Consider the following 72,089-nt stretch of genomic DNA (forward strand, 5'->3'; position numbering starts at 1 on the left):
TAGAGAGGAAAATTAGATCAAGAGAGGAACCAGAATTGTGCGTGGGAGGTTACAAGAGTCGAGAACAGAGAGGAAGGGAGTAGCAGAGTGTGCAGAAGAGATGTGAAGATTAAAGTCCCCTAATAATATAAGAGGAGTGGGGCTAGGCAAGATATGGGGTAGGATATATTCAATATCATTACAGAAGGCACCAACCAGCCCTGAAGGATGATAAACAATAATAAATGCGATAGCTTGCAGGGAAGTAAAGATTTTGTATATGAATGTGCAGAAGAGATGTGAAGATTAAAGTCCCCTAATAATATAAGAGGAGTGGGGCTAGGCAAGATATGGGGTAGGATATATTCAATATCATTACAGAAGGCACCAACCAGCCCTGAAGGATGATAACCAATAATAAATGCGATAGCTTGCAGGGAAGTAAAGATTTTGTATATGAATTTGAAGGAAGAATAAGAGGGAATGTCGACAGAGGGAGGGACAGAAGAGAAAGAAAGATGATAGAGTATGCCAGTGCCCTCCCCCCACCAGCTGTGACCAGGGGTGCTGGGGATATGGGCAAAAGAATACAGAGAAGTAGTAAGAGAAGCACCAACGGTAGTGTTATGGGGTAGAATCCAGGTTCCAGTAATACATAAAAAGTGAAAATGTAGTCTTAGCAGGACTGCAGTGGATTTATTGCATAGTGACCTGGTGTTCCAAAGGGCCAGGTCAATAGTGGCAATAGTATTCCAAACCAAAGGATAGATGAGATTAGAGTTATCACGGGTGCTTGTAGGCCTGATATCTGAGTGAGGGCTTTCAGGAGATGACAGCAATGACATTGATATAGTCATGGGTAATGAAACCAGTACCTTGATGGAAAACCGGATGCCAGGGAATGATTTGCCTGGGTGCACTGGGGAAGGAGTGAGGATGCAAGGTGTCATGGCTAAAGCCCTGTGTTCCCACCGTGGACAGCCATAGACAGTCCAACTTTCCCCAAACTTCGCCCGGCTTTGCCTCAAGGCCGATGAAATAGCCTAGGGCAGGTTGAGAGTGAGGCAGGGGGGCGTGTTCAAGAACGCTGCCTGGTGTTGCCACGCAACGCCAATGGGATTCCTGCAAGCTCCGGAGGAGTGGGCCGGCAATGCAATTGAGGCTGCACACCACTGCAGTGTGGTTGCTCTTGCCCTTGCAATCCGGGCTGATGGTGTCACAAAAAAGAGGCTGATAGAAGCAGGGATCCACTCCAGGAAGATCAAGGCTACACCCCCACTGGGGTGGTTGTTCCTGGGTGTGGAGAGGATCGTGTAGCCATTAGGAAGGAGAGTGTCAAAGCTTGTGACAGAGCTGGGTGTATAAATGATTCATCTCAGCTTGATGGTGCGTGCAATGTAAGCTGTATGGAGAAGTAAAATAATAAGTGTGGTGATTGGGGAAAACTATTTGGAAGTGAGTTGGCTACCACATGGAGATGTGGTGGTTTGCGCACACGGCCCCCAGAGCAGTAACTGCACGTTAAGTCTGTTACGAAGTAAATTTGTGGTAAGGGGGCTAAGCCGGTATGTTGAAGTTTCTGGCATGGGTGGGTGGTCTGATTGAGGGGATGCTTTGTTGTTTAGACACAGTGTGCACAGTTAGTCCACGGGAAGGAGATATGCATACTATTGATATAATGGGGTTCCGTTGTATAACAATGCATTTATACAAAAAGACACCATGTGGTAATTCTGATGCTACAAGAAACACATCTGAGTCATTTTCCACACACTCTAGAGGGGTGGTGACCTATAGACCTACTTCCCTGGTCTTCAGAATACATACCCAAATTAATGATAATGAGGGCCAATATTTAATCCTAGTGGGGGGAAATTATGGATTTCAAAGTTCTAATGATGAATAGTGAATTAATTCATCTTTATCTCAAAACATGTAGACTTCATAAAAGACAATGATAAATATATATGCTCTGAATATAGACTCACCAGAGATTTTCCAGAATTGTGCCAGCCAAATTCACAAATATGAGAATTATGAAATAATCTGGACTGGGGATTTGAGTTTCTTCTTTAGCCTGGACATGGATAAAACCACCACTGCACATGTCAAATTTTGAAAGCCGCTGCTGCATAGAGGGACATAGCAGAATACCATTGGATGCTTGATGTGTGGAAATACCAGAACACCGTATCTAGAGAAATCACATTTCACTCTGAAGTACATGACAGCCCCTCTAGGATAGATTATGTTATGGTCACACCAGACATGGTGAGTTGCCTTGAGGACGCAAAGATTCTCCCTTTAACGCTATATGACCACTCCCTGGTCCTAATCACACTTAGCATGGTGAACTCTACACCTAGTATTCCACGGTGGAGGTTAAAAAAACGTTGTTGGAGGACTCTGTATTTAGGGATGAGTCTGCACAAGATATCGAACAGTATTTCCGTCACAACACTGGGTCAATTCCGGAACCTGGAGTGGAATGGGAGGCCTTCAGGGTCTATATTAGAGTCTGCTGTATTTCTAGAGGAGGGGTAATGAAGGCATTGAGTAGTAGTCTAGGAGCATCAGAAGCTGAAATTAAGGACTTTATTCGGACTAGGCGTGCAGGTGTGGATACCATTCGTTACACGAGGAGGGAGTACACTGAATTAATCACCACAGGGGTTTAATATCTGGTAGGACCACCAGCAGCAGCTGCTGCATATGGAGAAGGGCACCAGCCAAGCGGGACACTAGAGTGGGCCTCTCAAAAGGAGAGAGAACCTGCAAATATAAAGTACGGAGGGTGAAATGATTAGATACAATGAGGGCATTGATAGGAGATTTATGGATTATTATGAATCTCTTTACTCAACTCAAACACAGGTGAATCTAATAGAGATATGCAAATTCTTAGATCAAATTGCTCTGGGATGGTTTGAGCCAGAGCAAGCTCTGCTTTTGAACAATCCTCGACAGTTTAAGAAATTAGAAACAGGATAACGTCTTTGCCTAATAACAAGGGTTCTGGGATGGATATACAAAAGAGCTCACCCCACACCTATTACAATCTATGAATCAGCACTTAGTAAGGCTATACTACTGGAATCAACGCAATCTGCCTGGGTAACAGTATTATTAAAACCCAATAAAGACCCAGCGAAGTGTGCCTCATAGAGACCCCTATCTTTGATGAATACAGACAATAACATTTTAGCTCGACTACTTGCAAATCGGTTACAGCCCCATATGCTATTGTTGGCTCTCCCGTATCATGCCAGGTTTATCCCAGGACGATTAACTCAGAATAACCTGAGGAGATTTCTTGCCCTGTTACATAATATTAACAAATCGGTCCCAGTGGTGGTGCCCTCTCTTGACTCTGAAAAGGCGTTTGATTTGGTGGACTGGCCATTTTTATTTGAAGGACTCTGATGGTCTGGGTGTGGCAAAATCTATGTGCAATGCATACGGCTGCACTATTTCTCTCCCAAAGCAATGGTAATGACTAACAAAATGTTGTCGGGCCATATATCCATCACGTGGTACCCAGCGCTAATGGATAATCCAGCACTGCCCCCAGAGTGCCAGGTTGAGGTATCTGGTAGGAGGATCCATGGCGGTCCTTACAACTTTGACTATGGCCATGAACAATCCAGCTACAGCCAAAAAAGTTATAAGGGCCACTATAAATCTCAGAGACTGATAGGTTGTGTTCCACCAAGGAGATGGACCAGATCCAGGGTGAAAAGAAGACAGGAGTGAGGTCTGCTGTCCTACAGAGAACTGGGCACATTTTACCCTAGAATAAATCGGGTGGAATCTCAATCTCAACCGAAAACCCTCTTAGTTGTTTTGCTGTTGGTTGAAATTAAGACAAGAAGTAATACCATAGATGAGTTGAAATTGTCTGTTGATCCTCCAGTGACGCTACTTGCATCAGTGTAAATGCTCAAGTTGAACTCTATTGCAGTGTTGTAAGGTCTATGTGCACTATTGCCCTCTGACTTCATACGTAACAGATTGACTGTCAGAACTCTACATGGATGCGCCTTGGACCAAAGTATGAAATGTCTGTGTACAACCTCCCTTCACGTCTTTTGTATTGTTTGGTTGCCTAGGCTATTGGTTTCATGCTTTGCTGCTGCAGGAGGGCTTTAGCCAATCAGGAAGATGTACTATGTAATGCTTTAAAGCTAACGGTGTAAGATATGGCTTGAGGGGCAAATAAGCATACCCAAGAGCCAGATCCCATTTCCAATTTCATGTTCACAATAAAATCAATAGGCCAATTACTGATACAGTGGGTGTTTGATAGCTCTTTTTTATGTAAAATGAAATTTTAATTCCAACTCCTGGCCAGAGGTTTCCCACTTCTGATCAGTATATATAGTGTTTATACGCCACGGCATATATGTAAAAAGAAAACCATGTAGAAATGCCACAAATGAAACACACTCTTTCAAACTTACATGTTTCAAAGTCCCCCACAAGCACACTTTTGTTTGTATTATTTTGGTACCTGTATACAGAGTAAGTGTTCATTTTGATTGTTTTCTCACCAGATCACTAGGTCTCTCAGGATAGCATACACGGTCCAGTTTATATCCACTTGAAATGCAAGGTGAACATCATGTATGTTGTCACGCAGGCGGAAGCGTAGACAATCCGCCAAGTACATGAGATTCTGCAAGGACATCACATTGATGGCTAGATGGTGGGTGTGTTGAAGCTGCAAGTTCTTTTTAATAGATGGGGGCGGGTGTGTATTTACCTACAAAGCTACTTTCTACTTCGAATTCAAATATATGCTCACGTGGCCTCTGGCATGAAAGTAGAACCTGCCCTCTAAATGCAAGTGGTTTCATTCACCACTCTCACTCACCCCACTTGAAAGTCAAATGCAGTGGACAGTAGGGATATCATTTCACCAAAATGCCAGGGGTAGCGGAAGTGACATCACATGACCTTTGACCTCTGATGATATCACAGGAAGTGATGTCATTTGACCCCCCCACCTCGAATTGACATCACGGAAAGCGATTTCACCTCTTGACAAAACAGGAAGAGACATCACACTTTTTCCTATGTACAGTACGAAAAATATGGTTGTGATATCACTATAATGTTATATACATTTCATACAAGAATGGATCACCATATGTATCATTAATATCAGTGCATATAGGACCATATTACCAAATTACTGTGAATGTAAGCAGACGTCCAAGGCCAAATGATAATTATATGTTATTATATAGCACTTACGCTAAGTGCTTTATATAGATCAAATACACATACAATATCACCCAACCTGTGTAGGTACTCATTTATCGACCTCAGAAGGGTGAAAGACTGAGTTGAGGTGTTTAGGAACAGGCTAAATCAGTGACTTACCACCTAATGTGTGCCTGGAAATAAACCTTTATGAGTCTAGCAATTATTGGATAGAATTCCAGAAAGACAAATTATGTGGTATTCCTATTCTTTCTTACTTAGCGTCACTGCTCAAAGTGATACACTTGTGGAACCCTTTTTTTTTAAAGAGGCCTGAACAAGAAAGTCAGCCACTCCGAAAAATAAAGAGCCACATGACACTGGCCACACCCCAGGAGCTTACATTTGTTTAAAAACAGTTAAAAAAACAAAAGTTAATAACAAAACAAAAATAATTCTAGCGGTAGTAAGGGAGACCACAGGGGTACCAAGGGAGACCACAGGGGTCGCAACTGCTACCCCTGGCAACCCCAAATGACGTCCCTGGTGGATAGACGGTCAAAGGCTGGTCTCACTCTCATCTTGCTGCCATGCTAGGAAGATGTTGGTTACTGAAGACAACTCTGGTGGCTGAATCTGCACCTCAACATGCATGTACTTACTTTACTGGAGATACATCATTCTGAAGAGGAGAGTCAGAGTTAAAGTATTTAAGGCCAGCTCTTATTCTGTACATATAAATTATAGTACGAAATACGTGTAGTAAAATATATTAATATTCCTAATAATATAAGCAGGATAATGACTAATAAGATATGTGATCATTTCACAGCAATGGGGATGATGTAATTGTTAATATTACTCTAGCTAATAACCCTTCACCTGACCTTGCTCAAATGTGTTTGATTACAGTGAACCAGATTTACCACTCTCAGAATGCAGGTGGTGGAGAAATAATACTTCTCAATGGGAACATGCAGCCATAGCTTTACAAGGCCTCAGACCACCTTGATATTGTTCACAGTGTAGGGAAGGGATACAACTAAGCGGTGGCTAGCCACACTCGAGTTACTGCATCCAGGGGAAATAGTTGCAGAGAAACGAGGGGTGGGGTAGAAGAGCAGCACCTGGGCAAGCAACTGCAGGGTGGCTGCTGAAAGAAGCCGACTAGATGGGTGCCACCAGAATAAAAAATGAAATGCGTGTTAAGCTTCAATGAGGACAATCACATCGGTGCACTGCAAAAAAGCTCCCATACATTAGCCCACTGGCATATTCATATCTTTAAGACCAGTAGTTCCAAATATAAATGCACACTGGGCTTGATTACTTGCCAGTACAAAGGTGCCCTCTGCCAGCATACAATTGAAATGGTGGCTCTGCACGAAGCTAAGGGCACATGTCACCTGCCAAGAGGTTGCAAGGTCTGATGTTCATTCATCTCCAGTTTTTGTTTTTGCTGCATTTTTTGCTGGAAATGTTTGCCTGGTGTAGGCATCGTGACTCCATGGGCTGTGAGATGCTCCCCACTTTGGCAGTTGTCCACTGAAATGACCCAGTGGCCATAAAATGCAGTACACTGAGCACCTTTTCCAAGGGGCTCAGTGCTTGGGAGCACAAGAAGGGTGATGTGAGGTCATCCTACAACTCAGTGACCAGGTCTAGGATGATATGAGGTGGAAACCTATACCGGCCATAGACCTGGTCATCAGGCATCCCAAAAAGGCTGATCCTGCGGAGTGCACACAGGCCTGGCACATACGAGTGACGATCGATGATGACAAAGGGACAGTCAACTATCACAACCTTGAGAATGGTCACCCTGGTCAACTGGGCACCCTGAGAATGTGCCCACAGAAGTGCTACATTGTGCGCATCCTTAGCTACTTAAACATAACCAATCCTGTGTGACCAAAAGGAACACATGCAAGGTGCATATCCCACTACCCCCCTGCAAAACAGGGCATTAAAATACTAGTATGTCACCCAAACCCTCCCAACACCCATGACCCCCGTCCTCCACACCATGCCATGGCATGCAACATCAAAACAGCAAACCAAATGCACAACACATGACACAATCGTCATGAAGTTGCTCATGAGAAATGTCAACAAGCACGAGACAATTACACCTGATATGGAATCTGATGAAATGGCTGACCAAAACCTCCCACCCATAAAAAGTGTGGCACAAATGCATGCCACCAGCGGTACAAGCAACAAAAGTCCAAATGCCTGTTGCCATGCACATCGGGCAATAGAAACTTGACAATAGAAACACTGTGTGCTGCGTGTGTGTCCCCTGCAACACACCGCTCACCAAACAGCACAGTGAGTGGTGTTTGCATTGGGGAAACCCCTTGTGCATCATGAAAAATAAGTACAAACAACCAAAAGTACCCTGTGATGCATGTACACGATCAAGGAATCGAAAGTAATCATACACTGCAGGAACACAGCATGCCTGAGAATGCAATCTGGGTATTGTGTGTGCATGTTGTTGTCGTTGTTGGTGTGCGGGTGTGTTTGTGTCAGTATGGACATGCACTGAATACATGCATGTGAAATGAAGTGACCCTCAGTGTTCTGTACACATCACATCTGAACATTTCCCTCGTGGACCCCTGAGTGTGTAAAACCACACCAATCCCCTGACACCTCAAAAGCAAACCCAACACAGGATCATCCATTGACCAGCATAGCAAATCATGTACAGAGTACCCCACATCGACAATGTCAGACATTGACCAATCACTGTAGCCCAAGTGTCCCAATGTGACATTGTCACCACACAGACCCCTCCCATCATCAGTGTGTCTTTCAAAGCCAAAGGGTGCACGGTACCGCCTACAGCAGGAAGTTCATCAACAACATAGACAGGCAAGTCATAAAAAACATCACAAGCAATATGATAAAATGCACAGTCAACAAAATACTCACCAAAATGAAGTGCAGACATGCATTGGAGAAACCATCCGGAATCCCCACTAGGGGTGTATACACAAGTAGGACTGCACACTGGCCACAGATATGATGGAAGCCCAATGCCCCTGTGTAAGATGCTGTCACACCGAGCCATCCTTGTGAGCCCATGGAAAGGGGAAGCAGGAGTGGCATATGTGTCAGGACCCCAAGCCACAAACACATGTATGAAACAAGCCTGTATGGGCCCAGCTGGAACTCACAGTGGATGATTTCAAATGCCAAAAGGCACCACACTGTCACATGAATGCACAACAGACAAACAATAATAGAAAACAAAAATAGAAATGGCCACACACAACCCGGGGGGGGACCCAAGAAGGGGGAAGTACAGGGTGCACCTCAACACCCACATGTGTTGATGATGAGATTGAAAAAAAAATCTGCCATGGGCTCAACGCCTGCACGGCCCGACTTGTGTGGGGGTTAAGTCGTCGTCGTCATCACCCTCTGGATGTAAATCAGAAGGTGGACGTGGCACACTTCCCTGACCACGCCTACCCATAGCAAGGCCTTCCACGGCAACAAGAATGTGGGTCTGGTAAGTCCGGTCCTGCATGGCTACGGCATGTAGGTCTGCATTCAGCACATCACATGATACACATGCTTCCTCCTGCAAAGTCTCACGTTTATGATGGAGTTCTGCCTGCATGGCCTCACATGACATACGGACCACCTCCCAGCTTACATGGAGTTCAGCAGAGATAGTGTTTTCAAGCTGTTCCATCCTCTCTTCTGACCGCATCCTCTGGGTCATCATGAGCACACCCAGAGTAGATCTGAGGAATTGGTGTTCTTCCCTCAGGGCCTCCCTGTGTGCCTCTGCCTGAGCAGCAAGTGCTTCGTGCAGAGCCACCATTTCAGCCCGGCATGTCCTGTCGGAGGCCCCCATGCCCAGCCTGAGTGAGCAGCATGTGGACCGTGTTGCATGCTGCTGGAGCTCCACCTGCCTCTCAGGGGGGAGGATGGAATTGGCCACACTTTCCATGCCTTGAGCCATCATCTCAACAGCTCCCCCCTGTTGCTGTGCTATGGCATACATAGCATGCTCCCACTCAGTGGTCCCCGGTGGCGCACGGCCACCGGAATGCCGGACACTACACCTGCTGAGCCCAAGGAGCTGTGGTCCTTGCTGGGTTGGCACTGCCCGTGGTTGCAGGACTGCATCCCTCTGTTGACCTGATGCCCCAGGAGCAACTGGTGTGGATTGTATCCCTGCACCCATAACCACCACAGGCAGACATTCCAACACTGCCTGGCCCCTTGAGGGCACTACCCTCAATGCAGGTGTCATGGACAGAAGATCATCCATTGCAGGATCACTCACTGGCGACAACACCTCATGATGCACATCCATTTCAACATTGTGGTCAGAGAGTTCATCAGAGCTTGACTCGTAGTCAGCCCTGAACATGATGGTCTGGAGCAACAATGGGTTTTCATGGTCTACAACCCCACAACCACCACTGGTGCTAGATTGTTGAGGTAAACCCTGTAAGTGATTTCAATCCGGCATACATCCAAGTCAACGCCTAGCATGTAGTACACAACTATAATCCTTATTTATTTTTGTCTAAAAGTTCTTTATTCTGAACGATATACCACTCATATCACGCCCTTCTCCTGGAACCCCCCCCCCATCACACTGAACCAGGAATCAGGCTGGTTTGCAAAGGTAAATATTTATTTATGTATTTAAAATTGTATCACAGTAGGTACACCACACTCACCAATGGGGTGAGGTAACACAGAATAATCTATTTAATACACAAGGAGTAACAGTGAGCAAACAATTCAGCACAGAAAATAATACTTGTGTATGGTTTCAAATAGGATAGCAATGTGGTTAAAGGTTCCCCCTGCACACCCCTCAACCCCCCAATAGGCAATGTAAAGAGATAGGAGGAGAGAGAAGGTATTCAGGAAGGCAGAATTCAACAAAATATCAATCCCAATTTCCCCCAGCAAACACAAGAGAAAACGGAATTGACTGTCAAGCTGTCAGAATGGCTTTTAAAGTTATCCTTAGAATGGACTGAGCAAAAACACCAAATATGGTCAACATTGCTGAAATTGGTATACATTCTTATGGGAGCCGCTTTGGATAGTTGCACACAAACACAAGGAATGGTTTAATACCAAGAAACAATTTGAAATCTTAAAATTGAAGTCGGAAGCAATTAAAAGCTGTTTTACACGTGTAATAATTTCCCCAAAACGAAAAATTTGCGGCAAAGTTTTCAATGTGCAATTTTCGCGATAACAGGTGAACCGTAGTGATTCGGAATGCGGTTTTAGATGCGATTTAAAGCTGCGGATGTTAGTGGATGTTAGCTACAAGCAGGTTTTGTTTTTAGCTCAAAAACTGAGGGAGTTATAGGCATTTTAGTAGAGGTCATTTTTTCGAGATAGGCGCAAGAAGGGAAAACAGGAATGCACTTTTAAAATGACAAAAGGGTTTCTTACACTAGAGGATGAGTATGAACAAAACGAATACCACACAGGAAAACAGCCACTTGATCAGAATGACTACCTGCGGAGGAAACTCACCTTCTTCAGATGAGAAAAGATCAGCGGAAAGATAGTTTTAGCAATACTAGTACAGGCGGAAGATAGGATGGTTTGGATAGAGAGTTCAGACAATTCAAAAATACTCTTAACAATACAGGTTCTGAATACAAGATAGGATGGGTTTAAGATGGGGATTGACTATGCAAAGTACATATGCCAGTGACACAATTCTTTCTATAGATACTCACTGGATATGTTTTTAAAGGGAACCATCAAGATTCTGGTCTAGGACAGACGGCTGGGCACATCAGACTGGGCAGGATTGGCAAGGCGCTCTGGTCACAGCACGGCCCAGGACTGGATTGGATCTGCCCTTCTTGGTTATCATGATATTTATTTTCACCAGGCAAGCAGTACAGCGCAGCCCGGCTGTCTTTTGATGCTTCCACTTAGGTTTGTGCGGTTCTGGAATTTGAGGCCTAGCTGAGAATGGTTCAGCTATGCAGTGGGTTTCTGCTTCGCCAAGTTTCTGGAGTCTGGAGCAAGGAAGATGTAGAGTTCAGCAGCAGGGTGCTCCGCCAGCATCGGGATAGTGGGTGAATCTGTCTGTCCTTCTGTGTGTTGAGCTGTCTCTATTTATGCTATGATGAAGGGGATGTGTGGGCCAATTTAGCCTAAGCTTGCCCCTTTTGACAGGTGATTGGGTCAGGGTCTACTCTCTGTGTTGATAGGAGGAGAGAAACAGAGTGTCACCTTTATGGTGTGATTTTATGAGGCTGAGAATTCACCTCTAGCCCCTGGATCCCAAAATTTACTTTTGGCACAATCCATATTTACACATGTGCAACCTCTATAAGAATCACATGTACAGATTACATATTTTATATAGCAGCTACTCCTCAAAACCCTGTAGCTGTGGGATCTTGACTACGCTTTTCACAGAATGTTGCCCTTTTCATCAGGAACACAATGTCCAATTTTTAAGCAAATTTCTACAAGTGTGCGTGTTTATCCTGGGCATATGTTTATAAAGTTTCATAATTCTAGCGGCAATGCACTTTGCGTAAAATCACATTTCTTGCCGTTTCTTTCCAGAACATGTCACACAATTTTGCCGACTCTTGAAATGTGCAGCCAAAATTTAGATTCACAAATCTGTTACTTTTATATTTTTCACAATTTTAACTGGCAAGTTATAAGTCTTTAAAAGAAATGTTCTTTGTTAATGTTCAGCCACAGATGGTTGTTTGGGTCTGCCTCTTTTTGTCTCCCTGCAGTTCCGGTGCAGTCTCCTCCCTGTTTGCTCTTGGCAGAGGCCATTTATGACTGTCTTCACACCTTGCATTTCCTTAGTAGCAGCTGGTCATTGTTCCTCATGCCTCTGTAGACCAGGTTCTTTCCCAACCACATAATTAGAGCTTTTGTGTGATTTCCTGGTGGGGGGAAAGACCTTCCTTCTGTGAAAAAACCTGTTATTCCAGTTTGGTAGCTTCAGCCAAGCTTATTTTAATTGTTACTCTGTTGAATTGTTCCTTAGCTTAAAGCAAACTTGTTGTATCAAATCACAGCTAGAATACTTTTAAACCATGGGATCAAAACAATTACAATGTGGGTTACTCTCAGTAACAGGCCTCTTAGATTGCAAACATTTGATTTCAGTTTATACATGTTTAAAGTTTAATCAGGCAGGCTCCTGACAGGTGTCATTCAGGCGGGCCTGGGTACTGCACCCAGAGATTTTTGACAGATCCAGAGATAGGCCAATTTTGCTGTGCAAATCCCTTTATGCTTTCAGCTTTTCAGGACCTTGCCAGTTCACCATGATTTCTTAAACTAAGTGAATTGTAGCACCCAGCAAGAATGTTGGATGTTTGAAAGTGTTCTGTACCGGCATTCTGCAGTTTAATCAACAAAGAAAAAGGGATACAAAAATAAAACCACTAGCTGCACAGATGAAAAGAATTCTCTGGAAATATGGTACATTTTCTATTATACCAGTCCTTAAGTGCTACCAGGCCAAAGTCATCCCTGTCCTACTATATGGTCTTGAAGCCAAACCACAACTATGGGACACACCTTGGCAAAAATGGGAAGATCTTTTGTGGAAGTATGTACAAGGTCTACCAATGAACCTAACTATGGATAACCTTAGATTCGAACTGGGCCGTATATCATTAAAATCTCAAGCGAGGTGGAAATTGATGTTACTGCCGTATTATGATGACGCAAGACGATTCACTATATGCAGACATGGAAAACATCTGGAGGCGAGTAGCTCTCAATATTTGGGCAGGTTAGACTTACTGGTGAAGGAACAGCTAGGCAGTGTGGATATAGACCCAAAACTGCTGAAGGAAAACCCCAAAAGGCTAAAAGAAAGTGGGAGGAAATGGATTGGATCCAGACACTTGAAAAAATAAGATCAGGGCCCAACCCAAATCCTCTCCAAATGTCGGAAAGAAAATTGGGCTTCCTCAGTAAATATCTAATTTAGTTCCCAAATTGGAGACTAACGAATACATTTATGAGACTACGACTGAACATCTTACATACAGGGGAAATCTTAGCGAGAAGAGGTCTCGGGGCCCGAGCCGTGAACTTGTGTCAGATTTGTGCCAAACCAGAAAATCAATCTATGAAACATCTGTTGTTGGAGTCTGAGGGCACGAGAAGTTCCAGACAACAGTCTTCAGTAGGTTCATCTCTGATTCAACATATTGGGGGTATGACCATCTTTGGGAAAGTCTGATTGATGGCCAATCCCAACTAAAGACGATTGCAATAGTTAAGATGCTGGAGGACAGTAAGATAGAACTGTAAAATCTTTGCCAAAAAACTGCTTGAGGGTCTGGATTTCAATATGTTGCCCGCTGAAAATGTTAAATGCTGGTCAACTGACCTCCTGAGGAAGTTTGTCTTTTTTTACCTCTTTTATTCTTGTTTGTGTTCCCTTTTTTCTCCAATTCTTGCATCGTCTCTTCTTCTGATGTTTCTTTGAGGACTGAAGATTGTAAAAAAATTGACGTATTTGCTTTGGATGAATTTTTTTTCTCAAGCTTTGAATTTGATCAATAGTGTAAATACTTTGTTTGTGAAAGGTTACATTTGTAACCATATACAATAAAAAAAACACAAAAAACACAAAAAAGGGATATAAAGCAAGATGCTGGGTTTCATTTAGCAAAGCACAGCTTTTTCCTTCTGTACTCCATTTTCACTTGTTGTGGAGCCCAGTGACATATTGCAGGAGTGAGAGCTCTGTTCCACCACTGACAACATGCGTGGCAGATTGGGCAGCCATCTTTTTGTGCTTTGCAAAGCGTGATTTTCAGAGGTTTTGGCTGGCACAATGGTTCTGCAGCCATTTTGCTGTTTTCTGGCACCATCATAACACAGTGCTGCAGCATGGCAAGCAAAAGTGGGTCAATACATCCCACAATCCACTACTGTGTCTGGAATAACATCCTCATCATCTGCCTCCAGTGCCTCATCACCTGTAACGTAAACAAAAGAAACATGAACACACATGTCAGGGGCATATACCACATACATAGACATCACAACATCGACAGCCAACACATGAAGCAGACATGTCACACACAACTCAAACGCTGACATGCAACCAGTGGCATTGCAATGCAAGGGTATCCTGAAAGCAGAAATGGATGTGTGTAAAATGTGAAGCGAACACATTTACTACATGTTGCATATCACCTGCATCACACACAACCTCTGGCAGGCACAGATCCAAGGCAGAAATGAGAGATGGCAACAAAGAGATGGCACGTAGCATGAGCATGGCGGAACACCTAAATAGCCACAGCTGCAAGTGAAACCAAACACACCATGACACATGTAATATGCATGTTGGCATACAGCACTCAACAGCCATAACCAATACAGAGTCCATGTGTCAGAGGATGCATCTACACTAGTGCGTTTCAATACAGTGAAGGGATGAACATGGGAACATACATGCCAGGTCACTTTGACATAGCAGCATTGCGTAGGCATGTTGAAGGGCGGAACATGGTTCAGAAGTGGTTGGTTGCAGTGCAGTGCATGTGTACCACCTCAACTTCCAACATTAACACGTACGTAGAGATGTCAATCTTTTAACATGATGGCAGTGTAAGGCAGTGTAAGGGCAAGTGCAGCCATCATATGCAAAGTGCATGCACTGGGTTGCGTGGATACAGTGAACCCCCCACCCTTTGGAGAATTGCAGGGAGGCAGTGCATGGCAATGAAAGGTTGACCAGAGAACTGTGCATTGGCAGACAGTGTTGTCATGCGTCAATTGCATCTCGTCAGTCAAATGACACTACAGCAGATGAGAAGTGGACATTAAGCAGGACACATGAGGAACCATCAGTAGTACACCCATGCATGCAGAAGCCACAACACCAGTTGAACAGAAGCAAGGGGCCTGTAACAGGGCAAGACCTGTGGACGACAATGACGAGGAGACCCTAAACTCGTGCGTGATGAGGGACTGACCGAGAGTGAGCATTAAATGGATGACCAAATACCATGACACTTAAATAATCCTGGAGACGTACTACGATGATCAGCCTGTCAAGGACCCATAGGGCATACATGGAATACACATGGAGAATGAATGGGCACTCAAGTCCCAGGGAGCCACTGCCATCTGCACAATCCGAGTGATACATACTGCACCAAGGACAAAGGATGTACACCACAGTACGTGTTTTGCAGGTTTGCAGAGGGAAGTGTGAATGTACACAGGAACGGGGAACAAGCAATTGCAGTTGTCCAACATGTGACTCACCAGTTCCATGTTGAAATTGAGCTGCAGGGGGTTTGAGAGTCACGGAAGTGTGCCCGCGAGGAGGACCACCTTGCAGGCTGCCCACACATACACGGCAGTCATGTGATGAGATCGGCCGAGTGCTGAGTGCAAAAACACCACAGGGTACATGCAGACATGCGAGTGAGCAGGAACATGTACCAGAGGGTCATCTGAGTGACTTGCATGTGAGTAGGGTGCATGTGTGGTGATGAGGACAGTCCCCTTGTGCATCACATATCCTGCATGCATCACAACAGGCATGCATCAGTGAAGCATTGCATGACTCACACATGACAACCATGTATACATAGCATATAGTGGCAGTCAAGCACAACACATCACACAAGCAAAACACACATGTCCTGGACAAACACGCATCAACACTCACCAGACGATGCATCATAATCCATCATCTCTCCCACTCCATGGATTAGTTCTGCCTCGATGAACTCTGCAGCAATCTCCTCGTGCTGAGTGAGTGCATCCTCCTCTGGTGCCGGCCCACTGCCAGTCACCTGAGTCATGGCATAATTGTAGGCACGCTTCTGTTTTGCACAGCGTCAGAGGTCATTCCAACGCTTGTAGCAGTCTTGTGCTGTGTGCACCTGAAATCTCAAAGTGGACCCAATGCTGGGCAGGCGTAGTATGGCACTGTGGGCCCACCAATATATCGCGTTCGTGTGCCGACACATAGCCCACAAGGAAGTCCAGTTCCAGCTTGTTGAAAGGCTTCTTCCTCGATGTGCCGGAGCCGTGTGTGCGGTCCCAGCCTCTTGCGCAGAAGCACCCTTCTTCCTCTTGGGAGGTGGTACGGACCCTGAGTGGCAAATGCTGCCCTCATCAGTAGGGGCAGTGGTGCTGGTGGACTGGACCAAGGAAGTGGTTGGCGGAACCAGGACGGAAGCCCTGTCTTGAGTCAGTGTCTGCTTGGTGCTGTTGCCAGGATCCAGCGCCACATCTGCTGCAGTGCCAAGGTCTGTGACTGCCACAGTCCTGGCTGGCAGACTCACAGCCGTGGTGGTATTGGCTGCATCTGCCCATGCAGTTGCCACCACCTGGCTGCTTGGGGCAGCAGATGTCATCACTGCCCCAGATACATGTGCCTCTGTCACAGCGACCCTGGGCACATGTGGCTTCTGCTTCCTGACCACCTGGAAATCTGCCTGGGAGACCTCAAGTGCCAACGCATCATGCACAGGCCGCCCCCAAGCCTGGGTGGTGGTTGCCATAGCTGCACCTGCAGCTACCACTACCGATGGGCCCGTGACAGCAGATGTAATTGACTGTCGGGTCACATGGGCACCTGGGTCAGATGCAACAGCTGCATCTCCCAGAGCCGCAGGGGATGGTTGCATGGCTGCACCAGCACGCAGCTGGACATCCTGCCCCTCTAGTGCACCCCTGCCTCTTCCCCCTTTGTGGCCACCCTGGCCACCCTAGACTCCCCATAAACCCTGGTCACCCCGGACAAATGCCCGACCACGCCCAACACTGGGAGGATGCCCAGCTGTGCCGCCCTTAACCTTTGTTGGTCTCCCAACCATGTCAGGGATGTACTAGTACCAATGGGAGGTGCACACAACAATTGTCCTGGCAGTTGGGGTGAAGGGGGCAGGGTACGTGATGTTAAACGCACCCCTGTGCTCCTGCAAGGCTGTGTGTGACCCCTGGTGTAAAATGACGGGTCACACAACGCTCATGCACCCCAAACATAATAAAAATGTGCACGCAACCCCTGGTAGCACACGTGCGTGGAATAAACCTCCCACAGTACGCTGTGGCACCCAGGGACACCAAAAATGCGTATGTGTGGAACACGCAGGTTACTATAACCTCGAAAATGGGTACACGATACACAGGGGGACCCACAGTGGGAAAAATAGCGTGTGCAACTCACCGTCTGCCTTGCGTGGAAAAGGAAAACACACGCGCTTGTGCACTGTAAAGACTGGAGGGGTGGTCTGTACTTCTGCTCTCTATATGGTAGGGGAGAGGCACAGAGGACCCCAGCCAAGATTCTCTATTGTGGTAGCATTGGACGAGCAATCAAGGTCTAGCTTCTCAGGAGGTGATGCGGGCTGGTTCTTAAGTGCAGTGTAGTCCCAACGCACCCACAAAGGAATGTCCACACACTGTATTAGTTAAAACACAGTCTTTATATAAGTAATATTCAAGTTTATGTACAATATCACGATAACTCACTTTGTACTCAGTTATCTATAATGGGAAATTTATACAGTTCTACGTGGCATCACAATTACTATTCAATCTCTTTAAAGTACATCAACTGTATGGTTAAATGTCACACAAATCAGTTTGTAAAGGAAACCAACAATAGATAGAAGAGGAAAGCAGTTGGTTAGAACAATTGGCAGAATCGACGGGGAAGCGTAAATGTCCTGCAAGGAAGAGGCGTGTGGGGCACCTCAGTGTCAATAGTTCTGGACCGCAAAGAGTTTGAAGAACTGTGGCCCAGCAAGGGCATTGAGTCGTCGGTGTCTCTATGGTCTTTGGGTGCCAGGAAACCCACCAGCGGATGCTCCTCGGCGCGTCGACAGCCTGGCCTTCTCCGGCGGGATAAGGCGGGCAGCGGTGCAGACGAGCGTGTCCATGAATTGAAAGTTCTTAGGCAACAGGAGCACGGCGGATCCGGTCAGTGATGGCGGTTGTCGACGGTGGTGGACAACAGTCCGGGCGCTTCTCTTTGGGATTCCGCAGCAGTCCCCGTCCCGGTCGGCAGCCTTTCGTAGGTCTGTTTACCAGGAAGCTTTGGCAAAGATCAGCTGGTGCATGATGGTCCCTCATAGCTCAGAAAGAGGGAAGAGGGCGCCTTACCAGGTCCTCTGTGGGTCAGTCTTTGGAGACACAGCTTTCAAGTTGATGAAGAAGAGCAACATCAATTCTTCTCTTCCAGTAGGGCTTCAAGGTCAAGCTTCAGTTTCACTCCAGTTACTCTTCGTAGTTTGGACTTCAGCTTCTGAACACGATTCCTAGCAGTGAGAGGTCCCCAGATATACTGTTGATCTCCCATTCATTCTGCTGGGTCACACTTAAGCAGCCAATCGCTACGAAGGGCCTTCAGCAGTCAGTCAGCCAATCAGGCACACAGTGCATTCAGGCCATTCTTCTCCATCTAGACACTCACAACACAGAATGTGGATTCTGACAAGTACCATGCCATTCAACACTACACACTGCATTCATACCAGTTTCGGGCAGGGCTGTCTCAGTCATTGGGGTCATTCCGAGTTGGGCGGTAAGGGAAAAACGATGCCGGTAAAGGTTTACCGGCATCGTTTACATTTACGGCCCATTCTGACCCACCAGACCGTTAATTACGGCGCCGTAAAGTACGAGGCCGTAAATAGTGGTTTTGTGGCGCGCGCACGACACCCCATGCCGAAATTAGCAGCATGGCGTAAACCGGAGCTGATCCCAAGTCATGCGGACATGCAAAAAACGGCCTCTACAAGGCCGCAAAGTACCTTACCGGCATGGAGTAAATACCGGCATCGCCAAGAAGGTGTTAAGAACCCTGAGCAGTGTTTCCAAGAGGCACAGGTGCACTCAACCAGCACAGGTGGAGGCAATGGAGTCTGGCACAGCACAAAAGGAGCACACCCACTCACCACACCCCCTCCCACACCAAAATGATACCAATTGTAGCAGGATTACTGGAGCTGGAGGCCCTGCTTGCAAGGCAGCAACGACAACAACAGCAACAACAACAACCACAGCCCCCACCACAGAGGATACACAGGAGGAGAAGGAGGGTGAGACAGGCCCAGCATGCCCTACCGGTGCAGCCACCATTACCACGCCGGCAGCCCCCAATCCCTCGCATCAGAGCCTCCCCCTTCAACCTCACACCAGAGCAGATCCACACCCTGTACCGCCTTGACCGGGACACCATCACCATCATAGTGGACCTGACACATGACGACATAGTGAGCCTCATAGAAATCCACACTGCAATCCCCCCTCTACTCAGGGTAGTGTCTGTTCTCCACTTCCTTGCCACAGGCACGTAGCAGCATACAGTGGGGCACATGCATGGCATACCACAGGCCATATTTTCACAGATACTCAACCAAGTGCTGGATGCCCTCATCAAACACACAAGGGAATACATATCCATACCCCAGACATCCCAGGAGATATTGGGTACATAAGTTGCCTACCATGCACTGGCAGGCATGCCAAATTGCATAGGTGCCCTCGACTGCACCCACATGGAATTGGTCTTTCCACATGCAATGGAAGTGGCGTATCGCAAACGCAAGCAATACCACTCCATTGACATCCAGATGGTATGAAATGCCAGTAAAGCCATCACACATTGCTGTGCCCGATACCCCCGATCAACACATGACCCTCTGGTCCTGCGGAACTCCATGCTACCACGCTATATGGAGCAACATGCTGGACAACGTGCCCTGCTGCTTGGTGAGTCACCTGATTGGGCCATGGCAGCGCATTGGGGCCATGAGTAGGGTGGATGCATACCCCAACTTGGTGGGAAAGGGGGGGTGCATACTACACCTGTGTGGGAATGTTGACGCCGGTGCACGATGTGCACCCCACAGAACACAGTGCCCCAAGGCAATCGATATGGCACATGACTGCCTAACCTCACAGCGATGCTAGAATGTAGAAAATACAACACTACTCATCCGAAAGGTAACCTGGCCCAATACCGCAACACAAGCACCACTCAACGCCGTACCTCACACACCGTAAGGGCATCCTGCACCATGCACTGCATTTGCACTATCTTGCAGCCTCCTGCATCCCACCACACAAGACAGACGTCCCTGGGAGTGTATAGAACTGAGCCCAACAGGGATACAGCAGCCTGTCACTGGTTCCGCACACCCATAGTAGTGGTGCAAGTCAACATGGTACTGATCAGTGCAGTAAGACAAGTATGCTACTGACTACAGTCAACACCCCCTGCCACCAAATCTCACAGAACCCAACACATCAGTGAATTCAGGCCAACACTGCTGCACGCATATACGGAGCACGTGCAACAAGATGTGAGTGCACACCATAAGCCACCTTGAAGAAGCTACCCCTCCATCATTCCATGGCACTGGACACATAGCCCGGCCAGTAATGGGGTTGATGCAACCAGGGACATGTGTGTATGTCCAGGAATCACCAGCTGCCATGCAAGACTGCTACAGTTCGCCACCATCAATGTACAAACACTTACCTACATTCCCCTTCCATGCAGGTGATGGTAGCTACCCTTTGAAGCCGTGGCTCATGGCCCCTATCCGCAAACCCACAGAACAGGCATGAGGAGGACTACAATCGAGCCCATACCCGTACACGGGTGGCCATTTTGTTGCCACAGCCGTTCGGGTTGAGCACTCATCAACAGCCACGAGAAGGTGGCCAGGATCACCATGGCATGTGTAAGGCTGCACAATATGTGCATCCGTCGGAACGTGCCACTGCCCCCTGACCTGGGACTGCTACCACCAGATGATGATGAGGGGGTGGATGGAGAATTGGCAGGACAGCATCACAGTGCAGATGCACAGGAGGGATGTGCCGTGTGGCAATCATTGATTGGACAATATTTCTGACACTCAAGTCAGCTGAGGGTGTCGGGATGACAGGGCATCGGGCCCTGTTTGTGGGGATACATGTACACCATGCACTGTGAGTCATTAAAAGACACATGCACATTGATCAATGTCCACTCTGATATTTTTTATGCACAACCGGTGGATTGGATTAGTAGGTTCACACGTGTACAACAAAACCTCCACCCACACCCCCCTCCCCCCAACTCCTATACACACCTTCACCCCCTCCCCCAACTCCCATACACACCCTCACCCCCCTCCCCCCAACTCCCATACACACCCCCCCCCCCAAATCCGCAACAGTAGTCCCGTGAGGCACATTGAGGCCACATGTGGCAGCATTGTCTATTGATCCATGCTCCCGGTGGCCGGGGGGGGGCATGTTCCTGCGCTGCTGAGAACGCAGCAAGCGGCGCGCTGGGCTTGCCGGGGTGGGGGGACTGGTTGTGGGGGTGTCCTCCTGCTGAGTCGCAGGAATGGGATGTGCTTCCACAAGGGCGTCTGCAATGCGTCCAAGTGCCTCACACACACGGTTAGTGCTTTCCGTGAACACCTGACGCATTTGTCTGAGCTCCTCAAGTAACTCCAACCTGCCCTGGCGGTTTTCCTCATTGAAGTCAGTGATGAGGGCAGTGAGTTGTCCTACACATAGTGCTTCCTGGGATGGTGTATCATCCCGGCTGGGGATTGGGTCGACATGCCCTGACTGGGCCTTGAATGGGGTACTGGGCACGGGATCTGCGTCTCCCGGTGCATCACCACGTGCACTTCGGACTGGTGTGTCATCCTCCCCAGAGTCCATGCACTACACCTGGGGGACATTGCATGGCTCGGGGGTGTATAGAGTGGGGTAGGAGTCCTCCTCTGACGCCCCACAGATGGAGGAGTAGCTGTCCAGAATTTGCAGGGGGGCTGTGGCTGCCACCTCCCCAGAGATGCTGGACTCCTCTGACCTTGGTGTGGTGATTGTTGCAGGTGCTGATGCAGTGTGGGATGGGGGTGGTGCAACCTCAATAGGCCTTGGAGGAGCTGTGGTGGTTTTGTCCTTCCTGGCCGGTACGCGGTGGTCCCTGCCTTTGGCACTGGATGTGGTGCGACGGCTTCTCTCAGGTTCATCGCCCTCATGCTCACTGCCTGTGGGTGTAGAACAAAGGTACAACATGAGTGGTTGTGTGAGACGCTAATGTCATTAATGGCAGCATTCACATTTCAGTCATTTTGGTGGCATTTTGGCCGTTGCTACATCACTGGTTTCTACGGAAGTGTCGGATATGTACGCAGGTGTGGGAGTCACTAATCCTGGCCTGGTCATGTGCAGTCTGACTCGCACACTGCCAAGCCTGCTGCACAGTGTGCTTATTGGGATGTGCTAGTTACTGCACTGTGGTTGGTGGGCATTATGTGGTAGCACTTGTCCCTTGGTGGCAGTTGTCTTGCCATTATCAGAATGGGTGGAGGGCAGTATGACAAGGTGCATTGGATGGGGCTTGGAAGTGTATTCAACATGTATTTGCCATTGGCCGTGTTGACTTTGGACACTCACCTCCATCAGCAGACGACGGAGCCCCACACTCCATTTCACCGACGCCCTCGATTGATTCTGTGCCAATCAATGCAGCGCAGGTCTCCTCCTATGGCGCTAGTTTAATTGGTGAACTTGGTCCACGTCCAGTCAGCAGTGCCTGGCTGCGGTTGGCTGCGAGGATGCTCCACACCCTCAACCGCAGTCGTCCCACCGCTTGCGGCAGTCCCTGGGGGTGCGGGGGGTGGTGCCTACTGCGCTCACCCTTTCAGCAAGTTCTGCCCATTTGTTTTTCTTCCGGACCACTGCCTCTCTGCGCATGTCGCTGCTGAACACTACGTCTGCGTGCTCCTCCAGGTGGCCCACCATGGCCTGCAGCTCCTCGGGGCTGAAGCGCTGCTTGAGGAGGCGGTCCGCTGACTTTTTCGGGGCTTTGGGCATAGCTGGCGGTTGTGTAGGCCTTTTCCGAGGTTCAGGTTCGTCCCAGGGGTGCTGCCTGGAGAGGATGGCAATGGATTGTGTTTTTAAAGATGGCCGCCGCGCTCCTTCCCGTTCCTGTGCGATGGCGTAATTTCCGTATCCGTTAATTAGCGGTGACCGTAATTTATGGTATCCGTAAATTACGGTCACCGCTAATTACGGACGGCGAAGCTTCGATGGCGGTGTTGTAAAGAACGTCTCGCTTCATGCCGCTAAGGGGTTTAACGGGGCCTTTAGCGGTATGCCGCTAGGGGATTTACCGGCATGGCAGAAAGCTCGTGCCCGCGAGGTCGGAATAGCCTGTAAATAGCGGCGTGGTACCAGATCGGACTCGCTCTTTCCGCCATGCCGGTAAAAAGCAATACTTACCGCCAACCTCGGAATGACCCCCATTGTGTCAAACACCAGATACCAGACATCCACAACAAGAAGTGTAGATTCGTCACACACTCCATTGACCCAGGTTCCACCCCCACAGGTGTACCCACAACATACAGTTGTTGGGAAGGCTCCAGCCAGTCTGGTCGGCACTTCCCCACACTACCGTATATGGAACTTCCACCCAACAGCCAGTCAGGGGGAAAGGACTGAGTCAGGGCTTCCCAGGACTTCGGGAAGATCAAGGTAACAGGCGATGGAAGGCAAGAGGCCACAGGGCCATCTTGTCTCCATCAGGAATCTACTGATTCCAATGACAGGGCCTGGGCATCCCAAAATGGAGGACGCTCAGGGCACCAGTCAATTCAGCACAGAGCTGCCACCAGCCCGTACCCTGCTCTGTGGTCCACACACAGGTGCCCAAAAAACATACACTAGGGGCACAGGGCTTTACCCCCACCCATGGGTGCCATAAGGGTGTCCCATGGGTCTGTACACCAAACCAAAAGAGAGAGCTGCACCGCCAGGAGTCCCACATGAACTCCTGCATGGAAAACACGACGGAACACATGATAAAAAGCAGTAAAGGACAAGGATACGGAGGCCCTGCCCCTCCAATGCATTTCCAGCATCACATGCGCGTAGGCAAGACCCCTGCCAAAAGAAGAAGTACGAACTCTATTCGCTGTGAAATAATCGTGTGTGAAACCACAAGAAGAAGAAACACACGCATCGCTCTCCACGAAAAGCCTGTACAGTGAACTGCTTGCCCGCGCTCACCATTAACCCATGCCGAGGGAAACGCTTGCGCATTTCACATCACTTACGTGCTAAAGGCCTTCCCTCAAATTACACGCATGCTGTTTTTTCATGTGCTGAATCACTCTGCATCGCGCTGGCCACGCAACAACATACGGAAGACCACGCTCCTTCCCAGAAGGCCATTTACCTGGCCCCCAGAGCCCCGAGCAGCCTCCTATGAGCCATCTGCTGCTGCCTGCCTGCTGCCAACGTGCCCTGCTATTTGGTGCCTGCACATCATCCATTGCCAGGGGTCCAGTTGCTGTGACCACCCCTGCTGGAACAGAAGACTCCCCACTGGTGTTCCATCGCTCCACAGCCCAGCCCCAGGACCCAGTTGCCCACCCACACCCACCATGACGGGCCAAATTCCGTCTGGGACCAGTGGTGACCCCCTGGCAGAGAGGCAGAGGGCTGTCAGCTTCAGTGCAAAAGAAGTTGGCATCCTGGTGGAGCATCGGGCACCGACAAGGAAGGACGTGCAAGGATCTGGTTGGACATCGTGGTTGCCATCAATGCGGAGGGGGTGGCAACCCACGACTTAAAACACATCCATAAGCACTGGGAGGACTTCAAGTCCAGGACCCTCAAGAAGGCCCAGCACCTCTTGCGCGCAGTGGATGCAGAGGGGTGCCGGGTCCCGCTTACCACCGACCAGATGAGGGTCCTGGAATGCATACGCCCAGCGCTACACCACCAGGTCCTCGAGAGACAGACCCGTCTGGAGTTGAGCAGTAAGTGTCCGTGCGTTCTCATTCAACACAGTGCATGTTGAGGTGTGGCAGAAGTGTGCACCTTTGACATATGTCTGACATGGGCCATGTATGTATGTATGTGTGCAGGGACATGAAGGTGCTGCACGTGAGTCCAGTCAGGCGGGTTCCACATCGATGCTGTATGTTTTGCAATGCATTCTGCACAACTGCATGTGAAGATGGACACATGTTTGCATGCCTGTGTATGTGCTCAGCCAAATTTGGGGTGTGACACATGGATGCTCGTCCCACCTTCATGTACGTGCATGGTGTACATGAGCGTGTGTCTGTTTGGTATGTGTGTGACTGTGAGATGCCATGGATGCATGTGACACGGGCATCTAGGTACCCGATTGGCAGATGTGACATAGTTGGCCATGATTGCACTGTGACAGGAGGTAGAGATGGCCAGATGCATATCTGTCTGGTGGCATGTGTGCATGTGATTGCCATGCTCCATGATGCTTGTGACATCATGCCACCCTTAGGATGTTCATACAGTTCCATGTGAATGGATGCAGATGCCTGTTGCACGTTCCCTGCTTGCTTGTGCATGTGTGCGTGTTCAATTGACCTGAGTGTTGTGGAGTGTGATGCTGTCTGTGAGGTCTGACACTCATGTGCAATTGTAATGTGTCTAGCAGACCATTGTACGGTGCCCTGATGCCTGTTTTCTGTCTCTCCCTGTCTGCAGCGTCGACTGATGAAGAGGGCCGAGACGGTGCTGTGGAGCCCAGCAGCAGGGATGCCACCGCCAGCCGGAGACGCAAGGCCCTGCCCCCTCGCAGGTAATAATATCTTCCGGGAGTGAGGGGACTGGTGCTGCATCCATGGCTGCAGCTGCCGAGGGGAGGTCCAAGAGGCCAAGGTTGGATGTGGAGTCCTCGGCAGCAGAAGGGGCAGGTGAGCCCCCACAGGGGCATACTATGGAAGATGGCACAGAGTCATCCAGGTTGGTGGGGGGTGTAGTTGAGGAGGAGGCCATATCAGACCCACGCATGGGGCCTGGAGGGGGTGGTTCCACTGGTTCAAGTGGCGCAGTCCAGGGGCAGGGGCAGGAGGCAGCACAGGTTGCTGTGGAGGTGCCTGTGTGTAATCCTGTGCCTGATCCTGTGACTGCATCATCCTGCACCAGCAGGGATGCCTCTGTCCAGGCCTGTTCGCAAGTATGGGATGCATTTACGTCAACTGACCTTCCTCTACCTGCGGACATGGCAATCTGTGACGGGGTTGAACCTGTCCTAGTCGGTGTCACGTTGCGCAGACAGGGGATTTGGGATGATGTGTGTTGTTCCAGGCAGGGCAACGCACATCATTTCGATCACCTGTGTGCCTCCGTCGACTTGCTAGCACAGGTCCTTGGCACAGGGTTCCTTCTTGTGCTGGGCGCTCTTGAAACCCCCTCCTCATCTGCGTCTTCCGGCCCATGTCTCACCTGGGCACCCTGTGGACCTGCCATATCCACTGTGGCCAGGCTGGTGGAGATCACATCCCTGCCACAGTCAGGAGTTGGAGGACCAGCAGCGGTGGTCACCCCAACAACTGTACCCCTGCCAGTGGAGGATGTTTAAGCACCTCCAAGCAGGGCATTAGCACAGCGGCAACAGGGGTTTCCATCGTCCTGGAGACCGTCGTGGTGTCACAGGCAGATGGCATTGAGGCAGCAGCAGGCTCGACGTGGGAGGCATCGGCACTATGGGCCAACAACATCCTGGGGGCAGGCATCGGCCGATGGGCAGGAGGACCCGGGACTGAGTGTGTCTTCCGTGTGGCAGCAGTTGTGCCAGCATATAGATGCAGAGCAGCAGCGGGCGGAGAGGGCACGGCTCACAATGGTCAGGGCAGAGAACCCCATGCCCCGGGCATTGAGGCGGGCAGCATTCCTTGAGGAGACTCGCAAGGAGTTGTTGGAGACCATGGCGATGTCCCTGCGAGCCCTCGAGGACAGAGCCCAGCCCGCCTCCGGGACATCAGCATGAAGTTCGATGACGCACTGGCCCGAGATATTAACACCAGGAGTGAGCCGTAGGACTAACCCGCCGCCATTGTAAATAGTTCCTTAGTGTTGTGTCCTTTCCATTTTTTTTTTTTTTGGAGGACATCGACATTGGTCTACTCTTTTGTATATAGTTCTTTTTTGTAGGTAGTTTGTTGGACATGTCTACAGTTTGGGATCATGGACCCTTTGAAATTGTTAGTACATAGTTGGACTTGTGTGGATTGTTTTTTTTTTATTTTGTATTTCCCCTGGAGTAATGGGTTTCCTTTTATTATTACTATTCAGAACTGACTGGATTTATTTTGGGGAAGTGCATTTTATCATTGACTTTGATGTTTTTGATTTTCTACTTCATTTGGATTGCCATTTCGTTTTGTTTCAGTTCATTGCATTTTGATTAGCATTTTCTATTTTTGTAAGGTGTAGTTTATGATTTCACAATACATTTTCATTTGGTCCAATCACAGTGTTGTATGCTCACATTTGTTTGTTGCATGTGTCATTCGCCACTGGCTCAGGCATGTGTCAGGGCTGTGTGGCTATGTTGGACATGTATATGCATGCATGCATGGGTGCTTCTGGTTATGGCATGCCATGGGTACAGTATGGATGTGTATGGAGTAGCATGGGGGGGTAGCAGGTGGAGCCATTTTGGGGGACATTTGATTCATGGTATTATGTTATGACTATGGGTTTGGTGGGGGGCAAATGAGTCGGGGCCTGCTGGCAGGTTGCCGTCACTGGGGGTGGGGGCCACATGAGTCAGGGCCTGCTGGCAGGTTGCTGTCACTGGGGGTGGGGGCCACATGAGTTGGGGCCTGCTGGTAGGTTGCCATCACTGGGGGTAGGGTGGGTGGCAAATGAGTCGGGGCCTGCTGGCAGGTTGCCGTCACTGGGGGGGGGGGGCATGATTCGAGAAATGCCTGCTGCCATGTGCACGGGTGGTTGGGGGGGTCTGTTGTGGCGTGGGCTGCCTGCTGGCATGTGCACGGGTGTTGGGGGGTCCGTTGTGGTGTGGGCTGTCTGCTGACATGGTCACGGGTGTTGGGGGGGTCTGTTGTGGTGTGGGCTGCCTGCTGGCATGTGCACGGGTGTTGGGGGGTCCCTTGTGGCGTGGGCTGCCTGCTGACATGGTCACAGGTGTTGAAGGGGTCCATTGTGGTGTGGGCTGCCTGCTGGCATGTGGACGGGTGTTGGGGGGTCCGTTGTGGTGTGGGCTGCCTGCTGACATGGTAACAGGTGTTGGGGCGGTCCGTTGTGGCGTGGGCTGCCTGCTGACATGGTAAAGGGTGTTGGGGGGTTCTGTTGTGGTGTGGGCTGCCTGCTGGCATGTGCACAGGTGTTGGGGGGTCCTTTGTGGTGTGGGCTGCCTGCTAACATGGAAACGGGTGTTAGGGGGGTCTGTGGTGGCGTGTGCTGCCTGCTGACATGGTCACGGCTGCTGGGAGAGTCCGTTGTGGCGTGGACTGCTTGCGAGATGCGTTCGCGGGTGATCCGGGCATGCGCTGCCTTTTTCACGCAATTTGGCTGGCGCAAGTGCGTTACCCGTATTCTGAGGGGTGCGCGAGGAGCTTTACATGCGATTTGGCTGGTGCGAGCAGGGTACGTGTATTCCGTGGGGTGGGCAAGGAGTTTTACATGCGATTTGGCTGGCGCGAGCAGGGTACGCATATTCCGAGGGGTGCGCAAGGAGTTCTACACGCGATTTGGTTGGCACGAGCAGGGTTCACTTTGCCGAGGGGTGTGCGAGGAGCTTTACACGCAATTTGGCTGGCGCGAGAGTGGTGAATGAGCGTTTTTAGCACAATTTCTTTGTTGGGGGCTGTATGCTGGTCCACTGGCCTTTGCGCCATATTGTGGATTTATGCGGCTGTTTTTGCCGCACGCGGCGGTGTTAGGGGGTGACTTGTGCTGCTGGATGGTCGCTGCACCACGACTGGATATGGATGGGGAAATCCATCAATACGAGGTGCGTGGAAATGGGATTTAGCGCATGCGGCTGGCGCACGCTCGGGCACGCTCCCTCTCTGCTCCAGCCGTGTGCACTACTTATGCACAGGAATCTATGAATTATCCCGATTATCTGTTTTAAATTAACTTGCATTACAGAATGCTAAACACAAAGAAATGTACAGAAGGGCTTGTGTTAAGTTTGCTTATGTGAGAAATCTTTTAATGTAAATGGGATCTCGAGGGGAAGACAGGGGGGAGCAGCTCCCAAGGCAAAGAGGTTCGTACATCAGCCATCTGCCAAGGCCAAGCCTCTCATCCATCAGTTAATGACTCATTAAAGTGAACTGGTGGCTTGGACGGCCATGTAAGAGGTCGCACTCTGGAGGAGCTCCGCTGATCCTGTTTTGATCCTGATGGAGGGGTACGTCCACGGGGGCCGGCCGATGTTGGAAATCGATGTCCAGGTGTGTGAATGCCACCACTACACCCTGTGAAAGTTTGGGACGTCCAGAAGGCTTAGAAACCGAAATAAATGTGATTGACTGGGACGAGCCCTGAGCAGGCGGACAAGACAAAATGGCGACGACACGTTGCGAACACCGAGGATCATGAAGTCAGTGTCGCGATCACGAGTGCTGGACCTTTGCGTCCCTGTGCTCGGAGACTAAAACACATGAGCGCCGCCTAGGACGCACGGTGGCCCAGCGAGCGGGAGTGCCGAACGGATGTGGCTGTAACGACAGGACCGTGGGCCTGGTGGTCGGAGTGCTCCAGGCGTGTTGGATGCCCCATGGTGTGGTGGGTCAGGCTTTGGACGTTGGGTGGCGTGACTCCCCCTCGGTGCCTGGCGGGACGGGCCCCCGCCCGACTCATACAACAATATGACCACGAGAGGTGTGAAACCCAAGGCCAAACAGCCCACGATGGAGGCTTACGCCAAGTCCCCCCCAGGGGCGGAAGGAGGCAGGATCAAAGAGACCCCCGTGACGACCGCAGAGTCACCTGGCACGATTCAGGAGGTGCTGGCGGCGATTGCAGACTTACAAGTGTCATGGGAGACCAAGCTGGGCCTCGCCATGAAAGAGCTACAGGAAGGCTTAAACCTCAAGATCGGTGCCGTCCAGGAGGAGGTGAATCTGCTTAGGCTGGATGTGAGGGCGGTCTCGGAACGCGCGGGGACCATCGAGAAGGAGATGACCACGAACACGGCAGATTGCGCTGCTCATAAAAAGGAGCTACACGCCCTTGTGCAACGGGTGGGCAACCTGGAGGACAGAGCGGAGCAGGTGGATTCATTAAAGTGAACTGGACACAAAGTTACACGTTCAAAACATATGCTTATCCTAACAAAAAACAAGACAATACAGACAAATATACTGTATTGCTATCCAGAAAATGTCATACTGTGTTCTTCTCTAGTTTTATGAGCTTGGCCTGGTCTCTTCCCCATATTTGCTGGATGAGGCCTAGTTTCAGACACAATTGATTAAAGAATTACATTCCGTGAAGATTTCGACCACTTGATTTGTGGCTTAGTAACAAAATGCCATCTGTCCATGTTTGTTTTCATGGCATGGGATTCTAAGGGCCCTGAGTCTGCCTTTGAACATTAATATTTAGTTCAGAAAGGGATGCTGTGAACTGAAATGCACAAAACAAAATGATGTCCATTTAACAGGGCACAACTAATGTAATCACTGTTTTGGTCAAAACTTCCAAACGCTTTGTTTGAAAAAGCATTTACAGATTCGGAAATGGTGCAGCCTTCCCCATAATTTAGATCCCAAGCATGATATATTCTCACTTACCGATTCTTAATAAATGTACACATTTCCATAATTTGTCATAGTTCCTGCTACTGGAACATATCACCTACCATGGATTCAGGATTAGTGTGGGGTTTCTAAAATATAAGCCTCCAGAATGGGGTATGCTCTTCATTTGTATTTTAATGTATGTGTTTTCAGTGCACAGTACCATAAGACATTATTACAAAACATAGCAATGAAAATAGGATACATAATAAAACTACATAAATACATCAAAAACATAATACAATATTCATAGTCGAAATTGCGCCAATTTCAAATTCTCTGAAATTCAAAATAACAAGAAATTATTTATACGTCATAGATCGGTCTAAAATCATATTCACCTTGCATTACATTCTTATTCAATTCAGAAAATATGTCCATCAACAATTTTACTAGAGCCAAGATAAGAGAGAGCTGGGGAATTGTCATGAATCTGTTCCACACGTTTCCGTTAGAACTTGAGATGTTAAATTAATAATAGGTCCCAGACTTGGCAATACCTTGATTTAACAATGAGGAAGAATTCATCACCAAATGGCGCAGAGTCTTCAAAGATTCGGCACCACACAGTCTACACATTCAAAGCTTCTTAGGTACTCCTAATTTGGGACCAACCACCTCAAGAGTTGGTAAACCACTCAATTGGAATTTCAAATACCAGTCACAGAATTTGTGAGAGGGGAATTTGCCGATATAAGTTCTTACGTCATGTTGGGGTAGGTAAAACATGTATTTCCCCTTAGTCTCCCCAGGTCCTGGATGTCTTTCGATCCATCCTTATATTTTATTAGACTTTTAACCACATCATCTTCTTCAGATCCATTGAGATCAATCATGTCACCAAACACTTCACATTGCTTCTTTAAATTTTTCAAGAAGGGATTTGATCCCTTCACCAAAAAATCATTTAAATGGTAGCCGAGACTTAAGGCATCCGACCGTGACAGTTTTTTCTGTAAGGATAGATACTGTATTGTGACCACAAATACATCAATCCCAATTCCAACCTGATGACACTGATTGGAACAGAGATCGGGATGCACAAGGCCTGCTTTCATATTTTACCTTCCAATGCATCTAACAAAAATTATATTCTCAAAGTTCATCAGTTCACTGCCATATACTATACTAGCAGACACCTATGGCCCATGCAATTCAATCATTGGGACCAATAAGTGTGCACACAATTTACCTTTCACAGATTTCATTAAAGAAAGGCATGAGCAAATCTTTTCCTCCATCCTTAATCTGAATCTTTCTGGCTGCTTTCTTACTGACACTATGAATCCTAGGTAACACAGTGATTCTACTTTGCTTATTTCCTCATTATTCAGCTTCCATGTGTGCAACTCTTGTTACATCTGCGGGTGCTACAAGTCATCCATCAAGATGAGGTCATCTGCATATGCAATGCAATTCACTTTTAAACCAGACCACTTTGGAGGGCATCCCCATACCTTACTTTCTTCCCACAGGTCAGCTAAACATAAATTAAATAGGGTGGGGGCAAGAATGCACCCTTGGCACATTCTCTTCTCTGAACAGATTTCTCTAGAAAGCACACCCATCATGTATATCCTAACAGTTGAAGTATTAGCTGTATACACTGATTTAATAATCCGTGTAGACCCAAATCATGTCATTAATTTCTGCCAGAGCAGTTGGATATTAACATTGTCAAAAGCGGACGATCGGTCTATTGCAGCCACAAAAAGCGTTCGACCAACATTACCACCTATATCAGAAATACATGCAGACCATGCCAGACTACTAAGAACAGTTCTCATCCCTTTTCTGAAACCCATTTGTAATGGGTTAAAGCAATGAGTCTTTTTGGCCCAAGCTGTGAGCTCCCTGAGGACAAGAGTGTAACATATTTTTGAGGACCAATCAGTTAATGATATTGGGTTGTAGCATGTTGGATCATTTCTCTCCCCTTTGGAATTACAATCGATTTAGTCATTGAGAGAGGACAATAACCACCCAACGCAATGTGCAAAAATAACCTTAACTGAATCTCAGACCATAGGATAGGATTATTTTTAAAAACTCAATTTTCCACACCGTCTGAACCAGTTGCTCTAGAGTTCTTTAATTTACATATTCCACCCTCAGTGTCAGATAGATCAAACTCAAAGCGCCAGATAGGGACCCCAATATATTCAACTACAGATGGAATAATTAGATTGTTATCATTAACCTTGAATTTATTAGATAAGTAATTAAACCAAACCTCTTCAAGCACACAACAAGGTTGAGAATGAGACTGCAGCTCATTTTTCTTATTCAATGTTCAACAAATCACACGCATATCTTTCCTGATTAACTTGGGTAGAAGTTCTTGATTGATACTTATATATTTTTGGTTTCTATAGTACTTGATCCAATTTCTATATTTTTGTTTTAGAGCATTTTCCCCCTTCTCTTTCCCTTCCCAAGAAAGATCTGTGCTTTTGAACTGCAACCTAATGGAGTTTCTGAGATCACACCTTGTCCTTCTTATTTCTTTGGCAGAAAGATTTATTTTCAGTTCGGACAAAGGATCTCCTAGGTAGGGCCATATTACTAGCCCGGGGGTCTGCCCAGTCTTGCTAGTATTGCTGCACACTCCCTTGGTTGACCGTATCTGAATTTTTCATCTTCCATCTACTGACACTGCCACATCTGTAAGCCACAGTTTACTGACTTATAGTTGCGGCTAACTTGAGCCACCCTGTTTCTAGAACCAGATGCAACAAGCAGCCCCATTTCCAATATCTTATCAACATCTAACAATCCCTTCATATATATGGCTAGTTTCAACACAGCATGATCACTTACATCAGTTCTTAATATCTTTAAATCGTTCACTTCTTCAGGGCCAATGTTCTTTAAGAATGTATATTCAATAGTGGAAGATGCTGTCACATTAAACCAAATCGGTTCATCCGCCACTCTACCTTCAAATAAAATATTTGTTTGCATACATCCCCATCTAGAGAGAAATTGGGACCATATCCTCCCACAATTACACCTACCACTTAGGAGCTTTAAGTTAATTCCACCTCCTGAACCATCAAATTCATCCATGGCAGAATCCATAACTGAGCATCTGCAATTAAAGTCACCACCTAGAATAACGGGACTACCCAAATTCTCCCTCTCCCAATCAATCAAAACATTTTCTATGACATGCATTAATCTGTCTACCTCCATACTAGAAGATTAAAGTAGATGTTGACTAGGAGTGTTGTGACTTGCTGACCATCCTTCACATCCACTACCTTAGTAACTAAAGAGGCCTCTGATTTACATTAGTAATCAAACTGTTCTTTTTTATTTTCACAGCTGTTACACGACCTCCCATAGGTCTCCCTCTCAGGCCCTTCTTAGAAAGTTTACTACCAACCATATATCCATCTAATACTGGCAAAACCAGGTTTCTTGAAGAAATATGCCATCATAATCATTAGAAACCCTCATTTTAGTAGTCAGAAAAGAGTTAAACCCTCGGAAGTTCCAACTTAGAATTTTACAAATGCTTTATCCCTAAGAAACAAGGCCTTGTTCGTGATGTTAAGGGGAGTGCACTTGCCAGCCAACCCCAACTCGACGAGTCAGCTTCATGCGTTACTTGTCTCGTATAATTCAATTGGAATTCCCATAGGATTGATTTACATAGTGGCTCTCAAAGCCCTTTTAATACGATTTCTTCCTGTCACTCACCCACCAAACTCTCAATTAGTTTGGATTGGAAATGAACTGCACGTTTTCCCACATGGGTTCTATCAAATACATGTACACATTTTATATCATAGGAGGAAATAGCACTTAGGCCAACAGTTTTGATCTATTCAAGGAAGCATTCCTATCTTCATCAAACACAGATTCAAATAAAATCTTCTGGATATATTTAGACTGGTCAATAGCCAAGCCAATCACTCTTGATGGCATTTTTTGTCGTTCTTTTGTAGATTCCCTTAATTTGTTTCCCCCTTTATATTGGGCGAGAGATTGCATGCAATGGAGGGCAGAGAGATTTCCCTTCAAATGGAAGCGGATGCTTCATTATTAGTATCAGCCTTGGAAGGGGATACATTTTCTCTCTAGCAGTGACATCAATGGGATTTAAATTGTTATGTTGCCCTTCGCCATTTTTCACCTCATGGTCTCTCTTCTAGTTGCGGAAATGATCGCCCTCAGAAATGTTCACAATACTCTATTCCTGATTTTAGAACCACTTTTGATGTTCTTTAGTTTTTGCTTCATACTGTGATCTATAACTTTCATTTTCCTAGCAGTGTTAACCACTAAGGTTGTTGAACAGGGCACCACAGTATCATCAATTATTCCACCATCTATAATCCCCTACTGAAAGTTAATTGGAATCTCGGCTTAGATCTCCCTTCAGACATTTCAGAGTTCTCAAGTGTCTGTATTTCATTCTCCAGGCTTGAGCAAGCATTTAACAGTGATGTGCTTGCCTGTTGTTCTGCTTGAGTGGGAGCAGGCCCGTATACATTGCATTCTCCATTTGCTTCAACATCCCCTGTCACCATTAAGGAGTCTGAGATGGAACAACCGAGATTGAATCACTTGGCTATACGTTTTCAATTGCACCTGTGGGAAGAAAGAAGTAATGTTCCCATGCTGCGAGCAAGGTGTGTGTATTAAGCTGTTGAGACAGAGCTCTTTCCATCTTCTCGTCCAACAGAGTAGAATCAGCACTTCTTAAATTGTGCTTTACTCTTGCTTTTACTTTTTCCTTTCGTAGTAACCCAGCCAGTTTAGGAGAGTTATTCAAAGGGTAGTAGACCCCACATTCTCCACACGCATTTTAAGCCTGGTTGCTATAGGTAGGGCACTAACCTATGCCTGTGTATCAAGCTTAGCACACAAAGACCGGAGCAGCAAGGCTGTTGCCAAAGAGAAAACGCTCGGTACTCGTTTTGAATAGGGAAGAGAAGGAAGCAAAAGACAGCAAAAGCACAATTCGTTGTCTCCTCCAGATGATATATGTCATATACGCAGAATAATGGTCACGCCTCCAGGGTAATCTGTATAAATACAGAAAGATACAGGGTGTGGATGTACTTACGGCACTCTACCCCAGGGGGCACAGCACACCCCAGCACCTCTTACCGCTCTCAAAGAGCACTAATGGACATTTTGTGAAAACATGGATTTGAGTCTCAACTGACCGAAAACTCCAACGGGGGATGTGGGGGCAAACATCCCATTATCACTTTGCAAAATACCTTAGACTAGTTCAACAGAGGGGAAAAACTGGGAATGGAACTGGGAATGTCGGAATGGGAAAATAACCAATGAAAGACTGCGTTCATTGAGTTGCATTGAGTGATGCTGCATGGGCAAAATATCTGCAATTTAAGACCAAACACCTAGACAATAGGGAGAGCGCTGGAATTCTTGGCAAGTCTGTAGACTGTGGGATCCTGTCTGACTGAGAAGCACTGCTGTAGGATTGTACTTTGGAAGATCCCCCTAAAAAGGTATCTTGTCCAACTGGTCCTGATGCAGAAACATTGCATGTAACATAATATAATAATAATATACTGTGTTTATAGCTCAAAAAGAGCTTTAACACTACATTTCAAATCATCAATACATTCAATTAATATTGCACAAAAAAGTTGAATAAATATGAAATAAATTAAAATTCAGATCAAAGTAAAATAAAATAGGATTAACATATCATTTCACTAACATACACTATGTCCGTTCATCCATACCTAAAATCCAAACCCACAAATAGCTACACAGCCACAAGATACAGACTGCAAGTTTCCATCTCAGAACAGTTTTACAAAGATTTAGCAGGCCTTACAAGCGTCCCAGTAGCCAAGACTCCCCTCCAAACATTGTAAAGTGTAACTTACAGGGACCTTGATTCAGAGTTCAGGCAGAAGTTCAAAAATGAGTCGCTTTTGATATTGTCAAGGTCCATTACATAAAGTCAGACCAGCCTCATATATAAAGGACCATGTTCCCGGCACTCCACGAGGTAGAGTCGTCCAAATTCCGGTTCATCTTTCAGGCCACATAATCGGCAGAACCTTCTACCATCCTCCATGAATATTGCATCCAATCCACACAATTCTGTGGCACGGAAGCTCTGTTTATACATTGTTATGATCCTCACTAAGGTTAATCCTGATGCTACATCAACACATCTGTATATCTTATTTGACAGTACCATATCCTTCCGTCTTTTGCATGGTAATTGCCCCCGGTGGTCAGTGCAATGCCATGGTATTTAAAACGGGTAACCGGTTCGATGTTTTTGCCCTTAAGGACCATACAAGTGCGAAAAGTGCATTATTTTCGTTTTGTCATAGATAATGGTTAAGTCGTGATCATCTGCATAACTTTGCAGAGTTATCAACGATCTCTTAAGCCCAGAGAACGTATGATAACATTACGCAAGATCATCTGCATAAGATAAGCATTGCATCTTCACGCCATACATTTTTGGAGGGCAGCTGTCAATTTGACCCAAAATAACAGGAAAATCAGCAATATAGACATTTAAGAATAGAGGTGCTAACACGCACCCCTGCTTCACTCCTTGCCTGTTTACTATTGGGCAAGAAACAGATCCCCTGCTATACTAACTGATTTGCATGGTGGTGTTTCCATATAAGCCTCGTCCAGCTAATATCAGGTCCTGTGGACAGCTATAGGCTTCCATTTTATTCCATGATGTAGTTCCGTTGATGGTATCAAATACAGCTTGGAAATCTATCATGGCCACAAACCAATGTGGCTGTCTGTTTGTCTTAGACCACCTAGTTTTCAGCCACTGACAGTGCGCAGTGCTGGATCCTGGCCTAAACCCCATTAGAAAGTTCCCTAAAAGGGTTGTTTCATATAACCACTCCTCAAACCTATCCAACCGCAAGGAGGAAAAGATCTTTCCGGAGATGTCTAACATAGCAAGTAATCTAACGTTGTCTGGAAAAGACCTACTCCCATGCTTCTATATGTGCACTAAGATAGTTCTGCGCCAAGATGTGGGAATGGTTCCCTCCTCACAGACCTTTGAGTGTAGAGTTAACAACAAATCTGACCAAAATTCGGGTGCTCCCATAACGACAACCCATGTGGGCCAGGTGCTCTTGATTCCTCAAGTCTCCATATTTTTGTAATGATTTCATCTAGCTTAAAAGATATCCCTTCAATAGACTCAGTAGGGGATGCTGGGTCAGGCCCCTGAAAGCTTTCCCTCAGATTGCATACCCATTCTTTTTCCTCAATTCCACACACCACTTGGGGGGCCTTCAGATTATTAAAAGGCCAAAGTAGCTTCCACATTTTTTGCACATTTTTAGTGTTGTCCAGAGTTATTAAACTAGTGCCATTGCGCATTTATACCAGATATTAGCCATGCTTTCATCCACCTCCTACAGTTTGTTTTTTTTTGGCCGGATGCAAGGCTCGCAAGGCATCATAGGAGAAACCCATGCCCTTCCTGATGATGCGCAGCTCACTGCGTAAGGAACTTTTCACATTGGAAATGGCGATATCAAAATGATATTGCCCACTCCATCCATGCAAATGGGCATAATACCCCTTTTGAATCATAATTGCTGTTTCCGAAAGCAACAAAGGACTCTACTATGTAGATGTTTGCTATTCCTAATGGGTTAAAAAATAAATCCAAGTCTTTAGAATCCAGTATTCTTAATGCCAATATTTGACGTGTCAGTACCAAAAAGTCAGAACTGTTAATATGGGTCTTTTTGTTAGAGGTGGCCTGCGTCATCTTCTTGATAGTAAACACTGGTGAATTATCCATAGAATCCCAGCAATCTCAATCTTCTGGGGGGGGGGGGGGTGCCATGCCAATATAGCGGGTTGTGAATCTCGTACTCCCAGTCCCAGAGGTGGGATTTGAATTGAAACTAACGTGGGCGCTTGAGTTGGAGCTGGTGTAGGAAGTGATAATAGCAGGGGGTCAGACAGAGAATTAAGCAAAACAGGTGGTAAAGCAGCTATTACCAGTTGGCTATTTTCATTAATCTGACAACTTGCGAGTGTGCCCTTACTTTTAGTCGTCTTCTTACACTTTCCCAGTGCTCTGACAATTTTTCTATTTCCTTCAATAGATGTGTTTGGTTTGCTTACACATTGAAAAATGCTTGGAAAATACAAATGCAAAAACACACACAACATGCTGGCAATATAATAAGCTGTGTAGGTATTGAACCTGTGTCACAATGGTGCTGGGTTGGTTGGTAGTTTCCTTTATCTTAACGCATTTCTGTGATGTTGAGATAATTTAAACCAGTCCAGTTACGTGTCTTTATAGAAATCCAAAATAAATTGAAACGCTCAATGTTGTGGTACATATTGGTGATTTGTAATAGCACAGTTTATCCGGCACGTGTTTCGACCCAGCCAGGGTCTTTTTCAAGGCTGTGGCAAGCGTACAGGAGATGCCATATGGAGGAACCAGTGTGATATAATATGCTTAGAACCCAATAGATGTGTACAGGTGAGTATTTACATGGCATTGTGTACGGTAAATTATAGAAAGCATTGTGATTTAACATAGTTTCAGTTGTCAACAATTAGTTATAGCGTGTAGAGGGCATGTACGTTTTTAGATACAGTTTGAGCTATGATTGTTAAATGGTTTAAGTATTAGGTGAGCAGTTTAGTGACATTGTAAGGGAGTAGGTTGTGTTTAAGAATTGTATACTTTCCAATGAGTGTTTGTAGTAACATTATTGTTATTTCCGATCTTTGCAGATTTTACCTTTATAAAAAGTTGCTTTTCCATTATACTTCAGTAAGTCCAAAGGAAGCTTGATAACTCTATCTTGCTCTGGTACTGAGCTATGTGCATCTGCCCAGATGTTTCCACCTTTTTAATGTTCCTGAATTTACAGAACACCAACACAGACATGCATGCAAAGAAAAAATGAGCTCAACTGCAGTGTATGGTAATGAATGGAAATGCAATTGCACGCGTGTTCTGTGTATGTATTTATGTGTTACATGTATATGGATGCTTATAGAGCATGCCTCTTCCTCGGTGCTATCTGCATCCCTTTATTAATATGTGCAGTACTCGGCTGCCCCTAAGGGCTTTGGGAGCTCAACAAGCACATTAAATAAACATGGATGGGTAGGGTTTTTGCAGCCTCTCTGCATAAGTGCAGTCGTGGGTACTAGTAGGTGCAACATCTAGTGACTAAATGCACGCTATTTCCAAACATGCCGTGCATGCAAAGTTCCTAAGTGCACAGGAAACCAGAGCGATCAATCCCAAAACACTAGCCTCGTCCGCGGCCTGCATTTAGATCACCCTCGTCTGCCTGTCAAATCAATCCCTTTTCAAATGGAAATGATGGGCCGCTTCCCTCTGTCCTAATGCAGCGCGCCTTCTGATTGACTCATAGGCATTCTGAAAGCATTACTCATTCAATGGGAATAGCTTCGTTTAAATAGTCCCCCAAATAATTGTCAGCTTCCACTGACCTAGCGATGCACTTAAATTATGCATGTGTAGGAGCCGGGAAACCTCTTTTAATAGCGATGAGGCAGCTCAGAGGGTGTCATCTGTTTGATTTAATCACACTTCCGAGAGGGGGAGAGTGCTTGACTCATCTGCAGCTGGTGCTTTCCCTCCTCAGAGAGTTGAATTAGCTTCAGGAGGCCACGCGCTCCATGCAAACAATTGACTGTTGTCCACATTGTTTAAAATAAATCTGTGATTTACGGTTCATGTCCATGCTTCACTTTCAAATTCAGCAATTCGTATTTCTTTGCAGGTCGGTAATGGGAAGCACTTTGTCTCATTTGGTTTGTTTTGGCGGTTAGGTTGTGCATAAGCACCACCTGAAAGACGAAATGATTGCCTTGCACTACAGACAAAAAAAGGGAGTTGGGATGCCTGCCAATGTTATTTCTAAGCAGTTTTCTAAGAGGGTAACGTCTTGATTGCAGATGTAAATGAACTACTGGTGCAATAAAAATGCCTTACCCAATAGTGCCTTCAGCCATTTGTTTTATAATAAATATGTGTGTCCTCGCATCGGTTCCTTGCATTGATGACCGGTTAAAACAAATGCTGGAAAAGCCAACAGTGTTGGCTTGTTTATAGGTATTAGATAAGCATTTGACAGGCGGTGAACCTTTTTGCCTAGTTACTCACATTTTCCAGCTGTGGCCATTTTATAGCTGGGTAGTTCCTTTATAGCAGGCGTGACAAATTCCTATATAAAAGCTAAACCCGTTGTCTTTGCCAATGCTTGTTGTAACTTAAAGATTGGTTTGAAAGCTTTTTGACGCCTCTTATGTTTGTACCCGTCATTCTACAACGAAATAGCTCCTTCACTAATTTGGTAGTACTTCTGGGACCAGCATTACAGGATACATACAGCCTGACGCTTTTACAAAACGATTACTCTTCAACAGTATCTAGTGCGACCCAGTGCGTTCGTCTTTCTTAGGATACGTGCGCTATATAGGCGATTGAATGTTCCATTGCGTTGAGAATGCACGCCAAGTGAAGTGTGTAGAAGCACCTTGAAGCATAAGATACGGTGTGCTTTATGCACTGCATGCATCTTTTTCAGCGACCCCAGCTTGTACCCCTCCCAAGAAATCAATGGGGCAATCTAAGCAATGACACAAAAGCACAGTGCGCAATGTCTGTGACTCGCTGTTTTTCGGAATGTTTTATCTTCAAAGTACCCCAGGGACCTGATTTGCAAAGTTATTTTTCCAGTGGGATTGCTCCATTGTAAGACACGTTAGTAATTCCGGCCATTGATGTTAGGTTGCACTCATTAATGAAGCTCCCAGCAGAGCAGCAGAGTGGTGTGGCTTGTACTCCCCCCTTACGCTTCCTGTCCAAGCCTTCTCTTCTAGTGCGCCAGCTCAGCTTGGACATGAGAGTAGAGGAACGCAGCAGAAATGCCAGGAAGCTTGCTTGGCTGCAGCAAGCCCTGTCCCTTGGACGGAGGGCAGCATAGAACAGGGGAGAGAGGACCCTCCCTCCTGATGCTGGAAAGTCAGGCTATGCATTGTCACCCTATTATACACACTTTCTGGTTACAAGCCCGGCTGAAGATAAGTGGGGCCCATTTCAACATGATGTTTGGGGGCCCCCTTTTCTTAGAGCAGAAAACAGTCTGGCCATGGGATACAAACATAACGGAACAAAGAAATACAGCTGGGACAAATATTCACTCATTATCAAGAGACGGGCAGCCAGCAGGGAGCTGAATCACTAAATGCCCACTGAAAAAGTATGCATCATTCTTTGTCAGCAAGAGGCTGATGTGGAGGAACCAGTGGTCAAAGGGAGCAGGAATCGTCGGTAGTGGTGTTCCACTACGTTTATTTGTTATGGTTCCACTACTTTTTGCAACCATTTTCACCATTCTGGAACTGTTCTTTGTGAAGTTAAAACCTACTTCTCCACATTACCACAAAATACATGGGGGCAGGTGCTGGCGGCCCCAATGCAGCTCAAGTTCCGTTTCAACTGAAAAGGTTGAAAGGCCCTGATAGCACCACTGTCTCGTTATCAATGTTGATGGCTGGATGCCACCACCACCACCAAGGAATTAAATCCAGCAGGGAAGACATCATGATGGCTGTGGGGTGGTAGTAAGTGTGGCTAGTGTGGGATGTTTTAACACACTCTGCTCTGCCCTGCGGCATCACTGTGTGCTGATGGCACCAGAATCATCAAAATGGTCGAAAAAAAACCCATGCGCGCCAAAACATAAGGAAATTGCGCTCTACCAAGCACAAAAAGATGGATGCCAAATCTACCATGTATGTTGTCAGTGGTGGAATGGAGACTGCACTTCTGAAACATGTCATTGGGCTGCCCAACATGTAAAAATGGAGCACAGATGAAAACCAGTGCTTTCTGAAAGAAATCCGAAAGCTTGCAGTTAAATAATTTCTTGGTTGCTGAAAATACAAAATGCTGGTGCAAAACAACAACAAACATTCAATCTTCTTATTGGGTGTCACATTTTACTGAAGTCAAGAAAGCCTTGTGGAATTGCTATACTCTGGAAAGCTGAATTGGTCACAAAAACATCCATAGCCAGCTTGCCTGCCTGTGAAAGCTGTCAAAACCTGGGCGCAGTACCAGCGGCCGCCTGTGACTGTTTCAAAAGCCTGCATTTAAACTGTAAACTTGTACCATTAAGATCTAATGTCTAACATCTAAGTGACCTGTTATCAAGAGTAACCTAGCTTGCAACTATTTAAACTTCATGGTTTAGAGCCTGGAATCAGTGTTCTAGATGTTTGTTTTAAAATTGCAAGTTTATTTTCAACAAAGAAAAATGTGACAAAGTGACTTTTAAAGTAAGCCTGATTCAAGCCAAAACTACAAAACAACTTCCCCCACTGGGCAAGGCACTTCCCTTCTGCTCTCTGGGCCAGGAACTCACATTCAGGTGTTGATTAAGAGGGGAGGGGCACTGGGACTGCTCTGGGAAGAGCACAGTGGTCTTTCTCCCAGGCATTGAGATGGTAATCAGGAAGGATTGTAAAGGGCATCTGCCAGAAGGAAGTGGGCAGAGATTGCTGTTGAAGCTGCAAGAAGGAAAAGGAGGCGGGGAGAGACAATTTTGTTGATTCACAATGGACAAAAAGCAGATTTCTAATAAGACTGATAATTTACTGTGGACAATTGTAAAAAAATATAGAAACCCCAGATTTCTGAACCTAAACTTGCTGCACATTTTAAGAGGAGCCAGAATTCTGTGCTATGTTCTGGAACATAACTGTAGAAATTGTGGTTTTATACCAAATGTATTGATGTCAGAAGCATGAAACTTCACACGCTTATGCCCATATGCAATGCACACATGTGTACACATTTTGGACAAACTAGAGATTGTGTCCCGGACAAAAAGTGCGAAATTATGTCAAAACCAGACCCAACATCTTACAGAGACGGGGCTTGGAAGAATACTTGCTCCACAACATATGTGATCTAGATATGCTATTGTTATGAAGTGTGTAAAATTGTAAATATGTATTATATGAAAAGTAGATTTCATGTTCAAAAACCAAGGGTAGAATTCCCTGCCTCATAAAACCACATTGTCATGGTGACACACTGTTTTCTCCTCCAATCAAGGGAGAGAGCGGATTCTAGCCTATAGCCAACCTAGGGGGCACACTTAGGATAATCCAGCATATCCACCCCTTAATCAAATGCATAAATAGAGACAGCTGAGGACTTAGAAGTACACACACACATTCACCCACCAATCGATTGCTGGCAGAGCACTTTGCAAGAGAACTATCCATATTCCAGACTCCAGACTCCAGAAATTTGGCAAGCAGAAAGGCCCATTTCCATAGCTGAACCACTCTCTGCTAAGCCTTGGAAGTTCCAGAAACCAGAATTTACCCCAGACCTCTAAGGGGAACCAAAGAGCTGCCTGGCTGTGCTGTACTGCTTTCCTGCTAAGAATTATTGCCAGAATCAAAAGACCCAACCCAGTAGAGCTGTATTGTGACCAGATAGCTGTGAACCAGAGCCATTGCAGATCCAGTCCAGTCCTACCGTGCGGTGACCAGAGCGCCTTGCTGATTGCAGACCAGAGCGCCTTGGTGTCCAGTCCGGTGTGCCCAGCAAAATCCCGGTCCAGAAATCTTGACTGACCTGAATGCCTGACGGTTCTGTCCAAACCTATATAGTGAGTATCCTTAGTATAAGAGTGTCACTAGCCTATGTACTGTCCATAGTTATCGCTATTCAAACCCATCCTCTCTGATATCCACAACTGCATTATTAGAATATTTTTGAACTGCCTGAACTCTCTATCTCATCCCTAGTATCTCTTTCTGTACTAGTAGTGTTAAATCAATCTTTGCGCTGATATATATGTTTCCGAAGAAGGCAAGCGTCTCGGCAGGCAAAAACCTGATCCAGAGACATCCTGGGCTGGTGGCTGTGCTGTCGTGTAGTTTGCTTCTTCAAAGTCTATCCCTAGTGTAAGGAAATCCTGTTTGTCTTTTTAAAAGCGCATCCTTGTTTTACAATTTGCCTCTATCTGAAAAAAACGACCTCCATGAAAACGTCCATAACTTCATCAATAGTCATGCTGGAAATGAAATGTAAGTGTCTGCTTGTAGCTAACGTCCTAAGCAGAGAACCCAAAACCGCATCTCAAATCATTATAGTTCTCCCGTGATCGCGATTACCGCGTGCTGAAAAGATTGTCACAAATTTTTCATTTTGGCAAAATCTATAACGTGTAAAATAGCTTTTCATTGCACCCGACCTCAAAATTTAAGATTTCCCATTGCTTATTACTCTCAAATCATTGCTAGCATTTGTCTGCAACCATATAAAGCGGCTCCCATCAGAATTTAAACCATTTCAGTGATTTAAGCCCATTTTTAGTATTTTACCCATTCCATTTAAAGCCAACTTTAAAAACCATTTTGACAGTTTGCCAATTAGTTCTGTTTCTCTCTTGTGTTTGCTGGGGGGAAATTGGGATTGATATATTTGCTTGAATTCTGCATTCCTGAAACCTGTTTTCTCTCCTCCTATATCTCTACATTGCATATTGGGGGATTGAGGGATGTGCAGGGGGAAAGAGTAACCACATTGATATATGATTTAGCACACACCCACAAAAGTATTATTTCTGTGCTGCATTGTTTTTGCTCATCATTACTCCTTATGATTAAAGAGATTGCTTAGTGTGACATCACCCCATTGGTGAACATTGCATTCCCATTAAAAATAGTGTGATTATATTGTGAATACCTAAATAAATATTCTAACTTTGCAAACCAGCCTGATTCCGGGTTTAGTTTGACCGGGGGGGTTCAAAGAGAGGGGCGTGATATAAGTGGTACATCGTTCAGAATAAAAGAACTTATAGACCCAAATAAATAATTAAGGGTTTCAGTTGTGCATCACACGCTAGGCATTGACTTAGGTGAAGTCCGGATTGAAATCACTTACAAGATTGGTGGCTCATACAGGATTTCTGAATTAGACATACCACTTGTGACAATCTAATACAGAGTGCTAACTGACGGGGTACATAAACCCTGTTGGGCTACCACACTTTGATACACTGTGAAAAGCACCCTTCAATAGGAAAACTCTAAGGAATTTGGTCTGTTTGCAAAAATAAAATAACTTCTGTAAGTCAGAAAGGAAATTAATATTTCCGGAATAGCGACCCTAGTAGAAATTAATATGGCAAGGGAACAACTACTGCACAAATTATTTGTCAGGGGTGAATGGACAGAACAGGATCAAAATGTTTGGTTGCAGGAAATTAAAGAACAGGCCACTGCCACAGGATTAGACACATGGCAGGATCAGGGTCCATTACACATGGCACTGAGTGAACTGTACATGGCCCCTAAGATAAAAGAAGAACAAAGTAAAATTGCCAGAATAGTGGCACATCTGTACCTCCATATTGGAGCAATACAGGAAAAATATGCCGAAAACCTAGATCTGGCAAATAGGCATGTACAATCACTAGAAAAAGCCCAAACCGATCTGGATTCTGCAGAGCAAAGGCTACAAAAGAGTCTAGAATCAGAAAATGAAACACGACAGTACCTGGTAAAAATAAAAGGAGATCTGAATATCCTACAGCAAGAGGAGGTAGAGCAGGATACCAAACTACTGGCGCTGCAGAAAGAGTGCCAAGAAAGTTTGGACTCCCTACTATGGAGCCAACAAAAGCTGGAGCAGCAACTGAACTACAATAGAGCATGTGCAGAGCAGATAGTCACCCTGCAAAACCGCCTAGACCAAGAAGAAGAAGAAAATAATAAATAAAATCTCAAAGACCTTAACTCCCAGACAGAATTTGATGAAGAGCGCCAGAAAGCTGGTGCACTCCAAAGACAAAGGGACAACCTGGCTGCACAGAGGGGTACTCTTATTGAGGAAAGGGACACCTTAGGCCAGGAGGTCAGTTATCTAAAAGCCAAAATAGAAGAAAATCACCTGGCCCTTCAGGGACTGGGTGAACTCCAAAAAGACCACAGAAAACTGTAAGAGCATGTCAGCAGGGTGGAAGATGCTCTAGCCAATGATGCCCAGACCAGTAAGAACAGGACTCAGGAGGTAACCCTCCTGCAACAAAAATTGGCCCAATATTCTGAAATTACCCAGGAAACACAGAGCGACAATGAGGCTCTCTGTGAGAAAAATGACAGGCTCCACAGACAGGTCGCTATGCAGGAACAACTAATAGAGACTAATAAGGCATTGATAGAAGAGCAAAAGGGCCAGATTCTTGCATGGCAACAGGGAGTAGGGCCTGAGAGAGATGAGGTCCGCTGGGAAAGGGAAACACCTCAGCATAACCTCAGGAACCCTAGTACCAGAGGCTTCCATCTCTTCAACTCCATGGACTCTGCCACCCCCTTGTCCACTGGAGCACATGAGCCAAGGGCCATAGGGATGGCAGACTTCAATCCAATGGGGAATATGGGGCTCATAGATTAGCACTTCCCAGGAATGGAGGGGCGGACATTTGTGTATGGGTTCCCAAGTGCTAGGGCCATCTTCTCTGATCAGGGAGACTCCAATGAGGGGAGGGTCAGAGAAATGGATCCTCAAAAATATAATTTACCCAGAGACCAGATGGTAAAATTTAGTGGGGAACTCCATGAGAGTAGGCCCACTAAGGGCATGCTGAAAACCTCTTCCCATCTAGGATAGTGGGGGGGTACTCAGCTAATCCTGGGAGCAAGGAAGAATCAGATGACTCTTCTGAGCACCACAGCCATTCCCTAGCTCGCAGAATCCGGGAGAGCCTAGAAGACCAGACAGGCACCTCTGGTAGCAGTGCCTCTGAGTCAGAGGATGAGTGGACCAGGGTCACCCGAACCAAAAAAGCCAACAAGGTCAAGAGGGCCTTGCTCAAGGATCCTCTAAAACAAATCAAAGCCATTAGGAGCGTCATCACGCCCTATCATAAGAATGTAAAGTATTCGATTTGGGAGCACCTTGAGCTGTTTGAACAAATGATGGAAACTTTGCATTTGAAGGACAGCCAAAGCTGTATTCAATATGTAAAGTGGACCTTCTCTCCCAACTACTACAGCTTTTTTGCGGGGCTGGAGGATCAGAATCATTCCAGGTGGTCCACCTATAGGGCGGCCATCATGAAACACTTTTCTATTCACAGGAGTCCACAGGAGGCATGCAAGGCAGCCTATTACTTGCAATGTGGGGAAGATCAGACCCCACAAGAATTTGTTAAAGAGTTAAAATGTGCCTTTGCGCAGACCACTAGAAGGGTGCGCACTGACAGCAAAGAGTTTGAAAATACTTTCCTCCACGCTCTCCCCAAGTATATCATGAACCAGCTAGTGAGGGACTTTCACGAGAAAAGATCACTAGACTGGGTCATTGAACAAGCCACGTGCATTTATGCGGTGCAAAAGCCAGTGGAAAATAAAAATATTCCCAAAAGCCCTAAAACAACTAACACCCCTGCTGCTGCTAAAGTGGCAGAGGTGAAGGTTGCCCCCATTTTAGATTTAGAGATGGGGGGCCTAAAAACCTGCCTGCACAGAATCAAAACAACCCCAAACCCAGAAGGCCCTCAGGCCAATCACAAACAGGGAGCCAGGGAGGCAATCCCACAAATGGGACCCCTAACTCCCCTGACTACAACAGCCCACGCTACAAGGGCAATAGACCAATCCTGGGTTATGTGTGGACTCCTCCAGCCCAAGGGGGGGGAATACAACCAGACAGTAGCTAACTCAGAGAACCTCCCTCTTCACTACCCCCAGGAGGGCAGTAATCCCCCAAATACCAGACAGAATTTCTTCCCAAGGTACCTGCCAAATTTTATTTAAACCCAAAACAATCCATCCTTCTTTCCCCACTTTCCTGAGCCCAGACAGAATCCAGGAGAGGGTAGGCCAAAGGTGGAGGGGTACCCAAACTTTCCCAACCCGGGGTATTTTGGGAGAAGGGATAGCTACCCTTCCCGGGATCAGCCCAGTGGAGGCATGAGGACCCCGTACCAGCCACTAGTAAGAGCTTCATCAGCGAAGCCATGCTCCGCAGACTCCCAAGAGATCCAGCCATTCCCACATTTAAACTGATAGACAAATGGGACATGGATCTGACATGGATCTGGAAACACCCAAGTCCAAACATCTCCTGCCTAGCAGGTGTATGCTCAGAATTTCCATTGGCAACAAGAGCATAGTCCATAATTGTTGGGTCGTGCGAGACGTCACTGCCGCCTTTTACTTAGGCAGTGACCATCTCAATCGCTTTGCCATTAGTTTGGACCTAATAAACTTCAAAGCTTGGTCCCGATTAGCGGGTAATCCCATGGACTTTGATGACCCAGAGAAAGCATTTAGGTCAACTCAATGCTGCCTTCTGCAGTTGACATTCAGAGTGGAGAGGAAGTCACCATCCCAGAAAGGACCCGACAATTCTCCCTGGAAGTGAAAGTTAAAAGAGGACAGAAACTGAAAAACCCTGACGCCTATGTTCATCTTAATGGTTATTTCCAACAGCAAGGGTTGGGAGTGAACCCAACACCACTAGTCAACATAGAACATGACACCATTCCAATAGAGGTGGATAACAGTGACTTAAAGAGTATCACTCTAGCCGCAGGCACCATTATTGGAATAGATGACTGACATTTTTCCATAGATTTAGGTAATGAACTATTAGGACCAATCCCCGAGGACTGTTTTGACAGTGGTAGTGATGATGACGCAACACCAGACAGGATCTTCACCCGGCATGGGAGGAATTTCCTGGTGCACACTTCCTACCCTTATGGTAAGGAAGATGGGACCTGTGACTTCAGGAGGGAGGAGGTGATTTTCCAGGTCCATGAGGGCTGCCTTCCCCACCTGAAGCCACCAGTCCAAATCAGCACTTTGACCAGGGACTTCTCCACCCAGCTGGAGGAGGCCACTGAGATAGCAAAACCGGAGGTCTTTCCAGGCTTCAGGCAGATGGTTGGAGAGAGAGTCAACTGATGCCTGTGAGACTCTGGAGCAAAGGCAAACATTGAAAATAGTTTTCTTAGATTTTCAAGATCTCTTTGCGGTGGACTCATATGACTGTGGTCGCACCGACATCCACACCACAACAATTCCCATGGACCCTGGCATGACTCCAGTGTTTGTGAAGCAATATTGCTTGCCTCTCGCATCAATGGAGTCCCTTACTGAAATAATTAAGAACCTTGAGTCCCGTGGGATAATTTGTCCAGTCCACAGCACCTTCAAGAATCTGGTGCTGGGGATTTTGAAGCCAAACGGCCAGTGGAGGCTCTGTGCAGTCCTTAGGGAGCTCAACAAACGGGTCCATGCTTTCCGATGGCCTCTTCCCTACATTGACCAAGGGCTGGCCCAGATCCAAGGCTCACAGGTATTCACTGCAATAGACCTGACCAATGGGTACTGGACTGTACCCGTCAGTAGGGAGGATCATTACAAGCTGGCTTTCACCTTCGGGGGCAGCAGTACACATGGACCCGGACTCCCTTCGGATACATCAACTCTGGCAATGAATTTAACATTTTTCTACATAAGGCCATGCCAGACCTTGGTGAGAGGGGTAACCTGGCCCATGTAGATGATGCTCTAGTCAAAAGCTCAACTGTGGAGGAACACATAGCGGAGATCCGTTATGTTCTGACACAGTTGAGGGCTGCCGGAGCAAAACTCTCCTTTCAAAAGGCACAGTGGTGCAGAACACGTGTCAATTTCTTGGGGCATGAGATTACTCCTCAGGGTCTCTGTCCCCAGGAAAAGAAAGTGGAAGCGCTCCAGAAATTGAAAGACCCCACAACTCTGCGGGAACTAAGGAGCCTCCTTGGACTAACTAATTACAGCAGAAAGTGCATTGAGGACTACGAAGAGATCACAAGAACCCTGATCCAAATTTTGAAGGGGGTCAAGTGGGAGTGGGGTCCAGAACAAGCGAGGCAATAAGACAACTCAAAAGAAGCCTCTCACAAGCACCTTGCCTCGCTTACCCTGTCAAAAACAAGGAGTTCTTCTTGGGGACAGGGTTCTCAAATACATGCTTGACTGCAGTACTATATCATAAGCATGACAAGGTCAATAAAGTAATCTCCTATGCGAGTAAGACTATATCCTCTGTGGAGGAAGAATTCAACGATTGTGAGAAGGCACTAATGGCAACGGTGTGGGCATTGAAAAATTACCGCCCGTTTATCCAGGGGGAACACATCATAGTGGAGACTCCACACCAGCCTCTGCAATATCTCCAAAGTGACAGAATCCGGGCCAAAAATGTGAGTAATTCCCAAATTACTTCCTGGATTCTGTCAATGCAAGGCTTTCCTGTGGAGGTCAGATATGGCCAAAACAAGAAGAGTCCCCTCGCGCAAGGTCTGGCTGACTTGCATGATTGTGCCAGAGAAGTCTGTCTCGAAGACGAAAGTCTTAAAATCCAGGACAACGTGGAGGCGTACCTGAATTCCCCGCACAAAGTCCATGAAGAAGACAAGTGCGAGGAAATGCACACAGTTTATGTGGACGGGTGCTCCTACCATGTTAACAACAACGGGGAAAAGGAACTTGTGGCCGGCGTTGGGAATGCTTGGGTGAATTATGCCCCGCAACCCTCCGCAGGATACTAAATCGGTCCCCGTAGTAGTCAGGTGGCAGAGTTGATGGCAGTTCATCAAGCCATCCTCACTGCTGTCCAACACCAACTCTGCGAACTGGTCATAATCACTTATTCAGATTATGGGCCCCATCACGACTTGGGCGGTAACGCCGGCACTTTTAGCACCGGCACTATCTGCCCTACCGCCGAACTCCCCGGCGCTAACAACGCCGGATCACAAGTTCGGCAGTAATGTTAATCCCCATTCCCCATTGAGCTCATTCGGGAATGCCCCATTGGGCTCAATGGGGAACTTTTGCGCTAATACTGCCGGCGGATTTCCCGCCGGCGGTATGAGTGTGAATTGTGGGCGGATTTCCCCCCAGCTCAGAGCTGGGGCGAAATCCGCCAAAGTCCTGATTTGGCGGACCCTTAAATCCAGCGGTAATAGCGCTACCACCGGATTTAAGGGTTACCGCCAAAGTCGTGATGAGGCCCTATGTCTGGAATGGGTTCGTGGAACACCTGATAAATTGGAAAACCAGAGGCATGCTATGTGCTAACAACAAACCGCTCAAACATGGCAAGCTAATACAAAATATTGATGATCTGGTCACCTCTAGTGGGATGACCATCTATAGGAAGAAGATCAAAGGTCATTCGGGAATATAGGGACCAGACAAAACTGGAAATGACCTAGCTGATCAGCTGGCCAAAACCAGGACCATTCAAGGGGATCTCCTTGAGATCGAGTACCTGTTGGGGGAAATCCAGGTCACTGCTATCACTAGTTCCCAGACAGATGCTCACAGTGAACTCTCAACTGCCCAATGGAGTAAGAAGACCCCAGATGCTGATTTAACCACGGCACAAAAAGGGGATCTGATCATTGGTAAGTTTTATCAACACATTGAGGACCCAGAGAACATTCCCCTGACGGATACCGATTACATTGGGAAAGAGGACCTCAGGGTGTCGATGAAATGTCCAAAAATGTTCTGAATCTAAGACGGTTTGTTGGTAAGGAGATCCATATCTTGCTGTGACCAGTGTGTGGTCCCTACCTCATTCCAAAGCCTGATGCTAAGTCACACCCATGATGCGGCCACAGCCGGTCACAGGGGTTTCACACTACTTTCGAAATCTTGCGAGAGGTTGCATACAGGCCACACATGCTGCAGGACCTCGACCAATACTTGAAGGGGTGTCTTGTGTGTGCACAATTTCAGCCAAATTCACTCACACACTGAGCTCCCCTCCAGAAGAGGGGGATGACACTGCCTAGGTCAGATTTACAAGTAGATTTCATCACTCCTCCAGGGGAAACAAGTACATGTTAACCATAACATGCTTGTTTACCAAATGAAATGCGTGGAATTTCTCCAGGCCCCAAATTGCAAGGCAGAAACAGCAGCTGCCCTGATTATCCATCGCATCTTCTCGCATTTTGGCCTACCCCAAAGGATTCAGTCAGACCAAGGTAGTCACTTCACCAGCGAAGTGATGACAAAGATGTGGAAGATACTTGGGGTAAAAAGGAAACTTCACATTGCATATCGGCAGTCCTCTAGTGGTGGAGGTGAGAGGTACAATAAAACAATTGTGAGCATTTAAAAAAAGTTAGTGATTACCGCTTGTCCTGATGGCCATGAGATCTACCCCTTCTTCTGCAACTAAGATGTCTCCATTGGAGCTGATGACTGGACGAAGGCTGGTGTTACCCCAGCATCTGCTCTATAGAACACAAGAGCAGACACTGATCAATGCCTCCACAACTCATGAGTATGTTGAGAATCTAAGAAAACACCTTCAACATGCTTTTGCGTACGCTCTGCAGAATCTAGAAAGATCTGCAGAGGGCATGAAGACTCAGCATGATCTAAAAACCACCAAAAAGGAATACCACGTAGGAGACAGGGTCTACTTGTACAATTTCCAAAGGAACCAGACCAAAGAGCGCCCATTTCTGCCTAGCTGGCGAGGACCTTTTGAAATTGTAGACAAAATCTCACCAGTCACCTACAGAATCCGCATCCCCAAAGGTGACTAGACAGAAGAGAAATGGGTCCATATTAATCAAGTAAAGAGCTGCCACTCTAGGCACACTTTGCAACAAATTGAAGAGCCCAGAGAGAATCAAACAGAGGAGACATCGGAAACATGAGAATGGGGAATAGAAGAACCAGAAGGGAGCCGATAGATATGATTATGTAACAGGGAGTATTTTCTCCATTAACAATTGATATTATTAAATGCCTGCATATCCCACTGCTGTGATCCCAATTGGAGGGCAGTTAGTGGGAAAACCGGTTTGTGTTCTCTGTCATAGATTCGTACTGGTTGCACCATCCTTACCAAGGAGGACCCCCTCAGGGACCCAGAAGGAGAAACCCAAGGAAATCTGGGGTGTCACTCCACGCCATTAAAGGAAGATCCCAGGGAAAGCGAGGAGGTGTTGTTCCACATTCCAGATGTGACAATCAAGATGGCAGAACCCTCCCAAACCTATATAGATCCCTCCCTGGCTATCCTAGCTCCACACTCTCCCCTTCTAAATAGGCTCAAAGGCCTTTAAAAATTCAACACCCTAGTATGAGGCCTGACTCTCTGTGAATGGGTGTGCCTCTTGGTTTCTGATCCCAAGCCAGCATCCTGTGAAGTGGATGTCTCAGGGAGAGGTGTGTTACCTGCCCTTACAAAGGAACAAAGAGCGACACCCCACCAGGCTACCTTCCTGCCAGTAGGACAGGGCCCAGTCTGTCTGAGGGAATGCACAGCAGCAAGGCAAATGTACATATTATGATGTTGCCATGGAACCTATAAAAGGAGAATCTGATTAGCAGATTTCCCTTTCAGAGATGGAATTACCCGAATCATTTTATTACTTATTACAAATCAAAAAAGCCAGGGCTTTCACACTCTTGCCAGATGTCAATTCATCCCACATGGATATAGGCCTAGCGCCCAATTTATAGAGTTGTAGTCCACACAGAGGTGTAACTCCCAGGTATATGTGGCCCACTACTCATGGAAATAGTGTCCAGCTAACTATTTAGGGATGTACGAACCAGCTCACTGTTCAGCAGTCTCTGCTCATTAAGGTTTCTCAGGGTTACCAGCATTGCTGGTTCCTCAAATCTTAAAAGGCACAAATTCTTGTCAGGCCTAGGGTTCTCAGCACCTTCGTCTCTCTAAGGCCTCTTAGCTTTTTCAAGCCCTGCAGCTTTCCTACTGCTTCTCCTCTTCATGGATTTCTTGTTCCTGGTTGGCTGCTTCCTGCTTGACTTTCACCTTGCGACTCAATGCTGTTTGAAATTTTTTTTTTTTTTAATACATCTTTTTATTGGTTTACAAAACAGTCAAGGTAGGCACATCAATCATCGGGCATGAACAAATGAAGGTCACAGTGCATAGAAACAGTATATTGCATTATCAAACTTTAAGGAGGGGGCGGGAACAGGGCAGGACGGGGACCCCAAGGTGGACGGGGAGGCACAGGGTCTCTGGACGCACGCTCCTGGGCTCCACGTACCCAACAGCATAGGGGCTACCCATGCTAATTGTTTATACATTTTCTGTCCATTTCCCCACTGACCTTCAGGTACTTCCCAGGGCATCCTCTGGCGTTTTATATGTGCTTCTCCAGGGACGCACAGTGTTCCATTTCATTAACCCACTGGCTAAGGCTCAGCCCATCTGAGGATCCCCACATGGAGGCTATAAGTCTTTTTCCCCAGTCCCTATGCCACCGAGAGGAATGTTTTGTTGCACTTGGCATGCTCCACCTCCCCCAAATCCTGTGTGACAACAGCTTTGGATCCTGCAGGACTGGGAACCACAAGACCCCAGTGATCTTACGGATGCAACTGTTCCAGAGTTTGAAATTCTTTTGGCTGTTTGATTCCATCTTGTCTATACAGCTTAATCATATTGAGGGTGCCTCGATTCCTCCAAATCAAAAATACAGGATATAATGGGAGACAATTGTCCCTGATGCCTTCTACCAAAACCTGGGTCCTTCTTGCGCGGAGCAGATGCTATCCTTACTGAAGTCAGATTGTATTCCCCTCTGAGCTAGTAGCAATCGTCCATGAGCTTATGGGAATGGTGTTAAATCCCTTTCAGTGGGAATGTACTGACAGGGTGCAGACGTCTAAAGGTTGGTTTAATGAATGCTGTTGAGCTTCCAAGTGAGCTCTCTTATCCAGCTTGCACATGCCAGAAAGATCTAAAGGTGCAGAGATAAAGGCCAGAGCAGAGTATCGTGTAGCTCTCGAACATAGGAAAAGGGAACAAGTATATTAGGCCTGGGACTCTCTGCTGAGGCCGTTGAAGCAAATGATGCTAGAAAATAGTGAGATTTTGTAGTCCAAGGCTCACAATATAAGGTTATAAGAAGGAGAACCGAGTCCCATGTACAGGCCACGTCTTGGGTATAGCATCTTTCTTTATCGTATTCCGGCCCGTTAGAGTCTGAGGGAATTCATTCCCGGAGTACCTCTTTCATTGTCCTGGAAGCAGGGGCTAATAGCCATCAGTAAAAAAAAACTAGGACCCCAGGGTTTTGTTAGTCCCCACCCAGGGGGTTAGGGACAAAATGAGTCCCATAATCGTGCACCTGGTCCTGAAGCCATTCCTGCATACTTTGTTCAAGTCTGTGAAGAGCTATGGGCAAGTTTGTTCACCCACAGTTTTAATGCAGTCTTGGCAACTGGGAATATTCCCCCTTATTGGAAATGGGCCATTGTGTTTACTATTTCCAAGAAGGACAACTGGGCATCTCCAACGACTTATAAACTGATTTCCTTGTTGGATATATTCTTCAAGATTTTCGGCTGAGTCCTGCTGGGTCATTTGGAGTAGTGGATTTCCTCAGAAAAGCTTTTGTCGCATATCCGGTTGGGCTTTAGGCCTAGAGTGGGTGGTGAGGAACAGACCGCAAATGTGTTTGTTATTGGCCAGGTGTATATTTGGGAGAAGGGAGATGGTCTTTTTGGCCTTCATGGACCTGAGCACCACCTTCAATAAGGTTAATCAAGCAAAGCTCTGGACGGTGCTTGGGTCCATGGATTGCCCTATGGAGATCATAGGTATCCTCAGACGTATACATTTGGACACCATGACATGTGTTCGCTATGGAAACCGGGGCCAGTGCACCCCCTTCTTTAAAGTAAATTTGGGGGTGCATCAGGGTTGTGTATTGGACCATGTCCTGTTCATGTTGCATATCAATGGACTGCATAGTGCCTTGGTGGAAACTGGTATGGACTTCATGATGGTGAGTAACAGGGCATTGCCTTTATCCGCCTATGCCGATTACACTGTATTGATAGCCTGCACCTCGAATGCACTGTATTTATGAACTCTCTCAACCTAAGAATAAACACGGCCAAATCTGCAGTCATGGCACGTGGCCTAGGCAGGAAGTTTATAAAAATGCACCCAATGCTAAGTAATGGTGTGGTCATCCCTGGGGTGAACACATTTGATTACTTGGGTATCCGGTTCTCTCACTCTGTTACAGGAAAATCCCATTTAAATAAACAAGAGATCCATATGAGCCAATCATTGGGAGCGATGACCCTATTCAAAGAAGTGTGCATTGGCCAGCCTATGTGCATGATTTTTAAGGTATATAAAGCTCCAACTAAAGCCGCCACCAAATAAAGTGCATGCATATGGGGCTATAGAGCAGCCACAGCTCTCCAAATGAAAGAGAACACGTTTCTGACACAGCTTTTTGGGATTACCTAGTTCAGATCCTACTTATTCCATTCATGCTTAGTTGTAGTTCTGAATATGGTTGTGTCAGTAGTTCAATCTTTCAGAAACTTCATTCTTGGAGATTAGCGACATGGAGTTTTTACAGGTATGCAGCTATTACTTTACACTTAAGAATGAACGCAAACCGAGTGATGTGAGAAACTGACATTGTTTACACGCTGCTGTGAACTGAAGCCTGAAGATTGGAGCAATGTGAGACTGAAGGTTCTAAAAGATTCAGCTACTGACACACATGGCCTCAGTATACACTGCATTAGAGACTTCCTAACTTTTCCAAACGCTCATGGGTTTGAAAGGACGCTTTTCAAAGCTAACAAAGAAAAGCATTGAAACTCTGAACTGGCATATGTGAAATGTTATTGTGGTTTGTCATACTTTGACCATCTCTACCAAAATATGCACACCCTGATGAAGACCTGTCCCTTGAACCTTTTGGCCTTCGTCAAGGCGAAACGAAACTCGAGTAGGCAACTTCTGAACCAACTTACTCCCTCTCTTTTTCATTGTTTGGGGATGGGGCAAATTAAGTTGCTCTACCTTTACCTTTTGACATGGATTTAGCATAAAGCAGGTCGATGTGGATGAGGGCTGGCATATCAATGCAGTCCTAGGTGTAAAACCCTCACAGGGTTTCAGGAATATTCTGTGTTTTTATTTTATTGGTGATTTTTCTGCTTCTTGTAATTAAGACACTTGTTGTCTGGTGGTGGTGGCACTCAAGGCTTTCATTTGTTTTTCTCAAGATGGTTGTATTGGGTTCGTGCATTGCAACGTGGGGGTTTTTATCCTCCTTTGTCTATATTGTTGAGTTACAACATTAACATTTCTAAATGTATTGTATTTTCCATTGAATTGGACGTTTTGATGAATTACAATAAAAAAAGAAATGGATTAAATTATTTTAATTAACTTGTTGACTGCTCTAGATTTACTCCCTGAATTAGCAAGGACCTTCCCTTTCAATTGTGTTTATACATCAAACTTGTACCCTGCAAACTAATCAGTGTCCGTTACAAGGCAGACTAGAGGCAAGTGTTTTGTTAATCACTTAAGCAAATCGAGAACACATGTTCACTTTTCATATGCGATTGGCTTTCATGAAGAGTCAGTTTCTCCTTGCTTAGACCAACTGCCAAACAGAACACTTGCTTGTAGTTAGCCTCTACCCTAACATTCTTGGTCCCTCTTGTGAACCTTTTCCAAAGTCATTCGAGCATGAACGTTTTAGCTCAACCTCCCGAAATGTGGAAATGTGTGTGATTTGATTTTGACTCGAATCATTTAGCCCATTACTGATTTAGACATATTTAATTCTCTTAGAGTTAGGCCATAAGTGCTTAGACCTTTGTGTCCATCCGTTTCAGGTGTTTACAGAGGCATTCAAACCGGTGCAGAAATGTATATCTACACGATATTTAGGGCACATGTAGGTCAACATTTTCTTTGCATCAAGCACATTTTTTATTGGCCTGGCATACATAAGGCTAAGTGCCTGCCCTGAAACATGTTTCTGTGCTTCATTTGTAAAGTGGTTCATGGGGTATTTAGGAATTAATACAGATTTGTTTTAGCATGTTCGAAGCTACCATTCATTAATTCATTTTGTCATTTGTATAGTGCCTTTTACCCTAATTATTGTCCCAACACGCTCTTGTTGAACACCCCCAGAGGGGCCGGAGTCCACATTATTGGAGAATTGGGAGGTGCTATTATGCGTGTGTGCATTCCGGCTGATACAGTTATGAGAGGTTGGCCAAGACCCTGGTAGTCACTCATGTCTGAATAGCATGTGGATGGGCGCACCTGAGGTTTACTATGAAATACTCAGGGGAGGAATCTGTTTAAGAGGATAGAAATGTATGTGAGTAGTTATAGTTCAGGCTTTTGTAGCTTCATTAGTATGGCAGAGGTGATGTGCAATAGTGCTTGTGTAGTACGTGAATGCAGGGTGTCTACGAATGAGTCTGCACCTTCCACTAAGTTATGAAGGCACTGTGTGCGAGAGGAAAGATAGGTTAGCCGTACAAACAACAATGTTTACACCCTGTGTTCCATCTATTTACAAAGGCAGCGTTAGGTCTCACATGCCATTACGATCTAATTGCAGAAATGAATAAATACGTACTGGCTCTCTCAGGGGGTTTTAGAGTGAATACAGCGGAACAAACAACATTGTCTACCCCCTGCGTTCCATTTATCTACAAAGGCAGTGCTAGGTCTCACAAACGATCAGGTTGCTTCGATATTTTAATGATTTGAGGTAGCGTGGGCCTTCCTCTAAGTGCAGCAGAGTGCTTTAAGTAGGACATTTAGGGTAGCAGCAGCAGCATCTTGAACATAACAAGCTGTACAAACAGAAGGGAAGTGCAGTGTGAGGCCGAACAGCAAGGATGTGATGAGGATGCACTGGGAACATCTAACTGGAAAAGTACCAGATGACACACTTGACAGTCTTTTTACTTTGTATTTAAAATGCATTAAATAATAGACAATAAAGATTTTCCATAATAACTTACTAGAAAGTCTTAATTCTATTAAAGACTCGGAGGCGAGCATTAGGCTTCTCTTTCTTTTATTCGACAATAAAGAAAAAGCTCAGCAGCAAGATATTTGTGCACCAAATGTGAATGTGCCATGAGTAATGTGCAGAAAATAGGTGCACCAAATATATATAATAAGCATAGCAATATAACAGTAATATAACAGTAACATCCTAACCTAAAAGGTAAGAGTCTCTGAAGAAACTACATTTCCCAGGAAGTTTAGCTCCAGTTCATTTAGAGGCCATCAACACGTGACCTACTCCACCAATAGTAGTTCAGATCCCCTGCATAAACAGTCCTAAACATGATGACACTTCCTCTTTCTGGGCTGCAAACTTGGCTGCCCATAGTAGAAGATAACTGTAGCCGACTTGAAGAAGAACTTGTGTCGGGCCGTGATCAGGCGGACTTGTTTGTAGGTGCTGTCAAAGAAAAGGAAAATTAGTCTCTTGTATATGAAAACCCTAGATCCCTTATCAGGGTGGGAGAAAATCGTGGAGTTATTCCGATAGGGTACATGTAAATTTCAGAACATTAATCTTTTCATTACATATTTAATTAACATCAGGTAACATGCTGTTATTTTCTCGCAGGACGGGATAATGCTCGCCTCCGAGTCTTTAATAGAATTAAGACTTTCTAGTAAGTTATTATGGAAAATCTTTATTCTATGTCAAGACCGGAGGCTCCCATTATGCTTGTTTAAAGCTTACTTACCACAATAGATGCTGGCTGATCTACCGGTTTTAGATAGAATTGTTTGAATACTGATTCACTTGCCCAGTCTGCCATCCTCATGATATCTTCTATGCAAACTCCTGCCTGGAAGGCTTTGGAGGACATGGCTCCTCTAACGGAGTGGGCTCCGAAGTGCTTGGTTTCTATTCCTGCTTCAGCTAGCGTCCACCGGACCCAGCGTGCTAAGGTCGGTGCTGATACCGCTTTGTGCGGTTTATGCAAAGCGATCAGTAGCTGCCCGTTACGGGAGGTTCTAAGTGGAGCCGTCTTTTCTTCGTAGACTTTTAAGCATTTCACCAAGCAGAGCTTAGGTTGATCTCTAAAGGCGGGATAAGAAATCACCCTGGAATTGCACTTGTTCTTCTATGAATATGGAATACAATGCCATCAGGAGAAAAGGCTCTGCCTGCTAGATCTAGAGCTCTGATGTCCAAGACTCTCCTGCAGGATACCAAGCAGAGTAGAGTAGTGAGTTTGCCAGATAGGGCTGTACGTGATAGTTCTTCGTTACTAGGCCATGATAGAAAAGGGTTCAGTACTTTATTAACGTCCCAAAGCTTGTCATAGCGAGCTGAAGGTGGGACGGTAAGCCTTACACCCTTGAGCAACCTGCAGACGAGGTGGTGTTCTCCTGCTGGTACTCCTTGGATAAGGTCATGACCTGCGGAAATTGCTGAACAGTAGGCGTTCACAGACCTGTAGGCGAGCCCTTTTTCCGGTAGGGATGCTAGAAAATTCAAAATCTCTTCTACAGGTGCTGAAATTGGATGTAATCCTTTCTCACGACACCAGGAGCTCCAGATGCTCCAAGAGTTGAAATATCTCTTCCGGGTACTAGGAGCCCAGCTCTCTTCGATAAGGTTGATCGCTTTGTGAGACATGCCTGGGACTCTCCATCTTGACCTGAAATCCTCCAGGCCGCTAAGGTCAGAGATCTGCTGAGGAGGAGAGGATGACGCTGACCTGATGGATCTAATAGGAGATCCGGAAACTGGGGTAGTAGGATTGGAGAATCTGAAGAAAGTTCCAGAAGAACTGGATACCAGGTCTGAGATGTCCAGACCGGCGCTATAAGGATCACATTTGCATGCTCCTGACGGGCCTTCGCCAGGGTCCTCACTATCATAGTGAAAGGAGGAAAGGCATACAGTATTCCCTGGGACCATGACTGTAGGAATGCGTCTGTTGCAGCTGCTGCCGGGTCCGGCCTCCAGCTGTAGAAAGTTGGGAGTTGAGTCTGGAAGCAAAGACCTCTATGGAGGACATTGGACCCCAGATCTCCTGAAGGCGGAGGAAAACCTCTCTGTTGATTCTCCAATTGCTGTAATCCGTCGAGTGGCGGGAGTACCAGTCCGCTACTACATTTGAGAGGCCGGGAAGGTACTCCGCTGTAACTGAAATCTGGTGATCCAGACAGAAATGCCAGAAGTCCTTGACTAATTCTGCTAGGGGTCTCGACTTGGTGCCGCCCAGATGGTTGATGTATCTTACCGCTGAGATGTTGTCCATCTTTAGTAAAATACAGCAACTCGCTTTGTCTTTGGCAAAAGAGCGCACTGCAAAGGAATCTGCAAGAAGCTCTAGACAATTGATATGAAGGTCCAGCTCTTGAGGGGACCAAGTCCCTCCCCTAGCTACGGAACCGCATCTCGCTCCCCAACCGGAGCGACTGGCATCCGACTCGATAATAATATCTGGAGCGGAGCCGAAGATGGCTCTGCCGTTCCAGGCTTCCATGTGAGTGAGCCACCAGTTGAGCTCTGTCCTCGCTTGAGGAGACAGTGTCAGGAGTTGAGAACAAGAAAGGCTTCTCCTTAAGTGTTGGCCTTTTAGTCTTTGCAGTTCACGATAGTGAAGAGGGCCGGGAAATATTGCTTGAATGGAAGATGAAAGTAGCCCTATCACTCTTGCTAGTTCTCGAAGAGAGAACATGTTCTTCTGTAAAAGTCTGTGTATCTCTCTTTTGGTAGAGTGAATCTTGGAGTCGAAGTTGCGAATTCTGTGTATCCACTATGAATCCCAGAAATTCCATATTTTTGGATGGAAGTAGAACTGACTTCTCCCAGTTTACAAGAAAACCGAGGCTGTGTAGCAAGTTTATTGCCAGTTCGGTTTGTTTCTGAACTAACTCCTGTGAGTGTGCCATGAAAATAATGTTGTCTAGATAAATTATGAGACAGACACCTTGCTCTCTTAATTGAGCGACTACAGGTCTTAAGAGTTTGGTGAAGACCCAAGGCGCCGAAGAGAGTCTGAAGGGGAGACTTGTGAATTCCCAATCTCGATTTCTCCAGGAGAATCTGAGGTAACTGATGTGTGCTTGATGAATCGGCACTGCGAGGTAAGCGTTTAAGTCTAGGTGCATAAACCAGTCGTTCGGTCTCAGAAGATCTCTGAGCATGTGTATACCTTCCAGTTTGAAATGGCGGTAAAGGATGAATTCGTTGAGCGCTCTGAGGTTTATGACTGGGTGCACTTTTTGTTTCCTGCATACCAGAAATATGGGACTGAAGAAGCCTCCCTGACTTGTGCAGGGGCGAATCACATGCTTCTGATGGAGACTGAGTATTTCGCTGTCTAAGGCGGTTTGATCTGATAGAGACATTACTATGGGAGTGGGGCGACATGTCTGAATGGGCTGCGTGAAAAACTCTAGGCGTAGACTCCGAGCTGTGTCTCTTACTCAGGCATCTCCCGATAAGGTATCCCAAGCATTTGCAAACATCCTTAACCTCCCTCCTACAGGTCTTAGTGGTGCTGGTGCAGTTATCAGTACACTGACCTGTAGGTTGTTGTTGGGCTGGGTATCTAGCCGCTCTCCTCCAGGGACGCCCTCTTCCACAACCTCTGGAGGGGAAGAAAGTGTCGGGGCGTTCTCGCCAGGAATTATGCTGACCTCTGGATTGTTGAGGTCTCTTGTCGAAGAAGTAACGACCGGAAGAGCGACCTCTTCCTCGTCCGGCCCTGGAGAAAACCTTGGTTGCAAATACTCTTTTTATTGAAGCCTGTGCTTTGTCCAACGCCGTGAATGTACCGACAAATTTTGTCATCTCCTTCATAAAAGGATCTCCGAAAAGCTGGCCTTGCGCAGTTGGCCCGTATTCTGTGTCTGCCAGTTCGGTTAGTTTGGCATCTATTTTGTATAGGATGCCTTTCTGTCGCTCTGTTGAGATGGCGCAACTGGCGTTGCCCAAGAGGCAAATAGCCCTCTGGACCCAACCGGGCCATATCACTGGGTCGATGGGGTCCGATGAGATGATGGCTGCATTCGCAAGATCAGAGGTTTTTGCTAGTGGACCTGCTATGTCCAGTAATTTATCCTGGCAGGCCTTCCAGGCGCGATCAATACCCTTCCTGGGGTCTTTAATGTTTTTACCCAGAAAGGTAATCATTTTAGAATCAAGCTCTGGAGTCAGGGCTACTTTATCCGCAATGTCTGGTCGTGGACATTCAGCATGTAGTCTGGCCCGAACTTCTTTATCGAGTGGCTTTTGCAGCCTTAGGTGGATGTAACTCGATGTCTTGGAAGATGGTTCCCGGTCGGTGGACCTGGGGTGTATTAAGTCTTCCGGGGTAAATGTACCTTCAGTAGAAGGTTTGGTCCTGGTTGTGTCTTTATGGATGGGGTCTGCCTCAATCCCTGACGCAGAGGGTTTTGAATCCTCAAAATGAAATTCCACATCTGAAGAGGAGTGAGAAAGATCAGTGTCGTAGACGTTCTTATTATGATCTTTTTCTTCCGAGCCCTGTCCATATCCCTCCGGGCTTGAGGGTCTATTTCCCCTGATTTCCTCCTCGGGGTAAGAGGGTTGATGGGAAGGGGTTACCTTCCTATTCATTGTGGGATGTTTTTACCCATGCATCCAAGCCCTACAATAAAACTGTGCAGTACTGGCATGGAAAACATCATGATGGCCAGAACTCCCCAGAGAGTGCACAGGGAAAACATGAAGAATAGGCTGCCACCCATTTTTGCCTATGTTGTGAGCACAGGAGGGCACTGCCTAAAACCACCAGTGGGCTACACACACAGTAGCCTGAAACCATTGGGAATGGCAATGCTGATTGCCAAAAAAGCAACTCAGAACTGTGGGGAATTCATTTTCTTAATCCCAAAAATGGTTGCATTACCAGTACTCACCACTATCAGAAAGCCAGCGTTTTAAAACCACCAGACTTTTGTGTAAAACTGAAAAAATGAAACAAAACCAGACCAAGGAAAGACTTGCTAAGAGGTGGATACAATGTAAAACTATATTCTGAAATGACTCGAAGGAAGTAATTATTTAATGTATATCTAAAAATTGTCAGTTTGATTTGAATGTAGAAAACTGGGAACAAAAAGTGACATTTAGCTGAAACCTGGCTTAATGAAACTGGATTCTGCCTGACAACTGCCCCCGACAGGAGTTGAAACCTGCTCAGCCACTCCCCTTGCCAAATGGAGTTGTCACCTCTCTGATTAGATTAGGGGTGGAGCAGCTGGGGACTACAGGGAGTTGAACAAAGGCCTGTCCTGGACTCAGGCAAATGTTACATTGGGGGGCCGTAAAGTGGCTTCCTCTTAGGGGAAACTGGGAGGGGCAGTGCCTCTGCTAGCAGCTGAGCTTGGGGGAAGTGGATAAACCAGTTATTCCACCCTGTGATGTGGGAAGCCACACCCCTTTTTGACCAGGGCATAATTTTAAAAAGATAGATAACTCATAGTGCGGACTTGTCAGAATTATATAAGTAATATCATTATTTTTGTGATTTTCTGTAAACATTTTGAGAGGCGTTAGGACCCAGTGGTGTATTTTGGAGGGTTGCTAGCGGGAAATAGGGTCTCACTCCAAATGTCTGCATGTTAAAAATCTGACACTTCATCAATTAATGTCCATACTCCTTGCGCACATGTGTGTAATTTTGGGTAAATGTCCGATATTGCAAAACCAGTTAAAAAGCACAAAATGTTGTCATTTTTGAATGCAAGCCCCCAGGAAGATCAGAGGCGGACAAGCATGGACCATAAGGAATATATAATGTGCACATGTAATTTCAACAAATTGTATATCTGGGAAGGATGTATTTGAATCAAATATAGATTTGTGGGCAAACTGACCAGGGGAGGATCCTCTGACCCATAAACAGACTTCATCATGCTGACAATCCATTTCCTTCCCCCAATCATGGGAGAGGGGAGAATTGGGCCAATGACAAGTAGAGAGGGGCAGGCTTAGCTAGGCCCAGGCACACACCCATTTTCAAAACACATAAAAAGAGACTGCTGGGACAGGTAGAGACATTCAATTCCATTTGCTGCGGAGCATGCTGACCGACGACTTCACATCCAGAGATCCAACACTTAGACTTCCAAGCTAAACAGAGACTACAGAACTTTGAACCAAGAAGGCCCACTGCAAGCAAAAGTATTTGTCAGCAGGCCTCAAAATCATTTGCAAACTCTTCCACAGCCGGACGAGCTGTCTGAATTCTTTTGCCAAGAGCTCTTGCCAGTACCCAGAAAGCAGTGTTACATCCAGAATCCACTTGATCCGGACCAGAAAGCAGAGCAGTATCCAGAACCAGAGGCCGCTGAATCCAGAGAGGCTAGATCAGCAGAGCAGAGCTGACCCAGACTGCTGTGAGCAGAACCAGTGACCCAGATCGCTGTGAAGTGCCGAGACCAGAACCAGAGTCCAGTCCAAAACCTGACCAGATCCGTGGCGAGGCCCATTCCTGCACAAAATATCTTGTGAGTACCTAGCAGAACTGTGCAGAACCAATCTCTTAGTTAAAATAATCTAATCCAAACTATTTTAACCTAAGTAGAACTGCCTCATAGAAATCGTGTCATCTGTCATTTTTAAAGCTGCACAACTGTCACCTGTCAATTCTGCAGCTGCAAGCTGTCACCTGTCATTTTGAGTTTACTTTAAATCCGAAAAACCACCTTTACAAAATTGTTCATATCTCTGGAACCGTTTGTCCTAGGAACTTGGTTTAACTTTCCTCTGAAAGCTTATAATCTCAGCTTTTCAACGAACCTAGAACCGACTTTATAATCACGATTCACGCACTCGCGAATTTTGCCGCGATTTGCGATTTGGCCTGATTTACCTGTAAAAAGATAGCAGCTTTTTGCTTTCCTTTGCTAAAAATTTGTTTGCCTCTTAATAACCATCCCTGAATCATTGCTAAAGTGAGCCTGAGCTCATCCCAAGTATCTCTCACTCACCCTGAACCTCCTAAAGGGAATTAAAAGCATTTCAGCATATTTCTCACTTCACTGCCACCACGTTCAAAGCACTTGGGCCTGTGTTTTAAAACTCATACCTGTTTTCTCTAAGCTTGCTGGGGTGGGAATTGAATTTCGTATTGTATTTGATTGCATTCCTGAGAACTGTGTGCTCCTCTTTCCATCTCCTTCCATTTCTTACATTGCATAGGGGAGGGGGGTGAATTGCCAGAGAAAAAGTGATTATCTTATCTTTTGCTAAAATCATATCAAGTATTTCTGTACTGCATTTTATTCCTCATTGCTTTTCCCTTGAAATCATAAAAGTATTTTTGCTACTTTATCCATCCTATACTAACTCCTCATTGATTAAAAAGAAGTGTGCTAGTGTCAGATTACCCATTGTTGATTAACATTATATTTATAAGGGCGATATCGATTATTAATTTATTATAAAAGCGTGGTATCTATATTTTGTTTTATTTCTCAAATAAACCTTTTAAACTTGCAAAACAGAACTACTTCTTGGCTCAGTGGGGTCAGGGGGATTCTAAGAGAGGGGTGTTATATAGGGGTAGTCATCCAGAACTCATGAACTGGACATAAAGATATATCAATAAGGGTTTCCATTCAGTATCCCAGACTAGGCATTGACTTAGCTGTAGTGTTGAATTGAATCCTCTTACGAATTGGGGGCTCTTAGCCGGGGATTCCGGATTAGATCTATCACTTGTGCAGATTAATACAGTGTGCTAACTGACAAGATACATACATCCGGTCGGATCACCACCCTGTGTTACGCTGTAAAGCACTCCTCAAAGGAACGCTCTAAGGAAACGGTCTGTTTTGCAAAAATTAAATACAAACTTCTGTAAGTCAGGAAGGAACTCAAATTCCAGAATGACGACACTGGTAGACATCAAAATAGCCAGAGAGCACTTCTTACATAAGCTATTTGTGAGAGGTGAGTGGACTCATCAGGGCCAAACGGTCTGGTTGCAGGCAATCGCGCAACAGGTCACTAAAACAGGGTCAGATATATGGGGAGATCAGGGTCCCCTACATGTGGCCCTGAGTGAACTATATATGGCCCCTAAAGCCAAAGATGAACATAATAAGATTGCCAGGATAGCGGCATATTTGTATCTATATATGGGAGCCATACAAGACAAATGTGCTGAAGGCCAAGATCTGGCAAATAGGCAACAGATGGCGTTAGAGAAGGCCCAATCTGATCTGGACTCTTCTGAGCAGAGGCTGCTCAGGAGCCAGGAGTCAGAAAAGGACAGCAGACAGTACATCACTAAAATAAAGGAGGATATGGATGTGCTGCAACAGGAAAAGGCAGACCAGGATACCAGATTTCTGGCCTTGCAGAAGGAGTACCAAGAAGGTTTGGACTCCCTACTGCAGAGCCAGAAAAAGCTGGAGCAACAGTTAGACTTCAATAGGGCTTGTGCTGAGCAGGTAGTCACCCTGCAAAGCCACCTAGATAGGGAGAAGGCAGAGAGCAATAAACTGATTTTGAAAGACCTGGATACCCAGGCAGAGTTTGATGAAGAACGCCAGAAAGCTGGTGCCTTTCAAAGGCAGAGGGACGACCTGGCGGCACAGATGCAGGCTCTTAGTCAGGAAAGGGATACCTTAGGCCAGGAAGTCTGCCACTTAAAAAGAAAAATTGAAAAAAATCACCTGGCCCTCGAGGGACTGGGTGACCTCCAAAAAGAACACCAGAACTTGTTAGAGCAAACCAGGAGGGTGGAGGAGGCTCTGGCAAGAAAGGAGCAGGCCAGTAGGGATGGGACTGAGGAGGTAACCCTCCTGCAGCAGAGACTGGCCCAGTACTCCAGGACCAACCAGGAGGCACAGAGAGAAAATGAGGCTCTCTGTCAGCACAATGATAGGCTCCAGGAACAGGTAGCCATGCAGGAGAGACTGATAGAGTCTAGTAAGGCCTTAACTGAGGAAGTGAAAGCGCAGGCTCTTGCATTGCAACAGGAAGCAGGGGCGGATAGAGATGAGGTTCGCTGGGAAAGAGAAACTCCTGAGCATAACCTCAGGAGCCCTAGTACCAGAGGCCTTCATCTCTCCCAGTCCCTGGACTCTGCCACCCCCATGTCCCCTCGCGCACATGAGCCCAGAGCCACGGGGATGGCAGATTACTATCCAGCTAGAAGTATGGGGCTCATAGGCCAGTATCTCCCAGGAATGGATGGGCGGGCATCCGGGTATGGGCACCCAAGCACAGTGCAATTTAGTGGGGAACCCCAGGAGAGTAGGCCCATTAAGGGCATCCTGAAAACCTCTGCCCAGTTAGGTCAGTGGGGGGGATACCCATCAAATCCTGGCAGCAAGGAGGGGTCTGAAGACTCCTCAGAGCATTACAGGACACAGGAGACCAGGTCCCCACATTCTGCCAGCCATTCCCAGGCTCGCAGAATCCGGGAAAACCTGGAAGATCAGACGGGCACCTCTGGGAGCAGCGCTTCTGAGTCGGAGGATGAATGGACCAGGGTTACCCCAACCAAAAAGGCCAATAAGGCAAAAAGGGCCTTGCTTAAGGACCCATTGAAACAAATAAAGGAAATAAGGAGTGTCATCACGCCTTATCATAAGAACGCCAAGTATTCTGTTTGGGAACACTTGGAGCTCTATGAGCAAATGATGGAGACTTTCCATTTGAAGGACAGCCAAAGCTGTATTCAATATGTAAAGTGGACCTTCTCACCATAATACTCCAGTTTCTTTGCGGGGCTGGAGGATCAAAACCATTCAAGGTGGTCCACATACAGGGCGGCCATCTTGAAACATTTTTCTGTGCACAGAAATCCTCAAGAGGCTCGCAAGGCAGCCTACAATTTGCAATGTGGGGAGGATCAGGCCCCACAAGAGTTTGTGCAAGAATTAAAGCGTGCTTTTGCACAGACCACCAGAAGGGTATGCACGGATAGCAGAGAATTTATCAATACGTTTTTCCATGCTTTACCCAAATACATAATGACCCAGCTCGTGAGAGATTTTCATGAGAAAAGATCTTTAGACTGGGTCATTGAACAGGCTACCCGGATCTATGAGGTGCAGAAGCCCATCGAAAATAAAAATAATGCGCCGAAAAACCACAAAACCAACAGCACCCCTGCTGCTGCCAAGGTGGCTGAGGTAAAGGTTGCCCCCGTTTTAGATTTGGAGATGGGGGGCCTAAAAACCTGCCTGCAGCAAATAATTCACAGCCCAGAAGGCCCTCGGGCCAGTCACAGACAGGGAGTCGAGGAGGTAGTCCCACAAATGGGGTCCCCCGCTCCCCTGACTATGTAAGTCCCCACTACAAGGGAAACCGACCAATCCTGGGTTATGTGTGGACTCCTCCAGCCCAAGGGGGGGATCCAGCCAAGCACCTAACCCAGGGAACTTCCCTCCCAACTTAACACAGGAGGGCAAAAATTCTCCAAATCCTGGGCAGAACTTTTTCCCCAGGTATCCGCCCAATTTCCAGCCCCAAAATCATCCATCCTTCTTTCCCCAATTCCCTGAGCCCAGACAACCTAATCCGGGAGAGGGGAGGCCAAGGGTGGAGGGGTACCAAAATCTTCCCAACCAGGGGTACTACCAGAGAAGGGATAGCTACCCTTCCCGGGATCAGCCCAGGGGAGAAAATAGAGCTGCGTATCAGCCTGAGCGGGTTTCCCAGTTAGAGCGCCAGGTCCAAAATATGGCACGGGATCTGGGTCACATACTGAAGGCTCAACGGAACCCTCAGATGAGCATGCCACCGCAGAATACCCCAAACTCTGGACCTGGTGCTCCAGAACAATGACGGGGGCAGCACCCCGATAACACACTGGTTCCCAGGGAGGAGGCACAAGGGGAAGGGGGGTGTAAAGCTTTGGAGGAAGCTTCCTTCCCAACTTGTAAACAGCCCCTGGAAAACCAGGAACCGGAAACAAAATCTCCTACCCCTGAATGTCTGCCACCCATGGAGCAGAGAGGAGGTAGGAGAAACAAAGGACCCAAACAGACCCACTTTGTGGAGGAGGTACAGGTCTTCCAATTTGAAGCAGAGGGATCCTCAGAGGATCCTGGGAAAAGGATCTTCTCCTTCAGAGATGGGGGAACTCCTCCCAAGGAAAAATGGGTCCCAAGGGATTCGTATCCAGACTGGGGAGATGTGGAGACTGAGCTACCGCCACCCATCATCTCATCCCAGAACCGACAATACCAAAATCCCCTGGTTCAAACCCATCCTGGTGACTGCCTCCAAAAAGAGGGGGGCGGCCCAGAACCGGAACCAGGGGAACCCACAATGGCTCTGATCTCCAGTTGCCAATTTTTTCTTTCAGATTCCCAAGGCTCTCCACAGAATTCTGCCCAAATCTCTTCGCTAGCAATGTCCAAAACCAGAAAGTTAGCCCACCAGTTGTCCAAAAATGTGCATTATCTGTGCCCCCTTGAGGAGAAGGAGGGAAGATACTATGCCCCGGTACAAGTACAGGGGCAGGGTACAATTTTGGCACTGGTGGACACTGGATCCCAAGCTACCCTTCTGTCCAAAAGGGCCTTTGAGGAACTAAATGCAGGAAGGGGGGAGAATTACCGAATTCCTCTCACCTCTCTTCCTGGACAACTGCAGAACTTTGACGGGAAGGAAATTCCTGTTGAGGGGACTGCAGACTTGGACATTAAAATTGGGCGACACAAGGTGAAACACCCGGTCATAGTAGTGACTCCAGAGGGCACCCCTTGTTTACTAGGGAATGACCTCCTGAGAAGGTTGTCACCCCTAATAGATTGTGTAAACAAGGTCCTCTGGACCCAGACTAGGCGACCAATAAAATTAAAACAGAGTGTCAACCATGTTAGTTTAAACGGCACCTGCCACATGGTTGAACAAAAATCTGACCAAGTAGAATTTCACTTCCAGAACAACCAAACTCCAGACGTGACAGTAATAGCAGTAGGACAACAGACTGGTGATGCGGGGTCCTCTCTATTTCTGAAAATCAACCTTCCTTCCAGTCTAAGGTGGTATTCCACACTGGAAGGAAACACCCTGAAATTCTTTACTAATCCACAATCAGAAACTCCCACTCCTATAGTCCAGAAAGATGTGAAATCAGCTCAGAGCCTGGCTGATATTCAGCAAATTGGAGAGCTGTTGTTCATCCCTGTTCAGTTAAATGATGGGAAAGACTCTGTTCTCGCTCGAGTGTGTGTGAACAACGGTAAGAGCTTCATCAGCGAAGCCATGTTCCGCCAACTCCCAAAAGATCCAGCCATTCCCACATTCAAACTGATAGACAACTGGGAAATGGACCGGGGAGCACCTAATTCCAAACATCTCCTGCCAAGCAGGTGTATGCTCAAAATCTCCATTGGCAACAAGAGCATAGGCCATAATTGTTGGGTCGTGC

Source organism: Ambystoma mexicanum, chromosome 6p, assembly GCF_040938575.1.
Source record: "Ambystoma mexicanum isolate Mex_15411 chromosome 6p, UKY_AmexF1_1, whole genome shotgun sequence".
In the NCBI taxonomy this organism is placed as follows: domain Eukaryota; kingdom Metazoa; phylum Chordata; class Amphibia; order Caudata; family Ambystomatidae; genus Ambystoma; species Ambystoma mexicanum.